This window comes from Quercus robur, chromosome 8, assembly GCF_932294415.1.
Source record: "Quercus robur chromosome 8, dhQueRobu3.1, whole genome shotgun sequence".
Lineage (NCBI taxonomy): Eukaryota > Viridiplantae > Streptophyta > Magnoliopsida > Fagales > Fagaceae > Quercus > Quercus robur.
This window is the reverse complement of record NC_065541.1, coordinates 20,501,091-20,573,179: the sequence shown is the minus strand read 5'-3', so window position 1 is coordinate 20,573,179 and position 72,089 is coordinate 20,501,091. Positions and strand designations below refer to the sequence as shown.

General features: G+C 33.8%; 5 protein-coding genes across 5 annotated transcripts in view; 2 read left to right on the top strand and 3 right to left on the bottom strand.

The window, feature by feature from the left end:
- Positions 1-15,144: 15,144 nt before the first annotated feature.
- On the top strand, positions 15,145-17,953 carry LOC126694950 (stem-specific protein TSJT1-like). Its single transcript, XM_050391508.1, has 4 exons — positions 15,145-15,438; positions 16,430-16,670; positions 16,830-16,950; positions 17,361-17,953. Exons 1-4 carry the CDS (start codon positions 15,227-15,229, stop codon positions 17,552-17,554), a joined length of 768 nt encoding a protein of 255 aa, XP_050247465.1. The 5' UTR covers positions 15,145-15,226; the 3' UTR covers positions 17,555-17,953.
- A 3,187-nt stretch (positions 17,954-21,140) lies between these two features.
- Positions 21,141-26,301, bottom strand: LOC126694949 (ribosome biogenesis protein BRX1 homolog 1). Its single transcript, XM_050391507.1, has 9 exons — positions 26,137-26,301; positions 25,675-25,887; positions 25,437-25,578; positions 24,797-24,875; positions 24,480-24,604; positions 23,554-23,655; positions 21,907-21,957; positions 21,724-21,822; positions 21,141-21,586 (listed from the first exon to the last, which is right to left on the bottom strand). The coding sequence occupies exons 2-9, from the start codon at positions 25,857-25,859 to the stop codon at positions 21,455-21,457; spliced, it is 915 nt and encodes a 304-aa protein (XP_050247464.1). The 5' UTR covers positions 25,860-25,887; positions 26,137-26,301; the 3' UTR covers positions 21,141-21,454.
- Positions 26,302-40,365: 14,064 nt separating this feature from the next.
- Positions 40,366-44,042, top strand: LOC126694948 (lanC-like protein GCL2). The gene is made up of 6 exons (XM_050391506.1): positions 40,366-40,720; positions 40,931-41,115; positions 41,854-41,965; positions 42,082-42,198; positions 42,282-42,596; positions 43,477-44,042. The coding sequence occupies exons 1-6, from the start codon at positions 40,550-40,552 to the stop codon at positions 43,813-43,815; spliced, it is 1,239 nt and encodes a 412-aa protein (XP_050247463.1). The 5' UTR covers positions 40,366-40,549; the 3' UTR covers positions 43,816-44,042.
- A 750-nt stretch (positions 44,043-44,792) lies between these two features.
- LOC126694947 (protochlorophyllide reductase, chloroplastic) lies at positions 44,793-47,368 on the bottom strand. The gene is made up of 5 exons (XM_050391505.1): positions 47,174-47,368; positions 46,972-47,070; positions 45,953-46,481; positions 45,366-45,724; positions 44,793-45,263 (listed from the first exon to the last, which is right to left on the bottom strand). Exons 1-5 carry the CDS (start codon positions 47,225-47,227, stop codon positions 45,108-45,110), a joined length of 1,197 nt encoding a protein of 398 aa, XP_050247462.1. The 5' UTR covers positions 47,228-47,368; the 3' UTR covers positions 44,793-45,107.
- Positions 47,369-64,253: 16,885 nt separating this feature from the next.
- The window catches only part of LOC126694946 (uncharacterized), a 10,089-nt gene continuing 2,253 nt past the window's right edge, over positions 64,254-72,089 (bottom strand). The window contains exons 2-7 of the mRNA XM_050391504.1: positions 69,052-69,142; positions 68,547-68,704; positions 68,389-68,440; positions 68,212-68,294; positions 67,923-68,016; positions 64,254-65,208 (exon numbers count right to left, since the gene is read on the bottom strand). Coding sequence (XP_050247461.1) covers positions 64,625-65,208; positions 67,923-68,016; positions 68,212-68,294; positions 68,389-68,440; positions 68,547-68,704; positions 69,052-69,142 — 1,062 coding nt within the window. The 3' untranslated portion in view covers positions 64,254-64,624. The remainder of the gene's footprint in view (positions 65,209-67,922; positions 68,017-68,211; positions 68,295-68,388; positions 68,441-68,546; positions 68,705-69,051; positions 69,143-72,089) is intronic.

The window sequence follows — 72,089 nt, the reverse complement described above, 5'->3', positions numbered from 1 at the left end:
CCACACTACACTCCTCGCGACTTCATCCTCTCAATCCAGCGCCCCAGATCGTTCAGAGAGTCGCGGCTCAGTTCGACGACGGTCCTTGCGTGACCTACATCGGCGAAGGCGGTTCCGGCAACTTCGTCAAAATGGTATACAACGGAATTGAATACGGCGACATGCAATTGATTTCCGAAGCCTACGATGTGTTGAAGAATATCGGCGGGCTGTCAAATTCGGAGCTCGCCGATATTTTCGCCGAGTGGAATCGCGGCGAGTTGGAGAGACCGGATTGAGAGAGAGAGAGCGATGTTCAGAGATGAATGAGAGAGAGAGAGGGAGTGAATGAGAGAGAGAGAGTGAATGCCATTATAGAGTGACGGTGATGAATGAGGGAGGAGTGATCTGGGAGATATGGAAAGAATGAAAAAAACTGGGATGAGAATTATTATTTTATTCGGCAGTTGATTAAAAAATTATTATTAGTTTTTAGATGAGTGCTACAGTGCACATCTATCTATAGATGTGCACTGTAGCAAATCAGCCAAATTTTATGGCTTTGACTCCACTGCTGTGAGCTTATTTTGCTATATTGGTGGAGCTAAAATAGCATTATAGCTTTTTAGCTCCACTGCTGCAAATGCTCTAACATGCAATGATGTTAATGTGGATACCTTTTTCGGGTGTATCTGTCCACCTTGTGGACCCGGTAATTATCAAATACATTCAAGTATCCCTCACCCGTCCTTCTCATGGACTCTTGCTAAACCAGATAAACATCCACACTTACAGTCACACCTTAAGCTTTATTGAAGGTATTGAACTTGCACGTTCAAGAGTTTACCTTTGCTCCTTCAAGATAATGAAAAGCTGCTTCACTATAACAGCCTACGTAATGGGCATATTGCCCCCTAAGCATCTGGATAATGCTTTCACAAGCTTGTAAAATTGTTGGGAAGTGTATATACCAATTTTTCATTATATGTACTTCATTCAAGTAGGGATACATTCAAGTATGCCTCACACCTTTTTCAAGTGTATCCGTCCACCTAGTGGATTTGTTAATAATTAAACGCACTTCATTATATATCTTTCAACAATCCACCACGTGGAGTTAGTCAATGTACCCGTCCATCCTGTGGACATAAACTTGGATGCTTTTTGACACACCTGTTCATTTTGTGCACTTAGTTCATATATCCATCCATCTTGTGGACTTATAACATGAGTTGGCATCCGTCCATTTTGTTGATTTTATAAATTTTTGGTACCAGTTTGTATCCGTCTGTTCTATCGGCTTAATAAATATTGGATACTAGTTTACATCCGTCCATTCTATGGACTTAGTAAATTTTTGGATAATAGTTTGTCACTTTGGTGACTTGGTTGGATGATTTTTATTTGAGTCAATCATCTTTGGAGGATCACTTGGATCGTTCATCACCTGGATCATTCATTGCCCTGTAGGTAGGAAGATTTGGATCTTTTACCAAGGTACTCTTTAGTGGATTGGTTCGTCCGTCCACCCGTAGGTAGGAGGACTTAAATTTTTTTACCAAGGCACTTGTGAAGGGCTTGGTTCGTCCATCCTCCAAATGGTAGGAAGACTTAGATCTTTTACCAAGGCACTTGTGAATGGCTTAGTTCATTTGTCCACCTGTAGGTGGGAAGATTTGGACTATTGACCAAGGTACTCGTAGGTGGCTTGTTTCGTCCGTCCACCCCCTAGGTAGAAGGACTTAGATTTTCAACCAAGGCACTCGGAAGTGGCTTAGTTCGTCCTTCCTCCCGTAGGTAGGAAGACTTAGACTTTTGACCAAGGCACTCATTGGTGGCCAAGTTCGTTTGTCCACCCGTAGGTAGGACTTAAATTTTGTACCAAGGCACATGTAGATGATTTGGTTCGTCCGTCCACCCGTAGGTAAGAAGATTTAGAATTTTGACTAAGGCACTTGTGGGTGACTTGGTTCGTCCATCCACCTGTAGGTAGGAAGACTTGGAATTTTGTTTAAGACACTTGTGAGTGACTTGGTTTGTCCTTCCACCCGTAGGTAGGAAGACTTATAATTTTGACCAAGGCACTTGTGGATGACTTGGTTCGTCCGTCCACCCGTAGGTAGGAAGACTTAAATTTTCCAAGGCACTTGTAAGTGGCTTGGTTCGTCCTTCCACCCGTAGGTAAGAAGACTTAGAATTTTGACCAAGGCACTCGTGAGTGGCTTGGTTCGTCCTTCCACCCATAGGTAGGAAGACTTAGAATTTCGTCCTTCCACCTGTAGGTAGGAAGACCTAGAATTTTGACCAAGGCACTCGTAAGTGGCTTTGTTCGTCCGTCCACCCGTAGGTAGGAAGATTTAAAATTTTCCAAGGCACTCGTGAGTGGCTTGGTTTGTCCTTCCACTCGTAGGTAGGAAGATTTAGAATTTCTTCCTTCCACCCGTAGGTAGGAAGACCTACAATTTTGACCAAGGCACTCGCGAGTGCCTTGGTTCGTCCTTCTACCCGTGGGTAGGAAGACTTAGAATTTTGACCAAGGCACTCGTAAGTGGCTTTGTTCGTCCGTCCACCCATAGGTATGAAGACTTAAATTTTGACCAAGGCACTCGTAAGTGACTTGGTTCGTCCTTCCACCCATAAGTAGAAGGACTTAAATTTTGAATGAGAATCAAGTGTCATTGGCATCCTTGGTTGTTGATCCATCCCATTGGGATGAGGATTAGGTGTCCGTCGGTTTCCTTTTGTAGTGTTTAGCCCTGAGGTCTTGCTGCAGCGTTGGCATTTGTCGTATGCTTATACATAGGATTTGGGCATCCTTCTGCACGGTAGGCCATTGATACACTGCCCTCGGGATGCGTGATGCCCGAACTTTCAACTTTCGGGACGCATTGTAGTCCTCTATTAGCGCTCCATTCTTAAGGTATTTTGTCCGTCTACTTTGGGTCATAGACTTGCCGACGTGACTATGTTACCTCGTCGTCCACTTTCTTCATGGACATGCATCGTCAATTATTTTTTATTTTTTTGTGTTCGTCCACTTTTTTTTTTTTTATGGACATGCATGTCCACTTTTTTTCATGAACATGCATCCGTCCCCCCCCCCCCCCTTTTTTTTTTGTCCGTCCACTTTTTTTTTCATGGACATGCATGTCCATTGTTTTTTCATGGACATATGCATCCGCCCCCCCCCCCCCCTTTTTTTTTTTCATGGACATGCATGTCCATTTTTTGGGTTGTCATTTTTTGGTCGCAGATTTGTTAAGATGACTAAGTGTTACCTCGTCACTTTGTTAGTCGTCCACCTTGGGTCGGTGACTAAGTGTTACCTCGTCACCTTGTTAGTCGTCTACCTTGGGTCGTGGATTTGTTGAGGTGATTAAGTGTTACCTCATCACTTTTTTGGTCGTCCACTTGGGGTCGTGGACTTATTGAGGTGACTAAGTGTTACCTTGTCACCTTGTTGGACATCCACCTTGGGTCGTGGACTTGTTGAGATGACTAAGTGTTACCTCGTCACCTTGTTAGTCGTCCACCTTGGGTCGTGGATTTGTTGAGGTGATTGTTACCTCGTCACCTTTTTGGTCGTCCACTTGGGGTCGTGGACTTATTGAGGTGACTAAGTGTTACCTTGTCACCTTGTTGGACGTCCACTTTGGGTCATGGACTTATTGAGGTGACTAAGTGTTACCTCGTCACCTTGTTAGTCGTCCACCTTAGGTCGTGGATTTGTTGAGGTGATTGTTACCTCGTCACCTTTTTGGTCGTCCACTTGGGGTCGTGGACTTATTGAGGTGACTAAGTGTTACCTCATCACCTTGTTGGTCGTCCACTTGGGGTCATGGACTTGTTAAGGTGACTAAGTGTGGCGACCGTCCACCCATAATCGACTTTGGTCATGCATCTACCCGTAGGTAACTTAGTGTAGTGACCGTCCATTTGTAGGCGACTTTGGTTACATATCTACCCGTAGGTAACTTATTATAGTGACCGTCCACCCGTAGGCGACTTTAGCCATGCGTCTACCCGTAGGTAACTTAGTGTAGTGACCGTCCACCCGTAGGCGACTTTGGCCATGCGTCTACCCGTAGGTAACTTAGTGTAGTGGCCGTCCACCCCTAGGCGACTTTGGCCATGTGTCTACCCGTAGATAACTTAGTATAGTGACCGTCCACCCAATGCGTTGTACAAATATTCCTCGTCTATTGCCCCCCCTTCCATGTTTGCCTTCGCTACTTGAATTAATCATCTCTCAAATTGTTCGTCACCTTGGCGACTTTGATGATCAGTACTACCTTGGAGATATTGTAGAAGGGTAGGCGGTATTGGTTCGCCTTTTTTTTTTTAATCGCAAGTAGAGTAAATATTCTTCAGGCATTCGGTATTCTAAGGGTGAGGTAGCTTCTGCCCATCAAGTCTCTCTTGTAGGGTGGTTGTCATCCAAAAGGCGCTTTTTCGTGGAGAATTGGTCTTCCGTCTTGCTAGGTTGCTCTAGTTCGCTGCAACTTCCCTTGGCCTACGAGGATTTCCATTTATTGTTTCAGATCATAACACTCCTTTGTGTCATGTTCATGTTCATGGTGGTAATGTCAATATTTGGTGCTTTGATCGCTTGCTTGGATCCCCATTCATCCTCCTCGGCCATTCCAACGTGGGGTCATCTTTGATAAGTGTAAGTATATGGTTGATAGGAGCGTTTAGTGGGGTGGAGCGAACGGGTCAGCTATTAGAGTGTCTAGGTCTCTTGCCCTCTCTTTGGCCAATCGTTCGTCGTCCTACAGTATTATAGTCGTTAGTCTTCTCTTCTATTTGTTGTTCCCTTCTGCAATATTTCGAAGGGGTGGATAGTGATTATGACCACTTCTACGTTGATCATGCAATAAGACTTTGATGTTCTTGCAAATGCTTAATTTGCACTTCCAACGCTTGGTTTTGTAGCATAAGAGCTTTATTTTGTTGAGTAAGTCGCTCGATTACAGCCGAGAGTGTCTGCAGTTGCCATTCTACAACAATGGGGGGATTTCCAATTTCTTGGTTGGCTGAGGCCAATGATCGAGTTTGGACCGTACGACCTTTTGTCTCAGGGATAAAGCAATGACTGATTACTCGTAATTCCCCACAGACGGCGCCAACTGATGATGTCGAAAAAATCACCAGCGAGCCACACGGTTTCAACACGCTCGATACCAAACTTGCCCAACACAGAAAAAGACCTTACAGAGAGTACCGATGTGGTACCGGCCAAAGACCCTCCGAAGGTTAAGTTAGAAGAGAGCTCCAACAATGTTAGAGAGTATGAGCTCTAGAGAAATTGTGCGTACCTTTTTCTTGAGGATCTTTGGGTTTTTATAGTCGCGTAGGGCCAGACTCCTTTGCTTGCGAAACAAGTCTTTTCCTTATGGGGAAGATACTTATTAATGCGTGTATATTCTAGAATTCTACTCATGTTGGGATTCTATAAACTAAGGCTAATCGTGTGTCGCAAGTATTTTCCTTTTAAGATTCCTTGGAGACCACATAATAATGGGCTAGATGCCACATGGCCATTCGATCTGTAAATGCCACGTCTGTCCGTGCCACCTTCGTCCAGATAGCTCCGTCATGCATAATTTTTCCTCTTCACATAGGATAACAAAAGTTGCATCCAAATTTCTAAACCAAAATAACAATAGGATATATTCAATCCATGTTCTCCATAATTCATGCAAAATGCGTCCTCAGCATATGGTTATAGCTCAACCGATAAGATTGGCTTTTCATTGATGGCCTTTCCGTTTCTTTCTCAAATGTTATAAATTACATGTTGATCTTTTCTTATTTGTTTTAAAACGCTGTGAATCCTTAACATGGGAATTGTTGTTTATATTAATTATATATTACCAAAATCACCAATGGGCTATTTTCTATTTGAGCAAGACTTAGGTACAGTACTTAGGCGTTATTCCTTAGGTTCCTCTTTCAAGATTCTATCATGTAGATTTTTTCTCATGGGATGAAAGTGTATTTTTAAGTTAAGTAGTCACAAGACTGAATCTTAAGAAGAAAACCTAAGGAACAGCACCTAAGAGCATCTCCAATGGTGCAAAATACTCTCTATAATAGAGAGTGAGAGCAAAAAAAAGGGGCTCCAACAGCCTCTCTATACATCAAATTTTTTTTTGCTAATGAACAGTAGCTCATCAGGTCTGATGAGCTATTGTTCATTCTTCAAATTTTTTTTTTTTCTATTATAATAATTGGGTGTTGAATAAAAAAAATGTTAGAAGATGTGTAGTTGTTAAAAAAGTAATAAATAATGAATGAAAAAATAATATTTGAATGAGATAGAGAGTCTGTTGGAAAATGTATTTGAAAAAGTGAATAGGTAAAGGTAAAAGTCACTCTTCATTTTTCAAATAGTACAAAAATTTGCTGATTCTACTGGAGATGCTCTAATGTAATCTATCTAAGTTTTGACCTTTCTATTTTGATTAGTCAAAGTAATAAAAGAGAATTTATCTCTAATGTTAATCTCATTAAAAAAAAAAAAAGATGTCAAATGCAATAGATTCTTTTTTATAGGCCGTCATGTCTGGCCAAAATTGAAGATACAGAGGAAAAGGTATACGGTTTTGTCTTCTCATCCTTAAGCAGCAACAAATTCTTCTTCTTTTGAGAAATAATATATATGATATTTCTCCATTGTGGGTTTAAGAAAGTAGTATTTGTCAGTTTTTTTATCCTAAAAGTAGTGTAAAATTAGAAGAGTATACAACGTAGTGGTTGGATTTGCTTTATCTTGGCAATATTATGCAAAATTGTTAGTCTATTACACCAAGAAATTCCATAAACGATGCTTATCATCTCAAGAAGTGACCTAGCATGCGCCTCAAGTCCGCCACCTATAAACTTGTGAAATTGACGACAACAATTTGTTTGTCATGTTATAGATATTTTGAAGTATCAATGAGTTAATATCTCTAAATCTATTCTCTATTTTATGGTAAATTACATTTTTTGTGAAATAACATTATATAAATAATTATTTTGTAAATTATGAAATGTATTTTATTAATTGTATTATGTGCAAGCAACAATAATTTATTTACCATAAACTGTTACTATCACTCTGAAGACAATACGTCATCTACTTGAGTTTTTCAATGTAATAGACCAACAATTTTGCACTCCTGTCCTTGGGATATAAAAAGTCCAGCACTAAGTTGTATTTCTTACAAGTCTACAAAGTGAAAAGCTCTGTTTCAAAAAAAAAAAAAAAAAAAAAAAAAAAAAAAAAAAAAGCTCTTAAATAGTATGTACAAAAAGTAAAGTATTTAACAAAATTGTTGTGACCACCGCATATCTTTGGTGCGATGGTCACTCCACAAGTATAAGTGTTTATGGGGTGTGGGGGGCAAGGGTCGGGGTTCAAGTTTCCAGGAGGGAGTTTCACACACACTTACACTTAGATTAGGCTAGAGTAGAATTATATCTTGTATCAAAAAAAAAAAAAAACAAAATTGTTGTGGAGGGAATAAGTTTAAGGATCGACTGTTGGATTGTAAAGGCTACAAAAAATGTTCTTCTTAAAGAATATGCTCAACTGATCATATTTATAGGGGGTGAAGCGAAGCCTTTACATTTTTTTTTTAGAGAGTTTCAACCTATGGCGTCCACTCCTGACGATAGCTCTTTATCATCAGACCAAGACACCAATTAGTTTTTGGTGTAGGCGGGGATTGAACCCTAGATCTCTTATACAACCATTAGAGACTTTACCAGTTGAGCTAACTGTAACCCACAAACGAAGTTTTTACATTTATTTCATATTTTAAACCAAATTCAATAATGTCTGTATGGTTAAAGCTTATAGCTAAATTACCTTAATTTTTGAATGGAGTTGTGGTGTACTTTTGTATTAGAACTCCTTTCCCTCTCCCTCGTGTGTATATTTATTTCTCAACCAAAAAAAAACTCAGTTTTTATCTTTTAGTTTTTATGTACAATTTTTTAAAACCTCAATTTTTCTTACTTTTTTTTTTCCACTTTTTCAAAATACAAGTATACTTTTATACACTTTCAGCATAAAACTAAATAAGTTATTTCCAAATGGACAAAATCGTAGAAATGCATGACCATCATTCTTATGTATTAAAATTTAAAAGTACAACCTTTGAAAACAAGGAAAAGAACGCATGGCTACTAAATTGAGTACGAAAACATTATGTTATTAATGGTTTGTGTTTTTTTTTTTTTTTTTTGGAGTAACAAACACACTCACACAAACGAAGGAGAGAGAAAGAGATTCTAACTGTATGAGCATTTTTATGCTCATTGAATTGAGTATCTAATGGGAGAAAAAGAAACAAATTTTGACGCTAATAAGAAGCAAAAAAGGCATAAATATTAAATTTTATGAACCTTATATGCCATCAAAATTTTATATATATATATATATATATATATATATATGTAAGGACTCAATTTGTAATGACCCAAAAAGGATATTGGGTTCGCACGTAAAAAAGGCCCAAACAATATCATTTGTAGAGCGTGGGTTTGAAAGGCTAGGCCTTGGTCACCGGACGATGGTTAGTCGTGGTATTCATACAGAATTAATTCGTGTTCGCTCGAGGAGTCTTTCTCCTTGAGGCGGTCTGGGAGGCTCTGGTTCTTGGCCTTTTTTCCCAGCCCCTCTCTCCAGATTGCTTGCTTCTCCTTTTATATTAGCTTGTATCCCTTATCCTACGTCCACGTGTAGGATCGACTTTCCAGGACTGATACTTGTCCCATCAGCCCATACCCAAAGTGGTTGGGGGTGGTTGTAAAAGCTGAAGAGAATGGCTCTGTCAGGTGCAGAGTATTCAATGGCAGTAATGGCAGCTTTCCCTTTGTCCTTGGTCGTTATACTATCCAGCGTCCCCTTCTCTATTGACATAGATATTTTAGATTTTTTCCAAAACTGTTCTTATACTGTTCTTGCCCTTTCTTTTAGGGGGACCTCGGATATGCCGATGACAGAATTATTCTCGACTATGTCTCAAGACTACTTGAACTTTTATTACACGTCCTCGGCTATACCCCTCCTCAGCTCGAACCTTGGGCCCCAATGTAAAAATGGGCCAGGACCACAAATTCTTGGGCCTCACAATAGCCCCTCAAAACCCTGCTGTCCGACCTCTTAGTCGGAGAGGAGGGTTTTGGCAATGCCTAGCCTTTATTACAGTTCGTTCAACTCTAACCTTCATTAGTGTTAGTGTCCCTTCAGCTATTTAGTAAATGCGCTGGGTTACGAGACATTCGTCTAGATTTTCACACTGGGCGCTCCTACCGTTTCAGTGTACGAGGCACATCTTTAATAGATTTACACTACGAGGCCGATCAAATCTGACGGTTATAGATGACATTGGGGAGTTGAACAGATGCTATCTCATTTGCAGATCTTCTTGGAAATCTGTACGAACTAAATGCCACTGAATTTACCTTCCATATAAGAAGCCAGACGAGAGGGTATTCCCTTCGTGTAAAGACTCTTTAACCTTCCTAAAGCCTCAAACCTCAAGCTGTGCTCAAAGTCTTCCTTATCAGCATAGCCAACGCTTATAGTGTGACACGTTTGAAGTAAAAACGGTGATGAAAAGATCACATCCTTCTCAGAAGCGTTATGTCCCTCCGAAACTTAAGATGGCTTGGTCAGGGCAGAGTTGGCAGAGACTCAAGATGTTTCCCATCCTCCTTCAGCCAAAATTCGAAGCAGATGCTAGTTGCATCAAGCTTTTGATGCGATTGAGCTGAGATTATCCATTATTAGTATCAGCCACTCTCTTATGAGCATAACTAATATGGCACCAGCGTGTTAGGAGTCAGGGCTGACGCAGGGACTAAGTATCCCTGCTTTTTCCTCTATTCCTTCACTGATGCCTTCTTTTACTTCCCCTTCTTCTTCTTTCCCATCACCAGATCCATCCTGGTGCTTTTCCTTCTTCCTCTTCTTCTCCTCTTCCATCAAAAGAGGTCCTCCTCTCAATATGGTAGCCATTAGAGCAGAATTTAGCAAGACTACTTATTTTTGTTGCTTTTTTTTTTATTCTAGTTCTTGTAATTTGTTTCCTATATAGGCTTGTTTAAACCCTTCATTGTACGCTGTACTACTTCTTTACATTAATAAAAGTTGCAATTGTTTTATTCTATGTATTCTTTCTTTCCTGCAATGGTTATGCTGTGAATGGACATACTACTGTATGACTTCTTTTCATTTTTATACTCTGAACGATGCTTAGGACCGAAGTCCCTGTTAATAAAAAGACCTTACTCTGCGCTTATTGAAACTATCCAACATAATAATGCCGATTTGAACAAGTGATACTCAGGGCAGAAACCCTTACTAAAAAAAACGAAAAAGATGTTATTGTGAGCTTATTAGAGCTGTCCGGCATAATAATGCCGACCTGAGAAAACGATACTTAGGGCCGAAACCCTTACTAAGAAAAAAAATGTTATTATGAACTTATTGAAGCTATCTTGCACAATAAGACCGACCTGAAAAAGGGTTGTATACCCTAAACTGAACGAGATGATGGCTGAATGCTTGGTTTTATGTAGAAAGTAATCATCCAAGAATATGTAACCAAAAATGAACAGCCCCTGCGGGTCGCTGAGTAATAAGGCGTTTCGCCATCTTCCTAATGACCTTCATAGCCTTAGTCTTTTCTGGTATTTGGTCCGAGAACTAAGCAACTTAGAATTCTCCTTAAGTAGCTGATTTTTCCATAGGTTTGAGTCTGAGGACCATGCAATACTTTGGCTTTGTCCAAAACTTAGCTTTTTAAGTAGTTGGTTTCCCCATAGGTTTGAGTCCGAGGACCATGCAATACCTTGGTTCTGTTCAAAACTTAGCTTTTTAAGTAGTTGGTTTCCCCATAGGTTTGAGTCCGAGGACCATGCAATACCTTGGTTCTGTCCAAAACTTAGCTTTTTAAGTAGTTGGTTTCCCCATAGGTTTGAGTCCGAGGACCATGCAATACCTTGATTCTGTCCAAAACTTAGCTTTTTAAGTAGTTAGTTTCCCCATAGGTTTGAGTCCGAGGATCATGCAATACCTTGGTTACCTTGGTTCTGTCCAAAACTTGATTTTTAAATAGTTGGTTTGTCCATAGGTTTGAGTCCGAGGACCATGCAATACCTTGATTCTGTCAAAAACTTGATTTTTAAGTAGTTGGTTTCCCCATAGATTTGAGTCCGAGGACCATGCAATACCTTGGTTCTGTCCAAAACTTGGTTTAGGGGGATTAGCTCCTCGGCCAAGCCCCTAGAACCATCCGCGCTACTGACGCTTCAAAGCGTAGCCCCTAATGAAGAAACGTAGCCCCTAGTGAAACTTCACGCTAGAGCACTACAACCAGCTGTTGGAAATGACGGGGGGACTGTCTCAACCCACCGCCTGTGCCAACACACAAGTCTCCCCACAGACGGCGCCAATTTTAAGGACTCAATTTATAACGACCCAAAAAGGATATTGGGTTCGCACGTAAAAAAGGCCCAAACAATATAATTTGTAAAGTGTGGGTTTGAAAGGCTAGACCTTGGTCACCGAACAATGGTTAGTCGTGGTGTTCATACATAATTAATCCGTGTTCGCTCGAGGAGTCTTTCTCCTTGAGCCAGTCTGGAAGGCTCTGGTTCTTGGCCTTTTTTCCTAGCCCCTCTCTCCGGATTGCTTGCTTCTCCTTTTATATTAGCCTGTATCTCTTATCCTACGTCCACGTGTAGGATCGACTTTCCAGGACTGATACTTGTCCCATCAGCCCATACCCAAAGTGGTTGGGGGTGGTTGTAAAAGCTGAAGAGCATGACTTTGTCAGGTGCAGAGTATTCAATGGCAGTAATGGCAGCTTTCCCTTTGTCCTTGGTCGTTATACTATCCAGCGTCTCCTTCTCTATTGACATAGATATTTTAGATTTTTTCCAAAACTGTTCCTATACCGTTCTTGCCCTTTCTTTTAGGGGGACCTCGGATATGCCGAGGACAGAATTATTCTCGACTATGTCTCAAGACTACTTGGACTTTTATTACACGTCCTCAGCTATACCCCTCCTCGGCTCGAGCCTTGGGCCCCAATGTAAAAATGGGCCAAGACCACAAATTCTTGGGCCCCACAATATATATAACTCTAAGTCTCTAAGTAATATTAAACAACTCAATAACTTTTTATTGAATTTATATTTTGAAAATTCCATAATTGAATTACATATTTTATATTTTCTTAACATGGATACAAATTTTCATATTAATTGGATATTCATTACCATTCGATCCATTAATTCATCTTTTATGCATTATTTTAAATTACAAAAACTTGAATTTGAACGATTAATTAATGATATGACTATTAATCTATAATTATCTTAAAATTTTACAAGAATAAAAAAGATATATAATAAATTTAACAAAATTTACATTCAATTAAAAAATATTTGGTGGTCAAACGGCTGACGGAAAGGAAGAAAGGGATGGGTCAAAAATGAAATGGCTAGCAGCACTATCACATTGCATCATGAGGTGGGCGTCCACCAAAGAAAAAAAGGAAGCCAATGTCATATCACATAGCCATCCTGTTCTTATTTTGCTAAAGTGATAAACCTCCCCTAGCTATCTTGAAAATTTGGCCAAGAATGACATTCCCACTATTGTTACCCACAGAATACTCAAAATACAATGGTTATGGCCTGTAGTATGGGAGCTGAGCTGACTCCATCTCTGCCGCCTTTGCCAGTTTTCGATAAGACCAGAACCCAGCCATACCAAACCATATATATCCCAAATGCAAGTTGTTGTCAATTTACTACACTAATTTAATTTATTTGCTTTCAGATAATATATAATAAATAATACAATTTTTTGGCACACATCTATCATGTGAGTTTGATTAGTACGAGTGTACGACCGACTATTAAAGAAAATTGTCAAGTGTATTTATATGAATAGTGAACACCTCTTACTCTTAGTTATGTCCGTTGATTTTGATTTTTAATTTAAATATATATATATATATATATATATATATAAATTAAATGTAGTAATGATGCAGATAGATTACAAGTGTAGAGTATCTATATTTAATTATGTAAAATAAAATAATTTATTATGATATCTTTTATTGACACAAAATTTTTATTGGACTCAAGTGTCTTATATTTCAGCTAATATTTTTTTTTTTGTGTTTTCAAAAAAATAAGAAAAGAATCTAGGGCTTAAATCTTTATGTATCAAAAAAATATATCCTTTATCAACCATAGTTATTTTAAGGTACTATTTGGATTGTGTCTACACATCCACGTTTTAGCGTTTTGCAGTTTTTTTTTTAAAAAACAGTGCCTCTTGCACTATTCATGGAACATGAACAGTGTATTAAGGCAAATGAACAGTATTTTCATTTGTGAACAAAAATCGAAAATTATTTTTTTATTGTTTTCAGTTTTCAATTTTCAGTAAAATAAGCGATATCTAAACATACCATAAAATACCAATTTTACTTTGTGTAGACTTGAAATGAAAAAAAAAAAAAAAAAAAAAGTTTTAAAAACCCAAATTTGGGATGAAAACGTAATATCACCCAAATTTATAATATCCTTTTTACATGGTTTTTGGTATTAAATTAAGGTTAATTATATTTTGACAAAAGTTTTTTTCACAAAAGTTTTTTTCTCTAATTAGTGTTCCTCCATTATTATGCTATCAAATTATTTAAGGGAAAAAAGAAAAAGAAAAAGGATAAGATAAGAAGACGTTAAAGAAAACCACTAAAAGACGTGAGAAAGAGAAATGATATGTTTACAATATTTTTACAACAAATTTTAAGTGACAGGTTATTATTGGTTGTTATTGTTGGAGCAAAAAAGTAATTTTAGTGTTCGTTTCAAATTTGAACCAATAACAACTAACCACCTGTAATTTGTTGTAAAAATATTGTAAACGTAGCATCTCTCGAGAATAAAACCACCCTAAAATAATTAAAACAAAGAAACCAACAACTGTCCCAAAAAAATTAGTCAAAAGAAAAACAAACAAATATTTGTCGTACTCGGAAAAATTTTTTAAAAAAAATTCAAATAAGAAGGATAGTGATAGCACTTGGCCGCTTTGATTATTGACATCAGTAATTCTAGTAACAAAAAATAATTATTATAATTTTCATCACAAATATATAAGAAAATAAAGTTATATATATATATATAAACCGAATTTGACTTTTAGTACTTTCTCAAAAATAAAAAAAGAATTTGACTTTTAGTTGAATTCATAATACTATGATGCATATTTAAGTTTTTTACTCCTCATAATTTTACACATCATTATTTTGATACATATTTAATTAAATTTAAATTCTATTCCATAATTAAACCATTTATTAGAATCTTGGTATATTATATTTTCTTTAAATAGTTAAAATTTAAATGTATGACTGATGACATAAGTCACATAACTATTAATCATCTTAAAATTTTTCAGACAAAGAATATAAGAAAAAAAAAAAGATAATCTAATTATGAATTTGTCAAAATTTACCTTTGATAAAAAAATATTGAGTAGTATAACATTATTATTATTTTAAAAAAAAAATTGCTAAATTATTTTATCACTATCAGGGTATCTCTCTCTTGCCCCCCTCCAAGAGAGTGGCCAGGTTTGGCTTCCAACGCCTGTGGGAGTCAGGCATGTAGATTGTAGAGGCAGAGATATCGAGCCATAGAGGGCAAATATTATTATGTCTATGTTATCAATTGGGAATCCATACATTATTTACCAGACAAATAAACAAAAATGATTAAGTATAATGATGGGTGACAAGAGTCTTCACAAGACTTCTTCTTCTTCTTTTTAGTAGATAAAATTTTTAAAAAAAATCTTACAAAAAAAAGAACTTAAAAATATAATACTAATAAAGTTAAATGACAAACATGTTACTACTCCTTAATCTTGAGGTGAGTATATTATATATTATTTTCTGTAAAACCAAAATAAATAAAATACAGAAAAAAATAAGAATATCTCGGGAAAGGAGAATCCTTATCCATCAATCATCATAGATGAGTCAGACTAAAACCCACGCCCACCATATAAGAAAAATCTGCCACCTTAACAGTACCCTTTTATGTCATAAAGGTAACAATATAAATAAGACCAAGGACCCTCCATGATTATCTCTTCCTCATATTATTCCATACAACAACAAAATTGTAGTTTCTTCTACAAGAAAGAAAATAAAAAGACATGTTGGCTATATTTCACAAGGCTTTTGCTCACCCACCTGAGGAGCTTCATAGTCCTTCATCTTACAATGGTACTAAGAGGCCTAAGCTTCCTGAGGAAACTCTCAATGAGTTCCTTTCTCATCATCCTCATAAAACTTTCTCCATGACCTTTGGTGATGCAGCTGTGCTTGCTTATGTTCTGCCTGACCGACCTTACTCACTTCATCAAAGGTAATCTCTCTCTCTCTCTCTCTCTCTCTCCAAGTATGTGGAATTTATAATTAATTGTGTATGACTATTTGTTAGAAGGGTCAGTTAACAAGTGGCGTAAGGTTGAGTTTTTTATAGCATTCAACTAGCTTTTTTGGGACTCGATGAACTTCTCAATGAGATCCACTCGATTCTTCCTTAATAAGTATAATCGACCACTTGTTAAAATATTACTTAAGCAAGATGAGATCTAAAAATACAACACTCAAATGTCTGCCTATATATAATGACAGTCCTTGTTATAGTTTTACACACAATACAATACAGAGATTTTTAGTCTTGTCACTATTAAATGTTTTCACTTTTCAAATTTTCTTTAGGACTAAATTCACCCTTTTTATATCGGTTTATATTTTTGGAACACGCGGTAGTTATCATAATATTAGAATATATATTACCGAATTTTGGTTCATAGGTAAAGGAAAGTGTTAGAATTTAAATTTATCATTTTCTATCGCTGTACGCTTTTGTAACAGGTGATAATTTATCATTAGGTGACATTATGATCTTGGTTTTTATTCTTTTTTTTTTTTTTTTTTTGATAACCAACTGAGAAAAGACTTTATTAAAGCACAAAAGCAACACAAAAGGAAATTCTAGGCCTTCTCCTTCTCAATAACATTTGCAAAAACAGAGGGAGAAGCACCCAATACAAAACAACCAGAGAAATTGTTACTAAGAGACCAAGTAGCTAACACATGAGCAGCTCTATTAGATTCTCTAGGGGTCCACTTAAACTAAATTTTACTGGTTGAGGAAGACAGTTTTTAAGGTATCCTGAGTTAGAACTGTTACCCTCCAAGGGTCTGCAATGCTAGGTTTTGTGAGAGCTTCCACACATATCTTGGAAATTCTAATGGTTTTTATTCTAATTATTTAAATGAGCTCATATTGTATTTATAGAATGTCATGTATAAGAAAAATAAAGGGTTTGGTTTGTGGGTGATTGCAGGTTGTTCTGTGGATTCGAAGATATATATTGCCTCTTCTTGGGGAACTTGAAAAACCTTTGTTCACTGAATAAGCAGTATGGTCTATCAAAGGGCGCTAATGAGGCCATGTTTGTGATCGAGGCATATCGTACACTTCGAGACCGGGGTCCATACCCGGCTGACCAAGTTGTCAAGGATCTTGAAGGGAGCTTTGCCTTTGTTGTCTATGATAGTAAGGCTGGAACTGTCTTTGCTGCACTGGTAATATAATATGAGTTATAATGATAGTCAAATACTTGTTATTACACACTCCTCCTACAAACACAGTCACATGGACAGAAATCAAGTTTTAAAAATACAATTTCAAAACGAAGTGTGTATAGAGAATTTTCACAAATGTTCATAATGGAATGGTTGCAGGGTTCTGATGGTGGAGTTAAGCTGTACTGGGGCATTTCAGCTGATGGCTCTGTAGTGATTTCTGATGATTTGGAGGTCATAAAAGCCGGCTGTGCCAAATCATATGCTCCTTTCCCAACAGGTACTTTAGGTCATTTTGATCATACATACTATTGTAATTTCCTGTCTGTAGTGTTACTTTCACTTTCTTAACTTCATAAATAGTTTTCTCAAAAAAAAAAAAAAAAAAAACTTCATAAATCATGTTAATAATTGTGAATAAAATCGTGAAAAATTGAGTGAATATATTGTTGCATTTAAAAGTATGTATCACCATCACTTTACAACTTTCCAAAAAAAAAAAAAATCACATTTTTCAAAAAATAATTGTATTTTTACATAATATTATCACATTTTTTTAAAATATAATTGTCACTTTTATACGATAAACAAAATTACTTTAATCGGATGAATGTATATATAGTAATGTAAACCATCATAATATCATGCGAAAAGATAGCATGGTCCTCACATGTATGGTGGTGTGTGCAGGGTGTATGTTCCACAGTGGGGGAGGAGGATTGATGAGCTTTGAGCATCCAATGAACAAGCTGAAGGCAATGCCAAGGATAGACAGTGAAGGGGCCATGTGTGGGGCCAGTTTCAAGGTTGATAAGTACACAAGGGTCAACAGCATTCCTCGTGTTGGAAGTGAAGCTAATTGGAGCCTTTCCGACTCTCAATAACTTAGCTGCTGAATCATATGTATATATATAAATATATATATATATATATATATATTCATGTTGTGTGTCTGTCTCTCTCACCATAACTAAAGTCTTAAACCACTGGTTTTGGGGTATTTTGTGACAAAAATTGTTGTTTCTTTATTAACTTTTTTTTTGAAAAATATCACAATTTTAATATATATATATATATATATATATATATGATTTTAAAAGTCTTATATGACTTTAAAAAATATGGTATTTTTCAAATAAGTTATTAAAAAATAGCAGTTTTTTTTTTTTACAAAAGCCCCACACTAGACTAGCCTTTTTTTTCTATGCTTTTTTTTTCTTTCTTTCTTACCTTTGCTTCTCTCTACGAATGAATGAATTTAATTTTCGAATGCTCTTCAAAAATGCTCTCTCTCTCTCTGTATGCTAAGGGTGACATTTTAAACAGGCCTGAAAATCCAAAAAAAAAAAGAAGACAAAAACAAAGTGAAACTAGTAAATAATAATAAAGAAATAAATCCCAAAAGTAAATTAAATAAAAACAAATGTGATGGATGAGTGGATCAATAGTTTTTTTTTTTTTTTTGGCTTTATTATAAATAAATAAATAAATAAGGTCAAACAGAAACCTTGTTGGGTATATTGCTTCTTATATAGTATCAACCGAAGATTGTAGAACAACAAAGGGAATAGAAGAAAACCGACATGAAAAAGCAGACCACTCATTTTTGGGTCACAATCGAAATACACCAATTCAGCTAAAGCTGTAACTTGCATTGGGTGGGCCATCTGACTGAGCACAGCACATACAGCCTGCTGATCTCACTTCTATTTTTTTTTACTTAGCTAGGCAAAGCGCAAGCTATGTTAATGTTCCTTGTCTACCTGAAAGCATCACAAGTTATATTGGCCAAATTAAGACATGTAAGGTACACCTGATTTTCATGACTTACATGGTTCAAATTAGGCATGATTGGCAGAACAAATTAACCCAAATAGTTGAGTGAAAGTACTTTGTGGAAGATACTGCCTATCAAACTCCATTCTGGAAAGCATTCTACATGGTCTAGTGGCAAGAAAAAGAGGGATGAATGTTAATAATTAACGAAATGATTCAGTTTGACTCCAAAGTTGAACACAACTTAGTTCCTCTAGTCTTCCTTACAGTACCTAATTGGCCGTCTTTTATAATTGTTTCTGTTGCATACTTCCATTCACCCCACTACTCTTTTGGGAAGAAAATAATGGCTTTAGCTTCTTCACAAGCTCTAGTTAGTACACAACCGAATCTGGTTACAAATATCATTAGTATTTGCAGCTCAGGTCTGACTGAAATCTGCTAATTCCAACCGAATCTAGTTACAAATATCATTAGTGCTGTAGAAGCACGTAGACCAGTAATCATGGCATTGAAAAGTTCACATTGTGTAAATTTATTCACAATTTTTTCCCATGAACGATTGAGTGCCTTTTTGGCACTTTAAGTGGCTTGCTGAAACTGTTTTTGGTAAGGATCGTCAGCAACGCCTACTTTAAACTCATTTTGGATATGGTTCCAAGTCCAACACACGCTAATGCAGTCACGCATTTTAAACCATGCAAAACAAGAAATGACACAATATTCCACAAGAACATTATGATTCAAACTATAAATTTAGTGCACAGTTTTGACAATGCTCTTTCTTACTGCAAATTGAAATGAGATGACACAATGAATCAGTGGATTATGTTTCCTGAAACCATGTAATGCCAAGAAACAGGATTCTATGACGCAATGAATCAGGAGATTATGTTTCCTGAAACCTTGCAATGCCAAGAAACAGGATTCTATCTGTTCTGCTTTGAATTTACAGGTTAACAGTATCACACAGTTGCAAAGCAGAGGTACTTAGACAACTATCCAAGACCATTTATGTTTGATCTCTAGCCACTTCAGGTCCATCCTTACCTTCCCCAGCTTTCAAAGCTAGGCCAGTAGGTAGAATCTACAAGCCAGCATAACTTGGTTAGTGTCATAGTTGAGGACATATCACGCTGTGGTAGCAGAATTTAGCCTTTCAAAAGATACATAGAAATAGAGACTTGTAAAAGCTGCCTATGCCATGCTGTCATGGCACGTGCAGGGTCGATGTTACAAAACATGACTACAAATATTTGATATGACTACATAGGCAGACACTAAGGATATATTTGGTACAATATAATGATGATTACAATGTATTAAATATTAGTATTACAAGGGATACAATTAGGTGTAATGGAACGACTATTACTATTCATCAGTTTGGTGACAACACATGAATAAAACCTTAAATGAAATTATATTTAAGTCTAATTTACTAAATTACCCTTATTTATAAATTTATATTTTCACTTTTATAGCTCTAGCTTAACAATTTATTATGTATAAATTGGAAAAAAAATATTAAATAATATTAGCCTCCTTTGTTCAAAATTTATAACTCCATAAATGTTTAAAGAGAATGATGTTCATGATATGATAACAAAGTTTCAGAATATTATTTTTTTATTCAACATGTAACTATAATAGTCTTGAACTATTTTATAGGACTGGGTTTTAATTTTATAGAGGGTTTGGCAAATAAGAGTTCTAGAATCTACCAAGAACAATTGCTTATCATACGAATATGGATAGTTTTAAAGCATTTTGGAGACTTGAATTTTGATTGATATATATATATATATATATATATATATGGGTTTTGCTTTGGAAATTCATGGATGTTAATCCACTGTGGGTGATCTTGGCAATATGAACATATTTTGTTGGAAATTTTAATTTTAATAGGTGGAAGAAATCAGCCACATAACTTTACATACCTTTTAATTTCTATATAAAGAGAACCTAATTTAGCAAGAAACAACTGCAATTTTTTTGTGTGGGCATTTTAGGAATTTTATTTTAAAAGAAAACTGAAAAGGTTAAGAAATAGTTATTACATAGCTTTTGATAAAGAATAGTTATTCATCATTTTAAAGAATAGCTATTCAGTAGGAATGAGTATTCCCTGTAATAAAAGCATAACCAAACAATTGAATAGCTACTCCTTAGGAATAGCTATTACATTACAACTTTTATTAGTGTATCAAACATTCCCTAATCCTGAGCTGAAGGATCTACGTCCTGTTAACTCCAGTTGGCTTGGTTCAGCAGAACTTTATTGGCAACATTTCTATTTTTCAAGGTGTTACTTTCTACATTAACAAATATTTCTGGTAAAGCCAACAAAATGGCGTTACAGAGGGCATCTACTGGGGTGACAATTTTTTAAAATTCGTATGTTGTAATGGAAAGAAAGAAACTCCACTCCTTTAACAAAGTAATATGTTGCAAAGCCGCTCAATAATTGTTATATTACCTTTAGTCAGAGCTAAACTACTCCATCAATCTCACAACCCTCTTCTCTTCTAACTTCTTGGTAGACATTTATTCACCGAGGATGTGTCACAGATTCCCTCAACATGAATTTACAGAAAAGTAATTTTTAAAATGATAAGCCATAAATCTAGGAAATAATAATTAACCCATTGATGAAAGCTATGAAGCACTACCAACATTATACATTTCCAATGGAAAGAAAGCATAGATGAGATTTTAAACCTTTCAAAAATGATATGATGTGGAAGATAACACATCAATGATACATGCATCTATTGGTTTGGGACACAAAATAGGAAAAAATAAGAGATCCTAACAAACAGAAGCAAGAAAATATAGATGATGCAAAAACAAGCCCCAAGTTGAATACATAAGCTTATCAGTTGAGGGGCAATCCAAAAAGAAAGGCACAAGCTGTTAACCAAAATCTGCCACTTTAAGCTGGATACAAGATGGCAAGGAAATTCTGTTTGGTATTACCAAAAATGTCAAGGCCTTCAAAAGTATTACTTTTTCCACATATCTGCAAACTCATCAGGCTCCAGTGGATTAGATAACTCGTGCATCTTCCTCCTTGTCTTTGCTTTGACTTTCTTTGCAAACTTTCCAGCCTTTTTCCTTTTCTCCAATGCGCGAATCTGGAAGCAAAAAATTGAGAAGCATAATGCACGATTATTAAGAAGAAATTTAAACAATAAAAGAGAAAATAAATAAATAAAGAAACAAAACAAAAAAGTTCAAACGCTAGAGTCCAGGATGAAAGATCAATGAATACCTGATTTGGTGATACGAAAAACGGATTCTCATACAGGGTAGGGCCTCCAAAGCTGCCACCAAATATCTTGATAGGGTTCAAGCAGAATCGTGGACCAACCTATACACAAGTGTATTCAGTGTTAAAACTACCATCACAAGTATCTTATAAAGCACATAATTTAAGAAGCAAATCTCTGCTAACCTCAATAAGGGTCATTTTCTCTCGATCCTCTCTAGGCCCTTTATCTGATATCTGCATTATAAGAAGCAGAAAATAAGCATTGATATTATTAGTAACAATCTTCAAATAAGAGACAGCTCCGGCACAATAATCCAAAGACACAATACAACACGGTATTAGAGAACGCTCTATTAAATTATTCTTCTTCTTTTTAAAAGTAATATGAATATTTTTTTAGAGAATAGAACCCCAGTATACAGAAAAAATATAAAGGATTTCCCCAAAAATAAAAATGGATTGCATCACGGAATATGCCAAAATTCAGCACTAATGAACCAGTTGTATTTTTTGGCATGGGAGGAGGGGGGGTGTCGTGTTCCTGTTTCTTTCACTTAATTGACTTCTCCAGGAGAATCTTCAAAGTTTTTATTTTATTTTATCTTCTTTTTATTTTTTTCTGAAGACCATAGTTACTGCTGGAAAATTATAAATGTATTATTATCACCTTGTATTGCTATAGCTGGTGATTTAGGAATTTACAAAAGCAAGATTGCAAAAATCACAAGATAAATGAATTATGTCATTAACAGCATTAATTAATTCCTTCTTAGAGTATGCCTCGAAAACTAACCCTTAGAGAGGACATAACTCCTGACGAACAATTTATCAGCATAAACATCACTATGATCTTGTGGCATCATGCAAGACATCTTATCAACAGCAGTTAAACTGACAACGATATCAACAGCAGTTAATCTAAAAATTAACCCTACATGGTGACTGGTAATTAACGGACTGTTTTGGAATTGAGGATGCAATATTTTAAGATGCTGTTTAACTGGATTCTGGTTTCAGGGACTCGATCGAAGAGGACAGTGAGCACAATGTCAACTCCTATAAAGACTTCAAAAATAAGTACTTCAACTTCAACATGTTGAGCTCTTGGCCCTCAAAGCACCTCGCACTCTGTTCTCGTCAGAGACACCACATGAGACACAATAAAACCACTGACCATAGTCCCCCATTGCCTCTCCTCCCATACCTCCCTAGCCAACTCATTAAAAGTTCCTAAACTGAAAACAGCATCACCCAAGAAACACCAAACAAACATAATATCTTGGGCCACAATTCACAAGCCACCACACAATATAGGAATAAATGATTCACATCCTCAAATCAAGAGCACCATTCCAAGAGTCGTTCCAAAGAAAGAAAGCCTCCCTTGGTGGAGTAGGAGTTTTCCATATAATCTTCCTTCTTTCTTAAAACCTCAAATCAAGCTCTTTTTTTCCCTATCAAAACCCTAACCACATACTTTCTTCTACCAAATAGCCATCAAATAACTCTTTTTTTATTCCTAAGTTACACACTCAACCAATAGTTGGAGAAAGTTGACTTGATGAGATCCAAGGTTGACTTGATGTTGAAAGTGGAGGGATGAAATTGACAAAGTTAATATGTGAGGAACTAAATTGAACTTTTCCCCAATAATTGGCAGAGCAAATTAGTAATTTAACCTAAAATATTTTTTATATAATATCTATACCAATGTAAATATATGATAGGACAAAGGCAGAACCAATCTTTGAATTTTAAATTATTGCCTTCATTATGAATCCTTCTGCATAATTTTATATCAAATTAATAGGAATTTACATTTCGACCAACCTGGTAATTCCGGAACCATATGTGGTCATCAACAATGGAGAAAACAAACACATGATCATGATAAGGCTTAGATTTCCTGTGTTCCTTTGGTGTTCCAAATATCTGGAAAGGTGAACAAAGAATATGTCAGTATTATGCCCTGACCCCAAAAAAAAAATAAATAAATAAATAAATAAACTGTAAAAGAGTAGTATCATAAAATGACAAAGTTAAGAAACAATAATATTGATCAGAAACAAACTTAATTCATTATATGGGTCCCAATTAAAAATCCAATTTATAGCAATATTGGGTCCACATTCAAAACAAAACATTTTATGTAATTAGGCACACAAGCATGAGGTCAAGCCTTGGTGCAATGGCAAGTGCCTTCCACCAAAGAGGGATAGGTTGCAAGTTCAAGTCTAGGAATCAACCTCCCAAAAAACAATTCGAGTTAAGGTTTCCTACCAATAACCCATCCTAGACGGCCCCACAAAAGTGAGAGCTTTGTGCACTAGGTATGACCTCTAGGCACAAGCAACAAGCACGTTCCCTCAACATCTCAAAATCCAAGAGAAATGAGCAAAAATATTGTAGTAACAAACTCTCCGTGGGTAATTTGAGAAAAGAATGTGAAAAATCAAATAACAACAATCATCTGTCCAAATTATTTTGATGGCTTCATGATGCTGGTTAGTACCATTTTTTGAAAGCTACCATGTATATCAAGATATAGTACATAAGGAGCTGCAGTGGCACCTTGCATCACAAAAGCAAATATCATACAGATTTAATTTTTAGATTTGATTTTTCTCTGGGCAGATCGAATTTCAAAATGTCATTTATAAATTAATTTGACAGTGAGAAATTGACAGTTTCTTCCATATGAAAAATTAGATTAAAAAAAAATTATCGCTTCATGTAAGGAAGCAAAACCTCAATACCTGTATTATCATCTCCTTCAAAAGTTTCCAATGTGCATCTTTATCAAAATTGTTTGAGAAAGTCAAAATAGGACGAGACCCTTTTAGATGATTTCCAGTAAGCTTCAATTCCTCCATTGTGTACACTGGAAATGAAAACGAAAAAAAATACATTGATAGCCCATACTTTTCTAAATTTCTTCGAAAAAAAAAAAATTAAACATATTTTTTAGGATGAAATTAATTGATCTGCAGTCCTTCAATTATGGGTAAAGATTATTTCTATCAGGCATTAATACATAACAACCATATAGTTAGAAACCAAAAGAGAAGCTTACCGGCATTAACTAAAAATTTGACAGATGGCCCATTGGGACATTTTGCCATCCATAGATAAAGATCTTTATGTTTCCGGCACTGAAAAAGAAAAGGGGTATTCATCCACACATGATAACTGAAATACAGAAGAGTAAAGCTTTAAATTTTAACAAGGTCTATAAGCTATCTATCCAAAAATTAATCTTATGATATGGACTTCGCTGGGTTAAGCCCAATGGGGAGTTGGATTTGTTGGCTTGTTGAAAAGAAAGCTTTAGTAAACACCGAAGTGCTGATTTATTGGGGGGCAGTTCCTTTACATGTGAACTGGACCACCTGGAGAAAATGGAACCAATGTAAATTTGAAGGGGTTGAACGCTCAACATTGGATTTGAAATTTCTTCTCTTATGCACTGTGTATGATTGGATGCCTGCTTTGAGTGGTCATTCATTTTCCAATTTGGAAGAGTTCTTAGATATTTGTAATGTTCACTGATATTTTGTAGCTACACTAATACACCTCCTATGTACATGGGGTGCATTGATTGTCTTCATTTCAATAAAAGTTTACTACTTATCAAAAAATATGTAATCTTACGATAAACCCAATTCAAAAAATAACATACCAATGTAACCACCAAAACAAGTAAAAAAAATCACCTCAAAAAACAGACAAGAAGAGCAACTCCGTAGCTCAACCAGCTCATTCATAGTGGCGCCTTTAGTAGCCTTCGACTCAACCTTGTTATCCTTCTTACAGTGTGGCAAGATAGAAACCATATTCAACATCAAATGACGGTACCTACACACCACAGCGCAGACGGAATCAATATACTAGTGAAACCAAAAAACACAATTCACACAACAAGGGGTGTGCAAAGGAAACTAGATTTTCGACCTGTAGTTAATGCGGCGCGAGCAAGTGATAAGAACCTTCTCTTTGTTCCTGAAAACTTTAGAATCAGTCTCTTCGTCCGGTACTTGACTCTTGTCTTTCCAACCCAAGAGCGTCCTCTTGGGTCTCTCTGGAATCTCTTCAGGTTCCACCACCTCAGCCTCAATTTGTTTTCTCTTCTTTCCCATTGATTTTTCTTGCAATTATAATTATTCTCTATAGACAACAAAACATTCACAACAAGCAAAAATTGTCAACATTTCTCACAAAAAGTAATGAAATTGAAGCATATTATAACAAAAGCATCAATACCCAGAAAGAATTATGATCAAAAAAAGCTAAAACAACATGCTAGGAAGTGTTTGGGATTCAAAGTAAAAAATCAAATTTTTTTTCATCAAATTGTGTCCTAGGACTAGGAAGTGTTTTCTAACACATAATTTCTATCAAGTTGAAGAGTAGAACCTCCTTTCCACTGCCACCGGACTCTGAAATCAAGCGCGGCTGTCCTTAGAGAGAGAGAGAGACAAAAACCCTTCTGTTATGAGCAGAATAAGCCCTAAAACCCTAATGGCCGAGGAGATGGAATCTTCTGCGGGTTTGGATCAGGCTCATGCGCTTTTATTTCAATGGCTCAGGCTTGTCTTTTTTTTTTCTTTTCTTTTTGTTTTTTTGGGTGAGCAATGGGCTCGGTAATGGGCCCAAACACACACCTACGCCCAAAAAAAAAAAAATTCTACTTTTGGGATATATTTTTTACTTATGACATTTTTTTTTTTTTGAGAAAGTTTTACTTATGACATTGACTCTTATAATAATTATTTTTTTATCATTGATTTTAGGTTTTTGGTATAAGCAAATAATCAAATCTCAAATATCTTATTTAGCTATTAAAAATTTTGCCAATTGAGCTAAGTTTAATTACCAACCAAACCTAAAGAAAATCGATGATTATTCACTCACACTTGATAGGATACGTTATTTGTATACATCACTCATTTAAAATTTGTAATGTACATACATCACATGTTCAATTACAAATGTTGTAAGGACGGTACAATAATATCGCTTTTGAAATAAATAAAAAAACATTTGACTAATAAGAAAAATGCTCTAGTCACACTAGATGTTTATGTAAAATTCAAGTTTTATCCATAGTTTTTTTTTTTTTTTTTTAATGGGAAGTCAAGTCTTATCCATCATGTTTTTGTCATGTCATGCATTATAAATAATTAACATGATATTTTTAAAGAATTTTGAATATTTCTGTGATTAAAATTTATTACTAAAAGTTTCAAAATTGTAAGATGGTTTTTAATATTTACTATAAATTATTTTATTCATTTATCTTATTTTTTTGGTTTCGAAAAAATTTTTAGTCTCACTCTATGTGCTTTCAATCACGTGATCAAAAGTAATTTTTGTTTATTTCATTTTTTTATCTGTTTTATTTTTTAATTTCAATTATAGTATTGAAATTTTTTCTTTGATTTATATACAATTTTTTATAATATGTGTGTTGTATGAGTATAATACCACTATACACACACAACAGCTCAAATGAATATCAATAGATGAATATTCCAATTCCTATGAAGTTTTCTAAATTTTTTTAAGTTTTTCAAATATATTTTAGAAAATCTTGTATCTTGCATTTTTCTGGATATTTTGAAGAGTAAGACCATTCACATCAATATATATAAAAATTTCTATTTATTTTAACCTAAGAACCAACTTTTTCTATTTTAACATAACCACTTTTCAAAACTACCCACATCAGTTTATCTATTCTACACTTGATTCTATTTAAATAATTTTTTTATTCTTTTTTATTATTAATTTCATCTCTCTCTCTCTCTCTCTCTCTCTCTCTCTCTCTCTCTCTCTCTCATCCCAAACCACAAACACTCACACAGTTTTCCTCATTTCATCCATTCACACAAAGACACCTTCGCTCTTTCTCTTAAGAATTTCCCTCATATTCTCTCTCTCCTTTGAGCTCTCTCTTACATAGAGCCACGACCTCCACCTCTCTATTCCTCATCGGATCGCTACTCTCCTTTTTGAAATGATCATTCAAAGCGACAGAGGCAACAACGGCATACTTGGCGTCAGTGACAATTTGGGTTTGATTTTGGGTTTGGGTTGATGGGATTTCCATTGAAGGTTTGATTTTGGGTTTTCCATTGATGGGTTTGGGTTGATTTTTTATTTGATTTTCCATTGATTTTGGATTTGATTTTCCTTTGATTTTGGGTTGATTTTGTGATTGGATTATCGTGTAATATAATGGGTTGTGGTGGTGATGGTGGGTGGATTTATAGAGAAATTATGTGTTGTTTAAACAGAGAGAGAGAGAGAGAGAGAGAGACACACACACACACACACACAAACATAGAAGTAAGTGAGAAAGAGAAAAATTAATAATATATCAAAGACAAAACTACATTAATCGTGTATATTTTACATGATTATTGTAGCAATTATGTAAGTTTACACAATTTTAGCTTAACCAATGTGAGAGAATTTTGGGACTAAATGTGTAAAATTAGACACATTTTCTATTTTATATTCAGTGATGTAAATGCTCTAACTCCTCTCTTAATTAATTATTCTCTTAATAATATATTTTTAGTACATTTTAAATTAAATATGTTAAAACTCAAAATAACTGAAGATGAATAAAGATATGAGTTATAATAAAATTTGTTAAAGAAAGAGTTACTTGTATGTAAGTTAGATTAAATAAATTAAGAGAAGTTTTCTAAATTAATAAATAACATGTAGGTTATGTGAAGGGTTGGAAGACTATATATATGGCTATGCTATGGACTAATTTCATATCAAGAGTGAATGAAGAGAAATAGTTAAAAGCAAAGAGTATTGTGTGAGAGAGTGAATTCAATAATATTCCTAAATACTTGAGAGATTTCGGGCCAAAGAAAAGTGTTATGGTGGAGTTTTGGGCTTGAACACTTTGTGTAGAAGTTGTTATAGCCATACAACATTTGTTGGGCTGTTGTATCTTGGGGGAGACAAATCAGAGAAGGTCTGCACCGGTTACAAAAATTATCCAACCAAGGGCTTGAATCTCCTTAAAGAGAGCGAGTGTCGTGCCTCAATCCAAATAGTGTTGTGTAATTCATCTCTTCAAATTAATAATATTCAGTGTATTATTCAGTTTCTCTTTGTGTTGTTTCCATTATTATTGTGTTTGCACCAACAATTTTAAGAAAATTCAACACATGGAGCCTACACAAAAGAAACCAAATGAGCCTATTGGAGATCTCAACAAGCCCTTTCGCTTTAAGGGAGCCCACTTCAAGAGGTGGAAAGGAAAGGTCCTCTTTTACTTGAGTCTTCTCAAAGTTGCCTACATCCTCACTGACAAAAATCCATCAAAGGTTTCTACCGATGAGATGAGTAAGGAAGAATTTAGTCTCTATCAAGAAAAAATAGATAAGTATACAAAAGATGAATATAATTGTCGCTCTTATCTTTTGAATTGTCTTGCCAATCATTTCTATGATTATTATGATACAACTTACAATTCTGCCAAGAAAATTTGGAAAGCTTTACAAAGCAAGTATGATACCAAGGAGGCTGGTGCAAAGAAGTATGCTGCTAGTAGATTTTTCTGTTACCAAATGGTGGATGGAAAATCGGTGGTGGATCAAGCACAAGACTTCCAAATGATTGTGGCAGAATTGAGATCCGAAGGCATAAAGATTGGAGACAATTTGGTAGTAGTTGGCATAATTGATAAATTACCACAATCTTGGAGGGAGTTCCAAAAGACTTTGCGGCACAAACAAATGAGACATCCTTGGAGACTTTGATCACACGCATTCGTGTGGAGGCGGAGGCTAAAGGACAAGATGCACTCATGACACAAGAGAGCAATGGTAATTCCACCACAAAGGTAAACCTTATTTCAGCCAATAATAATATGCCCAAAAATTATTTTTCTAAAAATGGTCAATTGAAGCCTAAAAAGAAAGCTTTTAAAAATAATAATTGACCTCAAGAAAGGGGAAACCCGAATAAAAATTACAATAAGAACCAAGGACCCCCTTCACAAGATCAATTTAATAGATCATGTTTTGTCTGTGGCAAGAGTGGGCATATTGCTCGATTTTGCAAATTTCGGAAACGTGAATCTGTCCTGCAAGCTAACATAACCGAAGAGCCTTTAGTGGCTATGATTATAGACATTAATATGGTGCAATATGTTGAAGGGTGGTGGGCAGATTCTGGTGCTAATAGGCACGTCTGTAATGACAAAAATTGGTTCAAATTGTACACTCCTTTTGAAGAAGAAAAAACCGTTATGTTTGGTGACTCTAGTAAAACCAAGGTTCTTGGGAGTGGTGAGGTTGAATTGAAATTCACTTCTGGACGTGTGCTAACATTGAAAGATGTTTTTTATACTCCATGCATGAGGAAGAATTTGATGTCAAGTTTTTTGCTTAACAAGGCTAGCTTCGAGCAAACTATGGAATCTAATAATTATGTAATCACTAAAAATGGATTATTTGTGGGCAAGGGTTATGCTTGTGATGGAATGTTTAAATTGAATGTTGAGAATAATAAAGCGTCTACCAGTTCAATTTATATGCTTTCTTCTATTAATTTTTGGCATGCTCGTTTGTGTCATATAAATAGTAGATATGTGGGAATCATGAGTAGTTTAGGATTAATTCTGAGACTGTCAAAAGATTTTGAAAAATGTGAAACTTGTAGTCAAGCTAAGATTACAAAATAGCCTCATAAAAGTGTTGTAAGAAATACCAAATTGCTTGAGTTAATTCACTCCAATTTATGTGAATTTGAGGGAATTTTAACTCGTGGAGGAAATAGATATATTGTATCTGTTTGGATCCAGCGTTTAGCTGAGTCTTTCTACGTTTGCGTTTTACACTTCGTGGGACCCACGCTACAGTGTGTAAAAATAAACGCGCAACTCTTCCCAACTGAAACGCAGGATGAAATCAGCTTAAACGCACCGTTTCAATGCTGGGCGTGTGCGTGTATTGTTCTTCACCGTTCTTCGTGTTCTTCACCGATCAAACCCAGAACATGACTATTCATGTTCTTGAAATCCAACAAACCCATCAACCAACAAGTGATCAAAACGGTAAAACCAAAACCATATGAATCAAACCCATGTGAAAAAAAAAAATCAAAAAAAAAAAATCAAAAATCAAACCCAACAACCGATCAAACGATCAAACCCAGCAAACGTAATCGATCAAACGGATCTACCCAGCAAACGGAATCAAACCCGGCAAACCCACCGCCAATCAACCCATCAACCACCACCGACTTCCGATCAACCCATCAAACCCCCCGCCGATCAACCCATCCACCACCACCGAGTTCCTAAATCAAACCCATCAAACCCATTGCCGATCAACCCATCAAACCCACTGCCGATCAATCTATCCACCACCACCGAGTTCCCAAATCAAGAAACTAAAACATTAGTTCTTCATAAGACCAAACTCCATGGGAGAAAGAGAGAGGAAACTCCACCTCGTGCATATCGAAGAGAGAGAGAAATCGATGTCTACCGGGAAAGGAGTAAAAAAAAGGCTACTGAGGAAGGAGTGAAATAAAAAAATATTAAAAAACAAAACAAAAACAAAAACGCGCTACAGTAGTTTCAATCCCAAAAACGCTCTACAGTAGTTAAATTATTTGCTACAGTATTTTCAGTTTTCAGTTTCAGCAACAATAAGTTCAATCCAAACAGACCCATTATCACTTTTATTGATGATTTCTCAAAATATACAACTATTTATTTGTTGAAAAATAAAAGTGATGCTTTTGAAAATTTTCAAGATTTTTTAAAAGAAGATGAAAATCAATTCGATAGAAAAATAAAAAGAATAAGAAGTGATAGAGACCGTGAGTATGAATCAAGTGCATTCAACTTATTTGTTCAGTCTTTGGGAATTATCCATGAAACTACTGCACCATATTCACCTGCTTCTAATGGTGTGGCTGAAAGAAAAAATAGAACTTTAATTGAGTTAACAAATGCCATGTTAATTGAATCTGGTGCACCTTTACATTTTTGGGATGAAGCTATTTTAACTGCATGTCATGTTTTAAATAGGGTGCCACATAAAAAATCACATTCCATACCTTTTGAAATGTGGAAAGGACATAAGCCAAATTTGAGATATTTGAGAGTATGGGGTTGTCTTGCTTATGGAAATCTTACTGACCCTAAAATACCTAAATTAGGTATAAGAGCAACTACCTATACTTTTCTTGGTTATGCGATTTATAGTGCAGCCTATAGATTTTTTGATCTTGAAAATAAAATAATTTTTGAATCTAGTAATGCAATTTTTCATGAAGAAAAATTTCCTTTTAAATTGAAAAATAATGGGGGTGAAGAAAATATTTTGTCACAATCTAGTTCTTCTACTTCACATTTATGAAATCAAGAAAATTTTGAAATGGAACCTAGAAGGAGTAAAAGAGCTAGAGTTGAAAAGGATTTTGGTCCTGATTATTATGTTTTTAACATTAAGGAAAATCCCCAAAATTTAAAAGAGGTTTTAACCTAACTTGATGCTATATTTTGGAAAGAGACTGTAAATGATGAGATGGAATCTCTAATTTCTAATAGAACTTGGAAATTAGTAGATCTTCCACAGGGTTGTAAGACCATAGGTTGTAAATGGGTCCTTAGAAAAAATTTGAAACTGGATAGATCAATAGATAAGTTTAAAGCTAGACTTGTTGCAAAAGGCTTTAAACAAAAAGCTGATCTTGATTTCTTTAATACATTTTCTTCGGTAACAAGAATTACATCTATTAGATTGTTAATTGCTATTGCTACAATTTTTTATTTGAAAATTCATCAAATGGATGTAAAAACTGCTTTTCTAAATAGGGACCTAGAGGAAGAGATTTATATAGATAAACCCGAAGGCTTTGTAGAGCTTGGACAAGAAAGCAAGGAATGTAACCTAACTAAATCCCTATATATCTTAAAACAAGCACCTAAGTAGTGGCATGAAAAGTTTGATTCCTGCATGATTGAAAATGATTATAAATCAAATGAATGTGATAAATGTATTTATTCTAAATCTTGGAATAATTTACATGTTATTATTAGCTTCTATGTGGATAATATGTTGATTTTTGGCTCAAATATGCATGTTATAAATGAGACAAAAAATATGTTAAAAAGCCATTTTGATATGAAAGATCTTGGTGAGGCTAATTTCATTTTGGACATGAAAATTACAAAAACATGTGATGGAAGATATCTTGATCAATCAAATTATTTTGAGAAAATATTGAGAAAATATAATTTTCATGATCACAAAAGTGTAGCTACTCCTTTTGATTCTAGTGTTCATTTATTTCCTGTGAATAATGATGATGAGATTTTCAATCAAAAGGATCATGCTAGTATCATTGGTAGTTTGCGTTATGCTACTGATTGTACTGGACTTGACATTGCATATGCAGTAGGAGTGCTTAGCATATTTACTAGCAAGCCTAGTAAAGATCATTGGCTAATTATTGAGCGAGTCATAAGATATTTAATTGGTACAAAAAACTATGGCTTATTTTATAAAAAGTACCCTGCTATGATTGAAGCTTTTAGTGATGCTGATTAGAATACTTTGTCAAGTGATTCTTTCTCTACCACTGGTTATATTTTTACCTTAGGTAGTGGTGCTATTTGTTGGAAATCTAAAAAACAAACAATAATTGCTAATTCAACAATGGAAGCTGAATTAATAGCATTAGCTTCAGCTAGTGAAGAGGCAAATTGGCTTAGAGATTTGTTATATGAAATTCCACTTTGGGAAAAGCCAATTTCACCTATATTAATTCATTGTGATAGCACGACCACAATTCGTAGAGTTAAAAACCGTTACTACGATAGTAAATCTAGACCTCTAAGAAGAAAGCACAGTACCGTGCGATCTTTTTTGAGTAATGGCATCATAACTGTGGATTATATTAAATCTAATGATAATCTTGCAGATCCATTTACTAAGGCCTTGGCAAAAGATAGGGTCTAGAATACATCGAGGGGGATGGGACTAAAGTCCATAGAATCATGAGCCATGTATAAGGATATCCAATCCAAGGACCAGAGATCCTGAGAATTGGGTTCAATAGGAAAAATGAATCATACGATGGTCGTAAGAAATGCACTATTCGTTTTTTAAAATTATTTATTTTGTAAATAATTTTGTAATTGTTCATCCCCATGATGTAAGTGCATTTATCCTGTAATGTGGAAAGGTTGAGTAAAAAACTCTTAATGAAATTTGTAGCTCGTATGAGTGAAGTGTCAAAATTACAGGAACACCCTTGACAAAATTTCACCTATGTGAGTGTGGGGGTGGGGCCGCTCCCTATGATATTTGGACTTAATCTCTAATACATTCATGAAACTGGGATCAACACACGGCCGTAAAGTGCTAGCTATAAAAGCTCATGTCAACACCTAGATCATTATGTGTGAGCAATAATATTTTATTTCCCTTAAGCAATCATAGTTCAAGTCGGAGACCACTACTGACTCTGGAGTAGAGATTGTTGTTTCACTAAGTGAAGGTTCAATGCATAGCACACCTTCATGATACATAATAATCCATCTTTGCCTAGTAATCTCTCATTTTCCAAATTTAATATTAAAATTAGTGGGGGAATGTTAGTACATTTTAAATTAAATATGTTAAAACTCAAAATAACTGAAGATGAATAAAGAGATGAGTTATAATAAAATTTGTTAAAAAAAGAGTTACTTGTATGTAAGTTAGATTAAATAAATTAAGAGAAGTTTTTTAAATTAATAAATAACATGTAGGTTATGTGAGGGATTGGAAGACTATATATATGGCTATGCTATGGACTAATTTCATATCAAGAGTGAATGAAGAAAAATAGTTAAAAGCAAAGAGTATTGTGTGAGAGAGTGAATTCAATAATATTCCTAAATACTTAAGAGATTTCGGGCCGAAGAAAGGTGTTCTTCTGGTGGAGCTTTGGGCTTGAACACTTTGTGCAGAAGTTATTCTAGCCATACAACATTTGTTGAGCTATTGTATCCTGGGGGAGACAAGTCAGAGAAGGTCTGCACCGGTTACAAAGATTAGCCAACCAAGGGCTTGAATCTTCTTAAAGAGAGCGAGTGCCGCGCCTTAGTTCAAATAGTGTTGTGTAATTCATCTCTTCAAAATAATAATATTCAACGTATTATTCAGTTTCTATTTGTGTTGTTTCCATTATTATTGTGTTTGCACCAACATACACTACAACAAAATGTATTTTTAGTGACGAAAAAATTTGTCACTAAAAGTCTAGTTTTTCGTCACTAAGAACCTTTAGTGACAAAATTCGTTTCGTCGCTGTAGCTCCGTCGCTAAAAGTCCTAGCGACGAAAAATTTCGTCACTAAAAGTCCGATTTATTTAAAAAAGAAAAAAACTTTTAGCGATGAAAACATTTCGTCGCTAAATGTTTTCCTTGCTAAAAACAGTATTTAGTGACGAAAATATTTCGTCACTAAAACCATTTCAGTTTATTTTCGTCACTAAAACCATTTCAGTTTATATAGGGGTCTTTAGCGACGTAATATTTCCGTTGTTAATGCTCATTTCGTCGTCGCAAAAGGTATTTTTTATGTTTTTTAGTGACGAATGTCAGTTTCGTCACTAAAGAACCCAAGCTTTATTAAAATTTAGAGACGAAATTCATATTTCATCACTAAAGCATACTTTTAGGGACGAAATGTGATTTCGTCGCTAAAAACATATAAGTGCAAAACTATTATTATTTTTAGTGACAAAATTCATATTTCGTCACTAAAAACATATAAGTGCAAAACTATTATTATTTTTAGTGACGACTATTTTTCATCACTAATTCTTACTTATAGCAACGAAAGTATTTTCGTCACTAAAACTATCCACAGTAATACCTACAGTGACGAAATATTTCGTCACTAAAAATTTCAACTTTTAGCGACGAAATATTTCGTCACTATAGATTAATTAAGCTGGCATCAAAATTCCCTCCGTTGGCGATCATTTTTCAAATCACAATAGCGACGAAATTTATTTTTCGTCGCTAAATGTTATAATTTTTTTTCATTATTAGTGACGAAATTCATATTTCATCACTAAAGCTGTATTTTTAGTGACGAAAAATATTTTCTCACTAATTTTCGTCACTAAAAATACATTTTGTTGTAATGATATATCAAATACAAAACTACATTAATCGTGTATGTTTACACGGTTATTGTAACAATTATGTAAGTTTACACAATTTTAGCTTAACCGATGTGAGAGAATTTTGGGACTAAATGTGTAAAATTAGACACATTTTCTATTTTACATTCAGTGATGTAAATGCTCTAACTCCTCTCTTAATAAGTATTACGCTTCTATAGCACCACATTAGCAGACACATCATTCACCTATTTCCTACACTTTCTCTCACCTTACAATTACACGTCCTCAACATTTTCCCTTCACTTTTACATTTTTATCTCCCAACTACTGTATACCTTAATATTACAACTCATTTATCACTTCATCTTCCTTTTATTTTGATTATTCTTCTCCCCATTTTATTTACTATAAAAAAAAATTGTTATTTTCTTTTACATTCAATCAATATTTTCCCACACAAAAGGTAAATACTCTCTATGTCTCTATTTGTTTTTGGTGGATTTTTAATTTTTTATTGCATATTTACTTTAGGTTGATAAATTTTGTGTTGAACTCTACTTTAGGTTAATGTAATTTGGTTATGTTTTAATTTTTTTTTTATCTTTTTTTTTTCTTCTCTTTAATTAATAGATGTTATCCTATAACATTATATAGTATACAATGATATAATGTTATTCTAATATGTAACATAGCTTGGATAATTTTTACAACTATACATTTTTTTAGTTAATTTTTAGATATTTTGGAAGTTTGGAATTTGAATTTTTATCAAAATACAATTTACATGTTGTTGTGCAAATAGCACCCCAAGACTCAAATCAATAACAGTAAATTAGTGAAAATTAAATAACAATCACACACAAAGAACACAAGAATTTACGTGGTTTGGCAAACTGCTTACCACCATGGAGACGACGGAGAAATTTCACTATAAAAAATAGGGAAATACAATAATACACAATAACACTCTCAAGAAACCCAAATCCCAATACACCCTAACTCTCTCTCACCCACAAGACAAGAAAACACTATTCTTCTTCTTATGTGGCTGCTGCTAGGCTTTTAGGAATTGTCTAACTCTCTCTTGCCCTACAACACAAACCTAATATATATATATATATATATATGTGTGTGTGTGTGTGTGTGTGTGTGTGTGTGTGTGTGTGTCATAGATCAGCTGTACTTGGATTTATATTCCTAGTTGTATTCGGTTTTGAAGACCGAATTGGGCTTGGTAATTCAAGCCACACAGGGCCCAACATCAACACATGTCTATATATTTGAATGTGCCTTTCAATTATTTGAGTAATATCAATTCTAAATTTGTGATGAGATTTGACTATAATTCTAGCTTCTCTTGCCAAACTCTAAAGACATCTTATTCAATGGCATTTCTCGAGTTGAAGCGGTGGTTCTTCATAATTTTTTTTTTTTATAGCTTTAGATTCCATTTGGTAACGGTGTTTAAATAACGAAAACTGTTGTTTAAATATCACAATACGTATTTTTCACACACGTATTTCTACAAAACTTAAACAACGTTGCTAGAAATATCTTACCAAATAGGCCCTTAATTTTCTGAAATATAGTATTAAAAAGGTAATATTGAGTGTGGTAAGCTCTATTCATTAGTTTGTGAAATTGCTAATGTGTCTTGTTGTTATTGGAGGCTGTAAACCATGTGTTTTACGCCAAGACCAGACTCAATTAAAACTATAACCTAAATCTTGTTCCAAATAAATTAATTGAACTAGTCGCTAACCCGTGCGATGCACGGGAAAGCTACCAATTTTTTCCAAATGATGTGACATTAGCTTTTGGAATTCAGCATCGATTCTCTGGTAGCACATTCTTATTTTTCAATTTCATTTATTTGATATCTTCCACTAAATATTCAATGCATTCAACAACAACAAAAGATGCAACCAAAGCTCTCTTCAGGTTTTTCTCCTTCTCATGTCCATTGATTTGCTCTTAATTTGAGGGCAATTGAAACAGCAGGGGGGCTATTTGAAATTTTGAGTAACATTAAGAGTTTGCTTGCTTAGTAGATTCATCGCAACTTGTGTAACAATCTAGGATAGGTACTTGCATATACCTAATATTAAATTCAAGTCTATTAAAGGTGAGATAACAGTGGATCTTTTCTTTATAAGTAAATATTAGACTTTATAAAGAGAAAGAGCAATTATGTAATCTGATCTTTTGTTCAATTTGGTGCCGCCCCATCCAAAACCACCCCATTGACATCCCTAAAGCAGTAGAAAAGTCAAACAGATTGAAGCCATACTTTCTGCATATCTAATTATGTAACAGCACACTCCTGTTGTTTTGAATGTGGCACAAACATTATTGACTGGCAATTGCAAACATATATATCAGGAGACTTAATAATAGAGTCAGTCAAAGGGACATGAAAACTTACTGAACATTCATCTCAATGTTTGCAATTACAATATGTTCTGTGCAGCTAAATAATTTAACAAAGGAGAACACAATTCTAGTTGAGAAGTTACTGTGTAAGTACTATATATTTATCTTACGTATTGCTAAGATTATGTACAACAACATAGATGGTGACAACAAAGAGATTCTATTTTCCAAGAATGATGCTATCAGTGCTACCTGTGCAAAAACATATGAGGAAGCAATCACAGGGTCATTGGATAAAAGTCTCCAGGCATGTATTCCTTGGATATTTTTTAATTTGTATGATAAGTGTCTTTGTATGTGTTTAGATTGAAGGGAAAGTAGGGATTGCAATGTTCTTAGCAATACTGGCCACGGGCCAGGATAGACAGCCATGGGATTAGGCCAGAGACAGAAAATAGGCATTGATTTAGGTGCGCACAGGACTAAATAGCACTTACATCACATGATATGTGTAAGCTTATAATTTTTATGATGTATTTCTCTGTATAATTAATTAAAATGATTATCTAAGTGTGTGCACAAAAACTACAATTCAATCAACTCTAGAACACAAAAACAAATGGCTCAGTTTCAAAAACATAAACATATAACTAAAATTAAAAAAAAAGTTAAGAAATCCACACTAAAATAGTAGCTCAATTTCCACAAAAAAGTTAAGAAATCCACACTAAAATTGACCAATAGCTCAGTTTCCATACAAAAACATAAACATATAACTAAAATTCAAAAAAAAATTAAGAAATCCACACTAAAATAGTAGCTCAGTTTCCACAAAAAAGTTAAGAAATCCACACTAAAATTGACCAATAGCTCAGTTTCCATACAAAAACATAAACATATAACTAAAATTCAAAAAAAAAATTAAGAAAAGCATACCTTTAACTCTGATTCGAATGGAGGAAAAGAATGAAGAGAAAGGCAATAACAATAAACCTAGAAATTGAATAGCCGTGAAAAAAAAAAGCATTATGAAAGGTTTATATATATAGTTATAGAGTCCTAATATATATAGAGTTCGGATTCAAGAAAAAAATATAGGTTTATAAGATAATAATACCTGTGGGCCGGTCTCGACAGGCTGGGTCGATTGCATTGCCGACCGACCCAGCCTAGTTTTCACGGGCTGGTGAAGAGTGGAAACTGAGCGAAGTGGATATGGGTATGGTGGGATCTGTGGCCATGGGCTTGCCGTAGAAAGGAAGAAGCAGAGGATCAGTCTGTTGGGTCGGATCGGTATCGGGCTGTTGGGTCTTGCCGTGGAAAGGGAGAGGCAGCAAATCGATGGATCGGTGCTTTGAAGAAGGTGTCGTTGGGTCTTGTCGTGGAAAGGAAGAGGCAGAGGATCGGTCTGTTGGGTCGGATCGGGGAAGAGGCAGAGGATCGGTCTGTTGGGTCTTGCCGTGGAAAGGAAATGGCATAGAATCGGTGTTTTATTTTCATGTGGGAGGAAGGTAATGGCAGAGCGTCAAAAGAGAAGGCTTTCGTGTGGGAGGAAGGCAATGGCAGAGTGTCAAAAGAGAAGGCAGTCGTGTGGGAGGAAGGTAATGGGAGAAGGCAGTCGGGTAGTGTTTTATTTTATTTATTTATTTATTTATTTATTTATTTTTTTAATGTTACGTTGACATGGAAAAATGTGGAAGTTTCAAAAGCTTCGATTATATATATATATATATATATATATATTAGATAATGGGTATTATTAACTATTTATCATAATTAGATCAATTATATACTTGACCCGATTCTCAAAAAAAAATAAAATAAAATACTTGACCCAGTTTTATGACTCGATCCATAAAATATTAATAAATGTATGGTATATGTTATAGAGTTACCCCTTACACTAGAAAAAAAAGCTCATAAAAACACATAATTATATTTTTAAAATATATATTATTAGAAATATGATTTTTTTAGTTGTATTAGAAATATGATAGTATAATACTAAATACGTTTATTTTTTTTTAACATTATCAGTCATTTCACAACACCTTTTAAAACACAATTTTTACATTATTTTAAAAACTCAGTTGTTAATAGGAAAAATTCTTACGAGGAGCATCTTTTTGGCACTTTACGGTTGGGACTTTGGGAAAAAGGATTTGATTAAAGTTTGGTTCGAGAGAACACGAACAACGGCAATCTTGCACAGCACAACGCACCGACTCAAAGAAGTAGAAGTGCAGAATTAGAATTGAACATCCTCAGTTAGAGAGAGAGAGAGATATGGCGGACCGTTTCTTCCCAAACGAAATGCCAGACTTCGTAGCAGAGGACGAAGCATCCTCAGCCTCTGGAAGTGGAGGACCCAATGACTCACTCACGAAACTCCTCCATCTTCCCTACAAAACGCTCTCCCACAAACTCCAAAAATCAGCTCTCGACCTCAAACAAATGGTATCTACTCCACAACACACCACTCCACACAATTGATTTATGGGGCTATTTTGGTTTATGGGTTTTTGCTATTTTGGGTTTTTAGGAATGCCCACCAAGTCTGACAAGACTTTTGCTTTTCATGTAAACTATGGGTTTATGGAACTTTAATTGGGATTTTGGAGATGGGTTCAAGTGAAGCAATACGTGGTTGTGGTTTTATGGTTTCAGGTCGTGAGGGAGACATGGGGACTGAGTCCGAGTGGGAAGCGTGTGAATGATTTCACACTGTACACTGGTGCTCTTGGGACTGCTTTTCTGCTTTTTAAATCTTACCAACTCACCAAAGATGCCAATGATCTTAAGTTGTGCTCTCAGATTGTCGAGGCTTGTGATTCAGCTTCTGCAGATTCAGGGTACGCGTAGCTTCTTTCTTGAAATGGTCTCAAATTGGCTTTCAAGTTGAAATAAATTCTGTAGAACTGCCATTTAAAAACGAACATTTTGATCAACCAAGATTGTGTAGGATCTCAACTTTTCAGCTTTATTTCTAGTTTACTCAGAATTTGATATTGCCCAAAGTAAAGGGAATTGTGCGCCCACTCGTGTCATGTGCTAGTTTTTACCCTATATTTTTTTGGGTTTGTATTTATGCTCAAATTGAGTGGAAACCTGCAAACAATGCAATTCACTTGTTGCTTAGTCCATTTTGATGTTTTTGTGCTGTTTTTTATTTTGTATTCCTTTTGTTTAGTATTGATAGAAGTGTGCGACAGAAAGCAAGATCTTGTGTGACATTTATATAACCGTGAGTGCAATTGTAGCTTACCATTTGCTTGAAATGAGGTAATTAGCTCAACTAGGGCTGTCCTATGTTGTGCGAAATTTCTTAAGTTTATTGAAAGAGTTTGGACCCAACTGAAGATTCTAAAACATAGCTTACTGCCATGAATAATGAACAAATCAGATGAAGTAGGGTTGTTATGTGGTCTACTTACAAAACATAGAAGAAAATTTCTTTTCAGGTTGTTATACAATTCTTAATTTGAATAGTAAATTGCACACCTAAGTGCCGTTTCAGTTCTAGCTTACCTGCCATTGCAGATGAACAATATAACTTGATTAGGTTTGTTACGTGATGCTTGGAACTGTAGGCGTGTGACATTTATTTGTGGAAGGGCTGGTGTTTGTGCTCTTGGGGCTGTGACAGCAAAGCATGCTGGTGATGAAAGACTGCTTGGGCACTACTTAAGACAATTTAAAGAGGTACTTAGCATTTCAATACATTGATTTATTTGTTTCCTTAGAATTTACTATTCATAGTTATTAAAGAAATTTTTTTTTATATTAATCTTGAGATTCATTTTTGCCCTTGCGAGCAGATCAAACTGCCTAGTGATTTGCCAAATGAATTATTATATGGGAGAGTAGGGTTCTTGTGGGCCTGTTCATTCTTAAATAAGCATGTTGATAAAGATACCATATCAGCTGCCCAAACAGTGAGACATTTTTGCTCTATGATATCTTTTGATTTAAGAAATTCAGAAGAATTCTTCCCTAATTAGATTTCTCATTTGTGTAGAGACCTGTTGTGGATGACGTAATAAAGGCTGGTAGACGAATGTCAAGCAAGGGAAAATGTCCATTGATGTATGAATGGCATGGGAAGAAGTACTGGGGTGCTGCCCATGGACTTGCAGGGATTATGCATGTTTTGATGGACATGGAACTGAAACCAGATGAGTTGGAGGATGTCAAGGGCACACTGCATTATATGATAAAGAATCGTTACCCTAGTGGCAATTATCCTTCAAGTGAAGGAAGTGAATCAGACCGTCTAGTGCATTGGTGCCATGGTGCTCCTGGGGTTGCCCTTACACTTGTAAAGGCAGCTGAGGTAAACTTTTTTTTTGGAGGGGGGGGGGGGTGGTTGGGGTGGGGGAGCAGTTGGGGGATAAGTAAGGTAATCGTTATCAAGCTTACCATTTTCCACTACTAACTAATTATACAAAGTTATTCAATACAATAGTCATGGTCGTTCAAAGATCTTGCTGACAAAAGCTCTGATAGGATCTGAAATTTATATTTTACTCTTGGTTTGGTAAGCAGGTGGTTTAGCATACTGCTAAGATACCACTTCTTTTGGGGGTTTGAAGATTTATGATGAAATTTGGTTTAATTTCAATTTTCATCCCTCAAATTTATGTTGCAATTTCATCCTTGATATATATATTTTTTTATTGTTGATTTCATCCTTCTGTCCATCTATTGATAAATTAGACCAAGCTATATCAGCTTTTTATAACATGCCAACTTAACATTCCATGCATCACATATGCAATTTCTTTAACAGCAGATGATGGAAGGATGAAATTGATACTTTCAATAAAAAAAACTTAGAGATGAAATTTCAAATATTTAAAATTGTGATGAAAATTGATCTTAAACTAAATTTTAGTGACCAAAACTGTGTTTTACCCTAAAATTTATATAGTTGGTAATATGATGCAAGTGATAAGCTTGTAGCTGGTGCTATTCTGTGAAAGTGAAAAGGAGTCTTGGTCATTTGGTAGACAAGCAATCCATTTTCAATGCCAATAAAAAAGTTCAAACACACCTATAGTACAGTTTGATTTTTAGGGTTCTGTTTCCTAAATGGCCAAATAAAATCTTCTTTAATGACAGACTTGGTGTGTGCATTAATTCTCTAGCCGTGTTAGGGAAACAGCTTTTTCAGGAACTCATGTCTGTCATGTTTACAATCTTTAAATTATCAGGTTTTTGGAGATAAGGAGTTTCTTCAAGCAGCTGTGGATGCAGGGGAGGTGGTATGGAAGCGGGGTCTGCTTAAGCGAGTGGGAATATGCCATGGCATAAGTGGGAACACCTATGTGTTTCTTTCTCTCTACCGATTAACAAGTAATGTCGAGTTCTTATACAGGGCAAAAGCATTTGCTTGCTTTCTGCTTGATAGAGCACAAAAACTTATATCAGAGGGAAAGATGCATGGAGGTGATCGCCCCTATTCACTTTTTGAAGGTATTGGAGGAATGGCTTATCTTTTTTTGGACATGACTGAACCATCTGATGCCAGGTTCCCTGCATATGAACTTTAAGATGCTTTTGATATAATAAATGAATCGAAGTACATGTATATGTCAACTTTTGTGTATATTGTGACTCTTTAGATATGAAAATATAGTTAACTTGTAAATTGGCTCCTAATTTTCAATATTAGTTTCTTTCACTGAGAGACAATGCATTAAGAAAAACAATGCAACAAAGATTTTTTTCCCTGTATATCTTATCGGAATGTGTATTATGAATTTATTGATAATTTTTTCTTGAGTTGTAGACATCATCTGCAATTTTACATTAGTAGGGGGATTGTTTTGTGCGTAAGCTGAGGCTATCTGTGTTTGTTAATGTACATTACCTGAAATAAATTTTGCCATTTATAATTATGTGATGATGACAAAGTTTGGTATTTGAATTACACCAATGCAATTCAGGGATATAAATTTTGTGGGCTCCTGTAGAGACCACTTGTCGCCCACAGCTCCCAAGTCTAATTTGGGAAGATTACATAGTAAGATGTAAAGGAACCTTTGCAAGTTTCTGTTTCAATAATATGAAAATGGACACACACAAAATGAAGAATACCAAAATTCCTTTCCTGTGCCTTTGTGGTTATTAAAATCATTTGGACTAGTTTCTCAAATTCCTTGGCAGAAAATGGTTCATTCAAACATAACCGGTGAATTCCTCTCTCAATTTTATAAATCACTATTTGATTCGTTGTGATATGTCCTTGATGTGATGCACATTATGATAATGTGATATTAATATTTTTGATTTATTTTATTTTTTCTAACATTACCATAATTTAAAATTTCAAAATATATTACATCATTTTAATCTCATCACATTCCTAAACAATTTAATGTTTTATTTTTGTATTGAGATTATATTAACGTAAGATTATAATAACGTAATAATACAACGTAATGTAACATCACGACGAACCAAACACCCCCTCAGAGTGGTTGTACAATATTAGAAGATGAGTAAGAAAATCACAACATCCAGTTAATTTGTACTTTGCAACGGGGTGAGTAATATTATTACGGTGTAATGTAACATCATGACGAACCAAACATTCCCTCAGAGTGGTTGTACAATATTAGAAGATGAGTAAGAAAATCACAACATCTAGGTAATTTGTACTTTGCAACAGGGTGACTAACTTTATTGACACTCGTAATAAGTAATCTACATCTACAAGAGAAAATTAGTTGCAACAACATGGCATTGGAGTCCAAACTCCACGCTCACCAGTGGACCCAGTCTCACTGATATCATCCTCTCCCACAGCAAAGATTAGTTGAAAGGACCTCAGGGCTCTTGGTTAGGCCAATCCAACAAGTTTCTCACTGACTTCCCAGACCTTCCGAGCCTTCTCTGCATCACTAGCTTCTTGAGACAACCGATTCTCAAATGATGCCGAGTCCTTGTTCCAGCTCCAGTAAACACCAGATTTCGTTAAGCTTGGATCATCCACAACCTAAATTACAAGCAACTTATTAGAATCATGCACAATAGAAAACCACAAAACATATGCATTATGGAGAGTAACAATCAGTGATTTTTTCTCTACTTCCTTTACCTGAGCAAGTCTTTTCCCTGCTTCATCTTCAGAGACGTAGCCCTTAGTGATGTACTTCTGGAATGGAGGGAAGAGGAGCCTGAACAAGGGGATGTGCTCCCTAAACAAGCCGGTTGTGGCAATGCAACCTGGGTAAAGGGAAGCAAATACAACGCCTGTATCCTCGTGGAAGCGCCTGTGGAACTCTTGCATGGTAAGCATATTGCAGACTTTGCTGTCCTTGTAGGCCTTAGCCCCATCAAAGTCTCCTCCATCGATCATGGCTGAGCTGTTTAGCCCATTTAAGCCCCCTGCAAGTCCCCTCAGGTCCCCAAGGTTGGCCTTAGGAGGTACATTTCCAGCCAGGGTATTTGTGTTACCTGATTTATTTTATAGAAATACCACATTCATTATATAATGTTGTAAGATAGTTTGGAATCCAAATACTTTAGAAAAATAATAATAAAGAACCTGCAAAATTGAGAACTGAATTAAAGTTTGAAGAAAAGTAGCCTATATTGTCAGGGATAAAGTCTGAATTTCAATAGCTTTGTGAAAGAGACACGCAGAACCACTAAAAAACTGTATTATTCAAAATGAACTAGTACCAGTAATTGAGCCAACGATGATGAGGCGTCTTGATGGGTAATCAGATTTCTGTAAGTCCTCGAGCAGCAACCGTGAAAGAAGGAAGTGACCAAGGTGGTTAGTGCCAACACTAAGCTCAAACCCTTCAGCAGTAAATGTAGGCTCCTTAGCAGTTGGCAAATAAACAGCAGCATTGCAGACTAACACGTCAAGTGGCCGGCCTGACCTCTTGAAGTTATCTACAAATTGACGGACACTGTCGAGCGAGGCAAGGTCCAAGTGCATTATGGTATAATTTTCCTTGGGAATGCCAGCAGATTTGGCAGCTCTTTCAGTCTTGAGGAAATCCCTGCAGGCCATAATTACATGCCATTTTCCGGTTTCAGCTAGAGCCTTAGCTGTGGCTAGACCCAATCCAGAGGAGGCACCAGTGATCACAACACTACCCTTTCTTAAAGTTTTCTTCCCCTCTGGTGCAGACCTGGTCACTGATGGAGTCGCAGTCACTGTCTGAGCTCTAACCGCCCCAACCCTTTGGTTGAATTCCCTCTGCAATCAAACCCCAGTTGTATTATACGCAAACCAATAAAGAATAAAAGGTCCAATCTTAGTTAGCCAAGAAAACAACAAAACACATTCTTTGACATGAAACCTAAACATCAGAGTTTAGCGTGTACTCCTACTCAAGTTAACAATTCATTCCTTCTAGCCTAGTTCTGTCTCTTCCTATAACATTTGCAGCATTATTGGTTAAATCAGTAACTTAAACCACATTTCTTATAAGACAAATTAAAAAGTATTCTTTTCCCATTACCAACGCTCATAAACATAAATGTGCGTGCTGATTTGCTTATTTGTAAAAAGCGTGTAAAAGTACAGTTGTAACTAGAAAAAGGAGACTTTTACAATGTTGTATATAAACAAATAAGCTAGTAAAAAAGCTAAATCAAACTAGAACATTAGTGAGAGAAAAACCAATTATGTTCTCTTTTAAAAAAGAAAAAAAAAAAGAGCAACTGATGTTGGTGTAAGTAACTACCTTGCACCTCAATCCAGAAGAGTTGAAATCAGCTTTGAGATGGTCTGAGAATGAAACTCCAAAGAGAGTTGAGTCCTTGGAGGATGAACCAGACTTTCCCTGCAATCATGCAGAACTCCCAAAATATCAAACCCACATTTTCCTTTTGGCAATATTAACAAAGAAGAAAAAATTCCCTAAGCGTGGCTAAGTTATAACATACCTCTTTAGGGATGGAGAATGCAGAAGGAAGAAGAGAAGTAGCCTGGAGAGCCATTATCACTTGCAATGCAAAGCTCCTCAACCACTTACAATTGGGTTTTCAAGTACTTTTCTTGCAAGTTTAAGAGGATAGACTTTGGGGTGACAAAAGTGAAGTTGAGCTTAAGCATTTGGAAAACTATGCTAAGTTTGTATTTATAGTGCTAAGTTTGTATTTATAGCGGTAGGATTTGGCTGATTTGTGACAAAAAAGTAACGTTTTTGGATATGAGGCAGAGGGGATAAGATAATTAGTAGCATGTGAGTCTGCCACATCAATTTCAAGCAACCAATGAGGGTTTGAGTCTTGGATTTCCGTAAGATATTTTTATGCTTTCTTCTTTGCTTAGCTTATGGTTGGTGGTCACAGGAAAGGATATTTTGGTCCTATCACTAAAATGTTCCACTCCCTACAGTTAGGGGCTGGGGCTGAAACTATTGAAAAGGATAGGGTACGATATGTATTGTGGGGGCATTTTCTGAATTTGCAGAAGTACAAGTAAGCAAGATTTTGGCATATTGGCTGTGACTAATTGGGGCCTTCAGCCGGGTATTTTTCTAGAGCTAACGATAACTTAGAAAGGCCCGTGACCTCTGGGGGGGTCCATGATAGCCCGTATAATATTTGGCCCGACTTAAGGCTCTAGGCCATGAAACTACCAGCACATTAGACTAGTAATACTATTAATATTAATGGCTCATCATACCAGGCTAAGTCTTGTCGTGGTTTTCCGTCTTCCTGTTAGCTCAACAATTTTCCATTTTTAATTGTTGAGTTAAGAGATTTAGGATTTAAACTCACTTATACAAAAAAATAAATTGGTGTTTTAGTTTGATAATAAAATAAAATCATTTTAGAACGGACGCCACATACCTGTTAGAAAAATAATAAGGAAGATTGAGTCTTGTTAACAAATATCTTAGTGGTAGGGTTCAAGTGATAGCTCCATAATAATAACATCCTTTGTAGTATCTCGTAGTTCAAACTCTATCTCCTCTCTCACTCACCATCTACTTATCTCCAAAATAATAATAATAGTAGTAAATAAATAAAATTAGAGACACAAATCAGTTAATTTTTATTAAATAATTTTAAAATAAAATAAAATAATATATATAAATAGTAAGAAAAATAAACACCACTTTGATTACTAACAAGTATATTTTTTAGGGGCCAACTCCCCTCCAGTTTAGACTTCTCATGTTTCTCCTATTTTTGTCCAAATGAGTAACATGTAGCAAGTAACATATCCAAAGATTATTAAAAAAAAAAAATGCAAACGTCAACTATAGATTTTCTTCAATTTCTGGGTCTCTCTCTCTATCTCTAAGTTTATGCCCTTCTCTCTCCAACATCGTCACAGGAGCTTGAGAATCAAAAGCGCCAAGATTATAACTTGCCGGAAAAAAAGGGGGTAAGAGTGAGACAATAGACGAGAAAATAAAAGAAATGCAAAAGATCTTTTTGCCAAAAGCCAAGGAAGCTCTATTGTGCAAGGTGGGTGTGCAAGTTATTGTCCTTTGTATTCAAAGTCATGTTCATTTTGATGTTTAGGTGTTTGTGATAATGTTAGAGACCAATGGAGAGAGGTTTTTTTTTTTTTTTTTTTTTTTTTTTTTTTTTTTTTTTTTTTTTTTTATGTCAGAGATTCAACCTATAGCATTCACTCCTGATAATAGCTCTTTATCATCAGATCAAGACACTAATCAATTTTTGGTGTAGCGGGGATTGAATCCTAGTTTTCTTATACAACCATCAGAGACTTTACCAGTTGAACTAACTGAAATCCACCAATGGAGAGATAGCTAGAAATGGGTAGAGAGAGAAACAAAGACCCAAAAATTGAGAAAAAATTCATAGTTGACGTGGGTGGCTTTATAACCTTTAGATTTGTTACTTTCCACATGTCACTCATCTGGACAAAAACTGGAGAAAATAGGAGGAGTTTAAACTGGAGGGGAGCTTAACACTATCTTTTATATGTACATTACAACTCAATTAAATATTTATCAAACTCTTATGACACTCGTTAATAAGACCTACTTATATTTGATATTACATGTTGCTAAAATAAACTTAACTAGCTTAGAGCTAGAATTTAATTTAATTAAATCATATCCAAAATCAATTTTTAGTCTGATGATTAAGAGCTTGATTGGTAGAAGGATTTTTGTTTTTGTTTTTAAAACAGTATGAAAACAATTTTCAAAAAAATTGAAAGTAAAACTAGTTTTTAGGTAATAGTTTTTACATTATACTCCTATGTGTTTGGCTCCCACTTTTAAGAATAATGTTCAAAATACTAAGAAAAAAAAAAGTTTGGGAGAAATTTATATTTTTGAGATTTTTTTTTTTTAATTACAGAAAAGTAACGTGGAGAATCTATAGATTACTTATTATTATTATTATTTTTTTGTGATAATGATAAGAGATTAGAGCTTATATATATATTTTTTAAAATATTTTTAATAATGATATGTTTCAAATTTGAAGTGCAAGAATTTTTTTTGTGATAAAGATAACGTCCATAATTTAAGAGATAGAAGAATTTGGACATCTCTATGGAGTCCACTGTTTTCAATTTATTTACAACTATGTCATTAAAAACATTTTCTACATCTTGAAAATATTTTTTCAGCTATTTTCAAAATCCCGTATTGAACCAAGAAAATAGAATACAATTTTCTAAAAATTGTAGCCAAAAAATATGTTCAAATGTGGAACCAACCATTTTACGAATTGCAAAACAAAAAACTATATTTAAATACTCTTACCAAACAAGCTCTAAGATTTATTATAAAATCCGAAATAGAAATATAAATGAAAAGAGCTTAAATTTATTGCAATATGGTACAATTAGAACCTAAGTCCAATTATACACACACACACACTAATATTATTCCTGTGTGATGCATGTCTTGATGAATATTCATATGTAAGCTAATTTTTTTAAAAAAATAATAATTTAAACAAAATTATTAAATAAATAGTAATAATAAATTATAAAATAAGTAAATAATTTTAATAAAAAATTGCTTTAAGTTCTAATTGTTTAGAGTTTGAACTTTAACTTAAATAGGTGTTTATTGCTTTACTCTCTTTTTTTAATAGAAAACTCCATTTGGCATAATATCCTGCACACAAATTCAGAAGTAAAGAACAATAAATAACATGAATTTATTAAATTAAAATATAAGCGTAAGTTGCATCTTGGGAAAAAAAAAAGTGAAAAAAAATACAACAACGTTGGGTGTATTGTATGGGATTTAATTATATGGATGACTTTAAAGGTTAAGAGATATTATATTGAAAAGTCATTATATATATATATATATATATATATATATATATATATATTGTAAGGTCATAATTTGGGTCCCTAGCCCAAGTGATGGATGAACTTAGACTCAAAAAACCCAATACAATGAATTTATAGAAAGTGGGTTGGAAAACTGGGCTTTAATGAGTTGGACAACAAGTAAAATGGATTCAGATGACCAAAAAAGGAAGATAGACTGATTTGAACTAAAGAAAATCATCATCGGCAAAGTTCGAGGAGATCAGCTTATATTTTATATATAAATATATATATATATATATATATATATATATATATATATATATCTCAAGTTTGATTACCAATTCAATTTTTGATTGCTACAGTGTTTTTCTCTTAGTTTCTCGATCCACTTCTCTTATTGCCTCTCCTTTCTTTTATACTATCTTCCCCTTTTCATCTTTACTCTCCACATGCAGGCTAGATGGTTAGTGTTGATACTTGTCCCATCAGCATCTTCCTGAAATCTTTGTGTAATAGCTATAAGGTTGAAAACCACTATTTAGGTATCACTTCCACATTAATGCGGCCAGATGGTTAGCTGCAGAGTATTCAATGCGGTGGTAGCATCTTTCTCCTTAGATATTTTAGGACTCCTCCATGTCCTATGTTTCTATAATGCTTATTCGTATCAACAGAATTTCCTGGAACATTCCCCTAGACGGCAGACTACCCCTTTGGACCTCGGCTTTGGTTAGCCGAGGAGACAGTCATCCTCAGCCCACCCTCCTAGGCCCTTATGACCAAAACTAACTTCTTCATTTACTAACACGGACTCCCCTGACAATGTTTACTCCTCCTCGAACGGCTTCATGTCCTCGGATTGAACCCCGGGCCCAATATATACATAGATAATGAGCTCCTGGGCCCAATACCCCTACATATATATATATATATATATATATATATATGAAAATTTTGATAATAGACTATTAGTTGGAGTAGAATATAAATTTCTAAAACTTAGATGATAAAATTTATCTAAATTAAATTGTTGTTAAATCTTATCCCTTAGTCAAGAGTCTTGTAACTTAATATCTTAATAAAAAATTAATTTAATACTGGATGCAACTTAAAGACAAAAACAAAAACAAAAATGTAAGTTGTGTTGGATTTAAGTTTAAAAATTTTTTATTATAGACTTTTAGTTTTATTTAAATTGAACAATTGTTAGATGATATCTCTTAATTTTGAAGAAATATATCATAACAAATAGTATAAAATTAATTTACTAATTAGTTGTTCTTAAAATATTGATAATTGACTTTTAGTTGGAGTAGAAGTCAAAATGTTTTTTTTTTTTTTTTTGAGAAAGAAAACATGTATTGTTGTCTGAGATTTTAGTTTAGATTTTATTTAATAATAAACTTTTAGTTTGAATAGAATTCAAATTTGTTTAAATATTTAAGTTTAGAAAAATTTGATGATAGACTTTTAGTTTGAATAGAATTTAAATTTGTTGAAGTTTAAATGATAAAGTTTTATCTAAATTAAACAGTTGTTAAATATTATCCCTTAATTTGAGAAAATATATCGTAACAAATAATATAAAATTAATTTACTTATTAGTTTTTTTTTTTAATATTGATAATAAACTTTTAGTCGGAGTAGAAGTCAAAATGTGGGGTTTTTTTTTTAAAGAAAGAAAACATGGGTTGTTGTTTGAGATTTAAGTTTAGAATTTTTTATAATAGACTTTTAGTTTGCATATAATTTAAATTTGTTGAAATTTAAATGATAAAGTTTTACCTAAATTAAACGGTTGTTAAATATCATCCATCAATTTGAAGAAATATATCCTAACAAATAATATAAAATTAATTTTATTTATATAATAACTAGTAAGTTATCCGTGCGATGCACGGATAATATTGTATATATATTATAACATAATTGTTATAAAACTTTATTAGTAATAATTTTATCATAAAAAGCAATAATTATAAATTGTATACACATAGTCATTATAATTATTCAATTGAAAAAAAAAAAAAAAAAAAACAAACAAACAAACAAACAAATTTGAAGAAAAATTAGAGAATAAAAGTTGATATAAAATGTGTCTTTCTCATTATCCTTAATTCTAAAACAAAATACATATCTCAAATACCCACGGTTAATCACATCATATAAAAAACTCACAAATCTACAACATCTGACCTTGACATCAAAATCATAATTGCCATTGTCACTCAATATAAAATGCAAGCCCTCTTTCCTTGGTTATAACCAACTCAAACAGGGTAGGATTAAATGAAATAACAATGTTAGAACTAGGTAAGTGTCATTAAAAGATTGAAGATAAATGACATTATTTTTTGTCTACATATATTTGACATGTGATGACATGAAGGGCTATGGGTGTATATATATGAATATATATATATAAAGGGATAGAAGTGCAAGAGGTGAAAATAGTGAATTAAAATGTAAAGAGTTTTGTGTGTATGTGTGAGAGATGAAAAGTCTTGAAACATTGAACCAAAGGATACAAAGAATATTTATTTTTTTAATTAGAAAAGTCTTAAAACATTGAACCAAATAAAATAAAAAGTCAGTAATTAATTTGTTCTTATCTTTGATGTGGCTTAAGAGAATTTCAATTCTCTTCATAGAGTTGCTCGTGCAATATATGCACAGATAATATTGTAATGTTTTATGTAATTTTTTTTGGAAAATTTTATACATATATTATTGCATATTTATTATAAAATTTTGTTAGTAATTATAAATTGCACACACATATCTATTATAATTATTTTGTTCAAGTAATGAGCAATAATTAAAACAATTTTGGAGTGATATTGCAGTATAGTGATGCTTGTGAAGCTTATTGAGGGATATGTTATCATCATCTATTTTTTTTATCTTCAATGTTTGAATTTTAGTCTATCCATTTTTGTTCAATTTTTGAGCTTTCATCACTTTTTCCTTTTGTTGCATCGTTTGTGCTAATCACTAATGAATTGGCACCGGGAAATTCTTGATTGGATCCTACAAAATTTGAACTTATTTTTAGTAGGTATTTGCATTCATATTAAATTTCAATGATGTAACAATTTTTTGTAAATGTTTTTATTTTTTATTTTTGTTAATTTTTGAATAGTCCAGCAAAAAGAATTAATATAGCATATTGAATTATGTATTTATATATTTTTTTCTTCCATACCTTTTTGTCGTTTGAAGGTGCATCAAAAATCTTAGCAACTATGTAATTTTCAAAAGCATTCTTTAGACTGAATTCATTCAAATGAAGTAGGAAAATCCATTTTTTGTGCTAATTTTTTTTTTCTCAAATAATGTGGGATTCCTTCTCCAATATCAATAGTTTTACAATAATTTAAATAAGTTGTACCTTGGCTTGTTTTTCAACAAGATCTATTGTAGATTTATTTAAGATTTTCTCAGCATCTCAATCAAATATCACAAAAGTTGTTTTGTCAGTTGCATTAAAAACTTCAATTTGAATCTTGTATCTAAAGTAGTTTGCAATTGTATATATATATAGTAGTTATAGTAAGATGAATATATTATACATATTTGGAGGGTATGTAGCTAATGTGAGTGCCTCTCACCTTGGGATAGAAAGATTTGTTTTTGTTTCACATTTTGCAACTCAAAATGATCCTAGTTGTGGTTTGACATTCCTTTAACAAAGCACGCACAAAATTTAATATCAACCCATTATTGTATCAATGTTACTTATTATTGCAATACCCTAGCAGTTTGCATCTTGCAATGAACTTTGAAATTAATATGTACTATTATTTTAATGTAAATAATATGATGTATTATTATTTTTTTATGTAAATGATGAGTATAATTTGAAATGATTAACAAACTTGTTTTCTAGGATCTCATTCAATGCATTTTATCTTTACTATTGCTTTCATATTCTTTAAAGATAAATCCTCCTATGAAAATTGTTTTGCATATACTTTTGATATTTCTTGTATAGGATCATGTTTTTGACCATCCCTATCATTGAATTTTTTTAAAGAAAATATTAAGTAAATGGCATTTTGTGAGATAGTATATGTTATTTATTAGCCTTTTTTGTTATTATAAATTTGAAAAATATGCATTTATCAATTATTTAGCAACCTTAGGAATCTCAAGATTTATATATATTTTTGTTGCACTGGTCGATAACAAAGAGAATTTGTCTGCATAAATTGCATAGAACATTATTAATAGACAAAAACATATTGAATTGAAATTGGGGAAAAATGAAGACATGATTTAATGAAAATGAGATTTTCTAGAAGTATCATTTATACATGGAGGAGGAGGAAGATAGTTTGTAAGTGGGTAAGAGTTTTGGCTTTGATTTACACATGGGAAAGGTCAGACTTAGGTCATAACATGTAAGGTAATAACTGAGCTTGGGTTTTTCATAAGGTTTGGTCTATTTTAAAATGGTAGTCCATTTTGTAGAGAATAACTTTTGATCTAATTGTCAAGAGCAACTCATATTTTATATAATAGTCAAAAGAAATTACTATAATCTATTGAGTAATAGTAAAAAAAACTTAATAAAAAGAGGTAAAAAATGCTAAATTTATATAATAGTAAAAATAAGTTACTATAATCTATTAGGTAACAGTTAAAAAAGCCTTAATGAAAAGAGGTAAAAAATGCTAAATTTATATAATAGTAAAAAGAAGTTACTATAATCTATTAGGAAACAGTAAAAAAAAAAAAAATTAATGAAAAGAGGTAAAAAATACTAAATGTAACATTAGAGCGCCACATGACAGGACCTCATGTACTCCCGCATGAGGTGCACATGAAGTCTCTGCTTTTATATATATATATATATATATATATATATATATATATATATATATATATATTAGCATTTAACCCACGCAATGAATGGAGTTATTTTATTTTGTTTTTTTGAACCGCGTGGGGTTATTTTACATATTAAAAAACAATCAGCTTAATATAGCAATACAATGTACTATAATTCGTCCTGGGCATGAAGTTTAATTTAACTAATTGTTGAAACAAACTAACGTTAGAATTTAATTACAGAAACATTATGTTAGCCTTTAAGGCAATGTAATCATAGACATGACCAAATAGTCAAATAAAGGCAAGAATAGGAGTGGGTGTGCTAAATATGTTAAAAATGCTTAAATATTATTTTATGTGTTTTAAAAATGTCCTGCGATTATGCTCACCACTTTAAACATATTTTGTAGTATGGAACAAACTTCGATCTACACGGTGATATTCAGGCATTAGCTTTCATTTTGCTCATCTAAAAAAGTAATTTGATTTCGTTTGAATGGAAGAATTTAGAACTTCATCCTTGAAAAAAACTGATTCATGAAATTTGGTGTGAAGATAGAATTAATTCAGATGTATTCCCTGAAGCTAGAGATCTGAATTAGAATTTAAAAATCGAATTTTAATGCTAAGATAAAAATCTAATGTAGGGTAATTCCTCTAAATTTTTTAACATTAGATTACGATATAAACAACCATCCAAACTCACAAAATGTTCATCCAACAGCTACAAAGTGTCAAACATGATAGAACTGCAATGACAATACCAACTTCAAGTCCATGTGAAGATGGTTTTCTAGCACCTATAGTGAGGTACACCAATTTAAGTTATTTCATCAAAACAAAGACAAAATTGTATCATAATTATTTGATTTTGAAAGTATGTAGACGCAAATAAAATCAGTTTTTCTTATAATTATGAAATAATCTTGGAACACACATGTAGTTTTTGATACTATCTCAATCACTCAACAATCTTTACCCTTCTAGCAATTTTTTTTTTTTTTTTAAATTGTTATCCTCAAACCCAACCTATTAAGCGTATCTTCTTTCTATTTGTTTCAAAATAAAAGTATAACATTAATCTACCATATGCTTCTACCAATTTTATAGTAATATTCCCCTATGTATAATCATTTCTATTATGCTTCGAAGTATTGATGAAGTCTCATCTATAATTTCCCATGCAAAATATTAGCACACAAAACAAAACTCTCCAATCAAAGCATCGAAACATAAGAACATATGGAAAATGCTAAAGGTATTACCAATTTTACAACAAAAAGCTTACACAACTTACATAAATAAATAATATATATATATATATATAAAATAATAATAATAATAATAATAAACTTACATAAAAAAAATTAAAGCGGGTGCATTTCATGAATTTGCCCATCCATTACAGTGATGACTCCAATTTTTCTAAAGCCTCATCCGATATGTTGGATTTATGAATGCAATATTATATGAATCATGAACATTTTCAATTAATATGCAACCAAATAGGTTCAAGAGATACACATAAAAAGAGAAACATAAAAAGAAAAAATTATTGTCAGCTCAAATTTTATTTGCTTTAACATTGTATCGTTCAAATTAAAAAAAAGGTAAACACACATTACTTACTAGTGGGTGCTTAAGGTTGTTTTTAATTCATGATTGAAACTACCAATGATTCTGCCTTTGGAGTTCATGGATGACACTATCACAACCTTATTAAAGTAAACAATTCCGCCCTGCAAATATGTATAAACTCAAAATTTTAAGTGATGCCAGACATCAAAAAGAAGCAAGAAGCTTCAGAGATTTTGCAATATAGGAAAATATAAATGATCAAGGTAAAGAATTGAGTGACCATTGTAATAATTTGAACAGATGTAGAAGCTGAAATTTAGGTAAAGATGTGAAGAAAATGTAAAAGACAAAAAAAAAAAAAAAAAAGCTCACGTAGGTGTGTTATTATTATTTTTTTCATATCTAAAGTTTGTTTGAAATCAAATCAGACAAACATGATAGAAAATCAACACAAATAGCAAACACTAGTATCTAAAACCTATAACACCTAAAAAAAAAAAAAGAGCAAGCAAGAGACTAAATAAAGCTACAACTAAGTATGAGCAAGAAAATCCATTGACAAAAAAGAGTAAAGAAACTAAATAAGAAATGAGTAAGTAGGTTCAAGATATCTCCCAATGCACTGAAAATTTTTTCAAGAGAAAGCAAAAGCAATCACCTTTAAATCAATATCTACAAACATTATTTCATGATACTGTTATATTGCTTGCTCACTCCCAAGTGCAGGAGATCGTAGCAATATAATTCTCGGAGTACCAAGGTTGAACCACAAGGAGCAAGGTAAATTCAAAGACAATATAATTAAATAACACAATTTGGGTGAAGAAGAAAAATACTTTTGCTTGGTGAGTGTTAACAAGAATAATGATAAAAACTAATTTAAATTAATAATGTAAATACTAGGGCATCGAGGCGTTTCCCTATATCGATATGAAATTCTTTGTGATCTAGGAAAATATCTATTTCATAATTAATTGTTCTTATACAATTAAAAACTTATGATTCGGTTGAACTGAGACAATTCAAGAACGCATAATAATCTCGATGAATAATACAGTTAGAAAATTTTTCACAAAAACCCATTCACTTTAAAACCTTATTTCTATTTGAAACTATTAGAAATTCAGCTAAACAATAAGAAAAACATGATTGAACTTATTGAAAGCATGGAAGAACTAATACATCAAAAGAAATCTAATTGAACAATCAAATATGTTATTGATAAAATCCTAGAAAGAATCACATTGAATATTCATACCGTATAGAAGAAGCATAACCCCTAGCCCTAGCAAAGCGTTTAGGCTGCCATTAGAGAAAGGAAAATACAATTTTTTTCTCCAAAATTCGTTCTCCACAGCCTCCCTTCAAAACCCTAATGTCTAAGTGTTCAAAGAAAATAAAAACATTTACTATTTTAATTTCGGTCCAGGTTTACAGCGGTAACTTGTGAGTTAATTTCGACCTTCAAAAATTGAGAATTTCGGAAAACTCAAAACTGAAAAGTTGTAAATATTTAAGTCACGGTTCCAACTCATCTGGCCTTGTGTCAATTGGATTTTTGTTACTGATCAGTGCTCAAATCAGATTTTTCATTTTCAGATTCTGCTTCTTTGATTTCTTTCCTTATTTGAAGCTTCCAATCATGGTAGACGATCCAAGCACTCTAGCTGCACCTCCTTAGACATTTAAGCATGGTCCTTCAACTCCACTTTTATTCTAGTTTGGCCTCCATTCTCTTACAAATTCCTGTAAACTCATCTTTCTCACATAATTTCCTAAAAGTAGAAAATTACACACAATGAATAGCATTTTATTCAAGAAATTATGTAAAGATAAATAATAGGGACTAATGCAAATCATGGCTTAATTATACAAATTAAGCATAATAATAAGAAGATAACGCCCATATAAATATATAACAAGTATACATTTTAAGGCGTTATCATATATGAAGGGCATAAGCAGTAAGCCTGAACTCAAATATTCTTATATGCTTGTTTCCATATACCCATAATATATTAATTCAAAATAAAGCTTATTTCAACATCAAACTTAGCAAAGTACACCAAATCAAGTTTAAAGCATAATTTTAACAATTATAGCAGAAATATCAGCTACAAATCAAGACAATAATCAAGAATACATATGTACATCTCAAAGTGGCTAGGATCAAAACATGTGCATATCTCTAATTTTAACAATGAGTATATGGATTAAACAAACATAGTAAGGATAAAATATATACATACACACACACACTCACATTGAATCATTAAAATCACTATTATTTCCATGGACGTAATTCATTCTACCATTAAACTTAAACCCAGAGGATGTTTTATGGGCCTTTTGGACTTATGGTTATCTATAGGAATAGAAAAAGGAATAGAAAGGCATAATTGTGTTTCTTTTTATCTATTTTAAAAACATCATTGACAAATACCCAAAACCAATTAACCCAAATACTCTAAACAAAAGCAAACCAAATATGACACAAATATCATAAAGAAAGCAAATTCTAACCAAATACCTTTATCAAAACAAATTCTAACCTAGAAACAAAAATCAAAGATTTAAAATCAATCTGACCAAAATACCCAACACTAATCATATTTAATACCATTTTTGTAAGACCATAAGTTCAAAAACAATCCAACCAGAATACCCATTTTAGATTTCAAAATCCCACAATTTCAATCCCAAACAAAACCTGAAAATTAAAGTGAAATGATTTAGATTAAAGAATTAGAAGGATTTCATTTTGTGGAGGTTTTCCCTAAATAAAACAAATAGAGAGGAAAAGGGAAGAGAATATTAGGAAAAGAAATTGGTACATTTGCTTTGATGAATTTAGAGACTCTAGATTGAAGGAAGATTCCACTTCATCTGATGCGAGAGATGCAAGAAAATTGTTATTTAATATTATTTATATTCGCAAGTCAACTGTATTTTTATGTTTTAAGTCCTAGTAATTTATTGGGCTATTAGTATTTTAATTTGGGAAGCAAGGTTATTTTTGTAATAAGGCAATTAGGGTTTCCTAGCCAATTAGAACTAGGGTTTAGCAATCCTTTATAAGCAACCTATTGTACTTCTTGAGGAGATAGTTGATATTTTGATGAATGAAAACAATGGCCGTTTGGTCTTTCTTTGGTCTGGTGCTGACTCCAGGTCTACCCTAGGTGCTGATTCCTAGTGGTTTCCCCGCTTGGTGCTGACTCCTAGGTCATATCTTTTATTTTTTCCGTTCTTTCAATTTTGTTTTGGTTGTCTTGCGTCATCATCTCTACAAAGAAAGAAATTGAATGATAAATCTGAAAGATAAAAATTCAAACAAACCCATTGCTGTAAATATTTAATAAAGATAGTGACATATCAGAATTTCAATTTCCTTAACCCTAATTTGTAGAACCAAACTCAACTGTAATTATAAAAGTTTCAAACATACCACAAATCTAATTTGTGGGGAAAAAAGTCAGAGAATGGATAGGAAGTCCGTTGGAGGCGTTGTCAATAGGTAGAGGGGACTGATCTTCCATCCTTTGCTCTCTTTTTTTTTTTTCCTTGGAACGAAGGGTTTTTGAGAAGAAGAGAGACCCTTGATAGAATGTTGTTGTTGTTGTTGTTTTTTTTTTTTTTAACTACAAACTGTGGATATACATCAATCAGAAGTTTTGGTTTTTGGTTTTTCCTTTTTAGTTTTTATCGGGTTGATTGGGATTGAAGTGGAGAGTTTACACTTTTCATTGATTTGTTTGTTCCTTCCAAAAGGTAATAAGTGGGCCGAACAAACGGGTTTGTGCTGTGGAAAGGCTTAGTGATTTCTGTAATCCAAAATAGGAAGAAAAAAATCGAAAAATTGAGAAAACAAACATTTTCATGGAGAACCCAAAAGCCCGAAACAAAAAAGGAATCAAAACCAAAATCAAATCTAAACCTATCCAACAAAAAAACTCAATAAAAAGTAATATTTCATACCCAAATATATATATATATATATATATATATATAAAAATGGAGGAAAACATATCGGAGCCGGTTCCGATGATCTGATGGTGGTAGATATGTAGCCTAACGGTGTTGATGCCCATAGATTTTTCTTTCTCTAGGTGCTTGCAGCAATGCTCTAAGTCTAAAGAGGGAATGGAGAACTCTCTCCCTCTCTCTCTATATCCAGAGTGTTTTTTTTTTTTTTTTTTTTTTTTGAGCATTGCAAGCCTTTTAATTGTATTTTGGTCAGTTATTTTTCTTTTTATACTAAGAGAGTGAGAGGCTCTCACACGGTGTGTTAAAGTTGGGAAACAATATAATTTATCGTTTTTTAATTTATACGTGGCTGAATTTTAGATGGATTTTTTTCCTACATGGCAGCACCTTCTTGCAGGAAAAGACTTCTGCTATTATATATAGTATATGATATGATATTGATAATAAATATATGATATGATATGATGATATATATATGATATGAAAGACTTAGCGTTATATCTTCTTTTACATTGAACAATTATACCTTACATGATTATGGATAGGGGTGTCAATACGGGTTAGCGTGTCGGGTTCGTGTCGTGTCGAGATAGGAGTATTCGACTAAATGACTCAACCCTAACCCGACCCATTTAATAATCGTGTCATGATCCTTCAACCCTAACCCGACCTGTTAATAAGGCGGGTTGACCTGACCCAACCCATTTGACACACTTAATAAACGAGTTGTGTTGGGTTGACATGAATGTAACACAACCCATTTCAACCTGCATAATATTAAATATAACATCTATTTAGAAATAATTTTTTTTACATCTTAAAGAGCAATGCATACACTTCAAGTCTTCAACCCACATTCAAAATAATATAGTTCAACAAAAATATAACATTCATCTAGAAATAAGTTCTTTACACTCCAAAAGAAGTGCATACACTTCAACTCAAATTCAAAATAACAAAGTTTAACAAAAATAAAATAATATAGTTCAACAAAAATATAATATCCTTGGAACTCGTCAAATGCTAAGTATCAATATTGAAAGAATTTGAGTAAACAGTAGACTAATCCTAACTATGACCATGATTATAATCCATAGATTCTTTGTTGATGTCCAAATTCATAACATCTTCCACAAGCTCATCCAATTTTATTTGTGCAAGTTTTATGCCAAAAAAAAAAAGTATTAGTAGTTCTAGGATTTGAAAATTTCAATTTCCAATTATATCCCTTGTAAATTTTTATAATAACTCACTTTTCTTTCTAAATTTAAAATATATGTTAGATATAAAAGGTATTTGACAAATCTAAAATAAAATAAATATTTATTTGTTATACGAGTTAAACGGGTTGTGTTAAGTGGGTCATTTCGGGTTGACACAAATAAATTGGCATGTCAAACGTGTCTATTGCGAGTTACGCGGGTTGACCCGCTTATGACACGTTTCTTATCGTGTCGCTTTCGAGTCGACCCATTTATGACCCAAACCCATTAAGGCCCAACCCTAACCCGAAAAAACCCGTGTTGGGTTCTTGTCGTGTTCGCGGGTTGGGTCAAACATTAACACCCCTAATTATGGAAGACATTAAAGACGTAATTCTTATTGAAATTTGAAAGTATGATTATTTAGTAGATTTAGTTTTTCATGGGAACCATGATTCTAATAACTTGTTGGGTTCTTGGTTTTTCGTTTTTATTGTTTTTTTTTTAATTAAAAAAAAAAATTGTTTGAGATTATTTCTTAATGTGGAAGTTGAGGTTAAAAATAAATACTGTAATAAGAAATTTGTAGTCGAATTCATACTAAGAGTTGAATTGAATTCAAACTCGAATGTACTATGCTAAGAAGTATCGAATTTCGATTTGAACATATTATCAATTTGAATTTGAACTCCCCACCCAGTTTTAATCCTAACCCTCCTTAACTCAATATATTTCATCAATTAAGCATTAAACTAGCCTCTCAAATATATATATGGCAAATGAAAACCCATGCAGACAATGACTATGACATGTCTAAAGCTCATCGCGTTCATAAGATAAGAAGATGTAGCTGTTATGATATTATCATATTAATACGACTGGACCTAACCCAAGACCAGGTAAGTTTTCCATTGCAATAATAAAATGTTTTGATTGGTAAATTGATTTCGCATGCATGGTATTGTGAAAAATATTTGTGATGAGAGCATGCAATCTTGCTGAGGGCATTGTACTTACTACTTAGATATTGTCGAGGCAGCAGCCATTGAATACTGTACTGAGAAGCCTTGGTTCTTTACACTGGTATTGAGGTGAGGTGCCAGCCACCATTAACCCCAAGTTAATCCTCGGATCATGAGCCCATTATGGCACAAGACACTTACCGAACAACCATTAAAATAACCCAATAGCTCAGATAGAAAATGACCAAAAACCCAAAATTGCTTTGCAATGCCAATCCCCAACCTACGACCCAAAAGGTAGGCCATCGTTGGTGACAAGGCCGGCTCAATTTCTCTCTTTTTTTTTTTTTTTTTAAATATTATATATATATATACACACGCGTACATACATATATTTAAAAAATTCATTCTTCTTACTTTTTTTTGCATGCAATTGCTAATTACCTTTTTCTATTAAGGCATTGTTAGTCTTTTGGTACTGAAAAACTGTATTTTATCCTAAATTCTATCAGTTATATTTTAATTAGTCATAGTTAAAAGTTTGACAAAGAAAATCTTTTTAAAGTTTAAAATATTCCATTATTAATATTAACAAAAAGAAAGAGTATCATTTTCTTCAAACGTCAACAAAGATGAGTGATTTTACCCTTCATTTTTGGGATGGAATGTCATTCCGTTGAAACTTAAAACGGAAGAAAATGTAATTACCCAAATATGCTTTATATTTTTATTAGTGAAATTTTTATAGTTTTTAAATAATTTAATTCATATACAACTAATTTTTATTGAAAATATATATAATATATATTTTTAATGCACTTACACTTAATTATATATGTATGAAGAGACTGTCTGGATGAAAAAAATAGTAGTAATATATATTTATTATATTATTTAAATGTTTTTTTTCCCCTGATATATTTAGCTCGTTATATGTCGGACATATAGAAGTGCTCATGGTTTCTAATATGCTTCCGCGCCATATTCCGAGTTTGGACAATGGGATTTCTCTTTCTTAACATTTTTACCATATAATGTTTATACAAACCAAGCTTAGCTGATCAAATTTTTAATAAACCTCTAAAATCGTCTCACCATAAGCAAGCTTAAACAGAGACTGCAATTCCTCCTCTAACCCCAAGTCCATGAATTTGATGCAACAAGACCAGTGACAATGAATCGTAAAAGAATTTTAATTTTTTTTAATTCAATAAGCTTTTCCCATGCTTATAACTCTACAATTCCCGATTACACAATTCATCGGTATCTAGATCCAAGGTGTATTTTTTTTTTCTCTCTTTTAATAAATCTATTCGTCTTTTTTTTTTTTCTTTTTTTTTTTTCAGAATGCTAAGTCGGACTGGCTCTTCATCTGCACACCAAATCCGACTAGCAAAGCACAAGAAGAAATGGAACTCCGCTAATATTACAAATCTCACCCAATTCTCTGTACAAATGTAACCATATAATGGGGGAAATGGACCATACTGCCTTTTGTAGTAAAATCGACTTGTTTCCCCCAACCTCAAGGCTGAGGTTTTGTCCCTTAAATCCGAACCGGCAACCCAAAATTTTGAAAAGTTCTAATTTGCCCTTTACGGCCAGCAGTTACAATCACCATATCCCAGGCTGACGCATTTTGGGTTAAACCATCCACACTCACACGAGGGCTGCTCCGATTCCAGGTAGTTGGAACAAGTTTTTCCTCTGGCCATGTTGCTGAGATTCTATCAAAAAAGTAACTATTGGTTGCACTAGAAATGGTTCCATGAAGTGGACTATTTGTGCAGCCGGATGCAGATTGTGAACCATCATTAATGTCCTCAACAGGCGTAGGAGGATGGTTGGCTGTGGAGACCTCATCAAGATTGTTGTCAAGCCCATTTTGTTCTACACAGCAGTCATCTTGTAGCCCCCAAGTATCCATGCCAGGCCATGGGATGGCCACAGATACATCTTGACAGTGAAAAAGTTCATATGAGCTCGTTACAGTGACACCTTTGCTTCTACTAGGTCGGGAATCAGCTTCCTGTTTCCACACATACACATAAGAATCCTCACTGGCCGAGACAACATATTTTCCATTTGCTGTTAGGGAGGCCGATATTTGGCTATTTGTGTTACGAAACCCTGTCACAGAACCAACACCAACTTCTAGCTGTCAAAATTGTTCAAGGCTGGAAATGCATATGCCAATATAGTATAATACACCATTCATAAGTCTCAAAATATGCATGTAATTATACAAGAAAACGTCTTCTTCACAAGTATCCAGCAGAAACAGAGATGCCCTAACAAATTACTTTTTAATGGAGCACATAACACTGCTCAAACATTTTCACGCAAAACTTCAGTACCAGTTCACAGAATTCAGAAACTTGCATTTACATATGATTAGAATGTGAATTTAAATTGTGGATATCAACTAACTTAACCAGTAAAGTCTCCAAAGTATCTTGTTATTGAACAAGAGACTTGATATCCCTCCTACACCAGGTGAAAGGGAATTTAAGGGAAGGGAAAGGGCTAACTGAACCCACACGCACCCCTCAGAAAAAAAAGCCCACAAAAGGATGTTAAATAATGGAAATATGTTCACCACATAAAACAGAGAATAAGCTTGAAGCACTCAAGTTCCCACCATTTCTTAACTGAAGATGTAAATTTTAATTTAACAAGGGAGTTAATGACCTTAAGAAAAAATTCAGTGAGGTAAACTTCATTTAAATGTATGCCTTAAACACTGTGATGCTAGTACAAATGAATAATAAAATATATGATCACTTGCGCCTGCGTTTTAAACCTTAAGCATTGGTTCTAGGATAAGTAGTGCTACTTTTGATGGTGATACACCACAAGATGAGCTCATATAAGAATAAACGTGAAAACCCACCATACAATCAATAAATTTGCACAATCTAATCAGAAGAATCCATCACAGTATCAATATCTACCTAAGTATTGTCACATTCCATTTATTGATCACTTCAAAACAAGAAGTCTGCCATGCATTCTTAGATACCATTGCAGACCAAGAACCTTGTAGCTCAACTAGTACCTCCTGGTGTTTTTAACAGAAATATCCAGAATTCAAATCCCCCCAGAATTATCAAATTTAAAAATTTAAAAAAAAAAAAAAAAAAAAAAATCATCACTTATAAGCTGCTGAAGAACCTTGTAAAAAGGCTAAATTTATCTTTAATCTATATCATCTTTGTTGTTTCCCACTTAGCCAGCCCTACAAACTTACTCAAGTCATCTTTAGAGTTTACCAACTGATTTCAAACGTTATAGGTAAAAATTCATAAACTTTTTTTTGATAAGTAAAAAATCATGAACTTAATATTAGTATAAAGAAAAGTTCCTCCTAATGTAGTTTATTATTAGGAAAAAAAATTGAAACAGTACCTGACATCACCTTGATTTCAAGTTAAACTAATTTGAATTTCTTTATTGGGCTACCAAAGCTCATCCTTATTGGACAATTGACCCACTCATCTGGCTCTTACAGATCTTTTTTTTTGGGTGTGTGTGTGTTTCTTATTTTTCAAGATATGCTGCATAACCTGCATTAGGGCTCCCAGTTATATAGAAACACTAAAATGGTTAGAGAGCCCAAGGAAATACATAAATACATCTTCCTTTAAATTTCTCTCTTTCCTTAGCCACCTCCATTAGCTCTAACAAAAAGAAAATATCTCTATCTTCAACAGAAAATGCACCAATTTAGCTAAAAACAGACCTTTAATAAAATGTTTTCAACCCTTACTCTTGAAAAAAATGTCTCAAAAGATTAACTTGCTCAATTAAGAGAGAATTTACTAAAGAAAGACAGTGGCATCGCAAGTTTGTAATGAAGCAGTGTTGGAAGTCCAGAATGCAAAATAAATTAATCATGTCAAACAAAAGTGGGAAACACAAAATCATTAACCACAAAATTAAAAAAGATGAAAAGAAAATCTCTGTCCAGAAGCACATGAAAGAACATTAACAAAAATTTAATGCACACAATTATGTTAAATCAAAAGGATAAAGTCAAAACTATATCTGCCCCAAATGGTGCAAATGGAATTAAAGATCGTACTGGGCCTCATCTCTGTCGACCATAATGGCATAGCGTAAATGAAAGATTGATCTAATGTTTAAATTGACACTGAACATAAGAAGTACCACATACAGGTCCAACTCAAAGATTCGCACCTTTTGACAGCAAGTTTTTTTCCAACTAAATTGTTAATTTATTTTTTTTTATAAGTAATTTTATTGAAAAGTTCAACTAATTTATTATGTAGTTTCTTTTATAGGTAAGTTCTACACATGCCTCTAAAGAGCACCAAGTCAAGCACATCCGTGCTAAACCATATTTCCAAAGGTCAAAGGTTTAGCATATTTTAACTAAATGGCTACCAAAATGGTTTATAAAAAAAATTTGTGATCCACAGTGGCGCTTCACCAGAAAAGTTAACAATAAGTTCTTGCTCTCCAAATTAGTGACTTAACCATTGTCCTTCCTAAAGATCAAATATATACAATATTCTAATAGTTGCAAGTCAGAACTATAACAGCCTAAATCTAAGAGTTAGTCGTAGAGTACAAGGGCCATTAAGTTCAAAGCAATTTTTAAAACTTTGCATAATGAAAGTACCATTGAGAACTTCAGGAAATGAAGAAAGGCATCAACTTTTGGAGGTAAAATCATATTAATCTTGCCAGTCAAGTATAAGACAAAAAGTTCATGTATCAAGCATTTTCATGTTAATATAAAGAAAATAAAAAATAAAAAGAAAGAAGAAGAGCAGTAACAACAACAAATGAAGACACAATTTGGTGTATTTTATTTATACCTTTAAACTTCTGAACCAGATCAACACCGTCAACAACCCGAATTCGTGAATCTGCAGATGTGATGAGAACTTCTGATGAACTTCCTGGAGCAAACTGTTTAGATAAACTGATCAGCAACTGAAAAGTATCAACCAAACTTGTCTCTCAAAGTAAACATACAAACCATCTTTACAATTGAAAATCAGCTGAACAAGGAGAGAGAAAAAGGGAAAGAAATCGGCAAGCTAATCGTAGTTGAATTTATAATAATCTCATAAAAAGGACAATATGGTAGAGCCACCAGATTACCTGGAAACCAGAGATTTTCTTGTGATGAGATTTCTTCTTCTTGTTCTGCAGATTGATTTGGCTTTTTGGTTGCAACTTATTCTCTGAAAGTATGAATGGATAAAGAAGTTATTAACAGTTAGTGCACAAAAAACTTGACTAAACCAACCATGCACACACAGAGAGCTTTACTAGTACCAGATGTATTGTATAAACGGCAACTCCCCTTGTGTGAACCAACTAGTGCACCCTTCAAAAAACCAACAAATTTCTTGAGCCAATTGAAGAATTGAATTTTATATAACTTGAACTTTTGTCTTTGATATAAAAAACTAGGCATATTAACTACGACCAACCTGACCATCTGGTGTATAGCAAGCTGCTGTGACCATCTCATGCACATCATTCCAGTCAACAACTTGACGATCAGGAATGCTCCATATCCGAACCTTAGCATCTAGCGATCCACTGATGAAGTATCTATCATCAACAGGATTAAACTGGATGCAAGTTACTGTGTCAAGGCAGATCCAAGAAATGAAATGAAATTAGCAGTATGCAACTAGTTAACTTAGAGACAAAAAGGAAACAGGAAGAAAAGGGAAACCCATCACTTAAGAAGCAATCAGAAGTCAACTTTCAACTAATCTGCATTTTAATTTTTTTTTAAAGTGAAGCATATTTTCTTTATGAACCCAAAAGTAAACCAGATAGTGTCCTACCTTCCTGCTTCAGTAGAATATTAGTGAGCCCTTTACGAATTATCCATATCAATGGCCTATAATTTCAACAACTACTAAAGAGAGGCTGAACAAGAAATTAAAGCAAATAAAAAGACAGGTGTTGGCCACATTGACTTACCAAAATCACTGTGTGAAAAAACTTTCAAACAAGACTTGCTAGGCAAGTGCCACAGCCGCACCGTTTTGTCCATTGAAGATGAGAGCAAGTGCTGGAAAAAATAAAATATTGATAAAATATTCTGAAAAGTCATATCTTTGGCTCAAAATTCACAAAGATTCAATTGCTGAACTTAGAGGCACACATTCAATTTTACAGTGTCAAATATAAAACAATAATTCAAGAAACCTCCCTTGAGAATTCTGTAAATGCCAAAGCCACCTGCTAAAGGTTGCAAAAATGCTAGTATCTATTACCTTCACCATGTCAAAGATTCAAAGTTTAGTCACACTAAGTTGTTAGAATCTGAGTAACTGAGAACTTCAGGCTAGCTGCCTGGGCATACACATGTTAACAGGTCACTACCTGCGTCAGGGTATGGCTACCAGTCGCTTCAGGATGATGGTCATTGGAAAACAAAAAAATACAACAAATGAAAGTCTACTTGCACTGAACAGCCATTCCCAAGTTCATAACCTCTGGTGAACTAACCATTAGTGATCAGTCCCACACTTAAGTTAAATAGTAACTACAATAGGAACAAAGAGGACAGATTAAAACTTTAAATTACTTTTAAAATTTAAGTGTTAAATAATTGAAAATGAACTAAAAGATCTTAACAATCATGCATAAAGAAAACCTCAATGAAGGGCAGAAAAGAGACAAAAAGTACCATGTCAAATAAGACATTATCACCACAAAATAGTCTCAACAATTATTTTATTTTGTTTTTTGTTTTATTGAGGGGGGTGGGGGAATAAGAAACTGAGATTCATTTAAAAAGCACAAAAGGAATGCAATCCTAGCACACAGGGAGTATACAAAGAAAGAACCAAAAGAACAATAGAGAATATATACAAAGGAAAAAGAAACCAAGAAATTAGCATCTAAAGGACATATCATCTAGGAAGTCCAAAATACGAAAAGAAGAAAACTAAGATGTCAATTCATATAAGGTCTTGAGATAAAAAGGACATAAGTTCCTTTCCCTCTAAAGACACCACATTAAACTCAAGAGGAACTACCATCCAAATTTCCCGATTATTGGATTTGCCAAAATTCCCTTTCCAAGAAGGGAATAAAGCCATAAATGCTTTTAGCATTACCCAACTAACCCCAAAATAACAGAGAACTAAAGCCCATAACTCCCAAGCAATATTAATGTAATAGAAGATGATCCACAGACTCCCCATTGAATTCACATATGGCACCTATCCACAACTATTATCCCTCTTTTTCTCAAGTTATCTGTTGTCAAAACTTTCCTCAAACAACTATCCATGTGAAAAAGAACTCTAGGTGGAGCAATTAATTTCCATATGCTCCTCCCGGGGAAAATTTTTAGCCCCCTTGACCTCCGTTTTTAACACCCTATAGTTGAATGGTCTCAATGATTAAAAGAGGATATTCACAACACAACCGTTAATCTTTGTTTGCTTCAACCCTATAGAAGAATTTTTAACAAAAAACAAAAATACACCATCACAAATCACGGTTCATATGATACTTAAGCCATAATACAACCAATTCCCATTGGGCTCCATTTCCAGAAAGCAGCCAAATTATAAGTTGATCATCTGAGTAGGTAAAGTTAGCAAGCAAACTAGAGAACGATTAAAGAGCTGACAACTGCTCTGTCTAAATCACACCGCTTACCTCCAGCATCTACTAAAATAAACATTACCATAACTAAAATTCCAAAGCTATACACTGCCATCAATTGCTAATTCTTATAGAGCTTATTTACACATAGATGTGATTGACATGACATCACCTTTCTTCTTTTGTATCAAATGATAAAATCTGAACTTAACACCTATCATGACCCCTGGTCAAAGGAAAATGACAAAATACCAACTTTCCATGCTACTATAACAATAAAAATCTTGTTCTGTAAGAGTGTCAAAGGCATTTTATAATTACCTTTATTTTATTTTATAAATTATTCAGTGCTCTACGAATCAACAACCAAATATGAAAATGCACAATATGCAAAGAACTTCTTCAATGAAGTACTAATCTAGTGCAATGGAGTTTGCTGTTTTTTTCCACCTTTTTCCTTTGACAATGATTACATATCATAAGTTGTGCTATAAATTTCTTGCCAAGTGCAGCAGTAGATTCCATACACACACACACTCCTCTCCTACAACTTAATGCTGAACATTAAGCATCAATAATTCACGAAGATGTGCCATTGTAGGTAAATAAAAGGTTCTCAAAAACAATATATATTAAAATATAAATCATAAAAATGGACTATCAAATCAGCTTTGGCTTCACAGTGCTGATAATCACAGCTGAGATCTGCTTCAGAACCAATTTGTTTGCTGTTTATAAATGTAAACTGCTGGGCGTAGTTGACCAAATGAGAAAGAGATTTCCCAATGACACTTTCAAAAGAATCCCATGGGAAAGAATTTAGCAACAATATGGAGAAGGGTCCCACCAAGGGATACCACCGTTTAATTTCAGAAGACTGCTAATTTAGTGCATCTGCAGCTAGTAAACCCATCAACCATGAGGTATGCTTGGGCACTAAACAGGTTTTGCCTAAAGTATCTGCAGACACCCGTAACTGAACATTTCTACTTTTAGAAAAATAGTCTTAACCATGCACAAACCCTGGATAAAGTATTCCTTTTTTTATTATAATAATTGTAAGTTACATGTGTACCTAGCTGGCCTATAACACAAAACTTCGCCCTAAATCTGGTTCTTACAGGAGAGGAGAATGGGTATCTGAGTTAGAGCTTAATACTTTAGCACTCTGAATGAGAGAATATAACAGTAGAAGCGGAGTTTTCACAAAATTAATTTTGATAATAAAAATAGAAAAGAAGATATCCATAAACCCAACACTTAAATACAGACCCTTATAAACTACCTTACGACAGGATAAGGTCCTTTTTCAGTAACTGCTGCCTAAAAAGTGAGAATCCTGAAGATACTTTATCCCTTTGTCTTGACATAGAAGGCAGGCATGTCAATGTTCTCAT

Coding starts and splice junctions, on each gene's coding strand:
- LOC126694950 (XM_050391508.1), top strand. CDS start 15,227: ATGTTGGCTATATTTCACAAGGCTTTTGCTCACCCACCTGAGGAGCTT. Junction 16,671..16,829: donor GAACTGTCTTTGCTGCACTG/GTAATATAATAT, acceptor GAATGGTTGCAG/GGTTCTGATGGTGGAGTTAA. Junction 16,951..17,360: donor ATATGCTCCTTTCCCAACAG/GTACTTTAGGTC, acceptor TGGTGTGTGCAG/GGTGTATGTTCCACAGTGGG.
- LOC126694949 (XM_050391507.1), bottom strand. CDS start 25,859: ATGGGAAAGAAGAGAAAACAAATTGAGGCTGAGGTGGTGGAACCTGAA. Junction 23,656..24,479: donor TGAAGGAGATGATAATACAG/GTATTGAGGTTT, acceptor TCACCTTTCCAG/ATATTTGGAACACCAAAGGA. Junction 21,958..23,553: donor TATGGTTCCGGAATTACCAG/GTTGGTCGAAAT, acceptor CTTATAATGCAG/ATATCAGATAAAGGGCCTAG.
- LOC126694948 (XM_050391506.1), top strand. CDS start 40,550: ATGGCGGACCGTTTCTTCCCAAACGAAATGCCAGACTTCGTAGCAGAG. Junction 40,721..40,930: donor CTCTCGACCTCAAACAAATG/GTATCTACTCCA, acceptor TTATGGTTTCAG/GTCGTGAGGGAGACATGGGG. Junction 41,966..42,081: donor ACTTAAGACAATTTAAAGAG/GTACTTAGCATT, acceptor CCTTGCGAGCAG/ATCAAACTGCCTAGTGATTT.
- LOC126694947 (XM_050391505.1), bottom strand. CDS start 47,227: ATGGCTCTCCAGGCTACTTCTCTTCTTCCTTCTGCATTCTCCATCCCT. Junction 47,071..47,173: donor CATTCTCCATCCCTAAAGAG/GTATGTTATAAC, acceptor GCATGATTGCAG/GGAAAGTCTGGTTCATCCTC. Junction 45,264..45,365: donor CAGGGAAAAGACTTGCTCAG/GTAAAGGAAGTA, acceptor CTTGTAATTTAG/GTTGTGGATGATCCAAGCTT.